Source organism: Heterocephalus glaber, unplaced genomic scaffold (assembly GCF_053883595.1).
Source record: "Heterocephalus glaber isolate CG9 unplaced genomic scaffold, H.glaber_assembly_v1.0 deba00001504, whole genome shotgun sequence".
Lineage (NCBI taxonomy): Eukaryota > Metazoa > Chordata > Mammalia > Rodentia > Bathyergidae > Heterocephalus > Heterocephalus glaber.
Window position 1 is genome coordinate 41,055,882 of NW_028258324.1, and position 72,089 is coordinate 41,127,970.

The 72,089-nt window shown below is 33.4% G+C and overlaps 2 pseudogenes; both read left to right on the forward strand.

The window, feature by feature from the left end:
- Positions 1 to 31,233: 31,233 nt before the first annotated feature.
- Positions 31,234 to 31,871, forward strand: LOC101720213 (inactive Rho GTPase-activating protein 11B-like; annotated as a pseudogene).
- A 1,144-nt stretch (positions 31,872 to 33,015) lies between these two features.
- On the forward strand, positions 33,016 to 33,631 carry LOC147825319 (rho GTPase-activating protein 11A pseudogene; annotated as a pseudogene).
- The last annotated feature ends 38,458 nt before the right edge of the window (positions 33,632 to 72,089 follow it).

The window sequence follows — 72,089 nt, forward strand, 5'->3', positions numbered from 1 at the left end:
TATTCTGTGTTTACTAATTATGCCTTCTTGCCAAGATCCAAAATAATCATCTTAATTTTATTTTTGTTGAACTTGTAGCTATAACTTAATTAAACATATTTTTTATAGTTCACTTCAGTGAACTTTCTGATGAAATTTTCATAACTTCAATTTTTATTCTTATACTTTTTGTGTTTGTCCTGTTTTCCCTCTACTTTTAACCATTTATATAACAAATGTAATACACATACACTAGAATAATGTTTCATCAAATAATTTATTCTTCCCTATAGATTATTAAGAATATATTTATTAGAAGAAAGTATAAAAGATATAATTATTAAGGTTATTAAATATAAACCCTGACAACTCTCTGCTTTGTAACTTTGGCAGAAAAAAATGTACAGAAAGACTACAGAATATCTCACAGAAAAACAAATCAGGAGCAAAAGAATGCTAGAAAGTCTGAATCACAGGCAAAGGCACATGTCAGAGGCAGCTTGGTCACAGGAAATACAGCTGGCGCCCCTATTTATTGGTTTACACTGTTGCCTTTGGAATGAATTATAACCTGTGCTCCTCTGTTTTTCATCTTTCAGGTTCAGATTTTCAAGTGTACACATCCACCTCATTGATTTATACTCATATGCCAAGTGGTAAATTAACAGATTACAGGGATTGTCTCCAATTGGACTTTGAACTTCTGCAGTGTTTTGTAGGATATTGAGAGTGTACTTCTCTTAAGTTGTCATACAACTCCATCCTATATTTCCTTCAGGCATCTATGCAATGTCAGTTTATCAGAGAGATCACTCACATTACTTTATCTAAAATAATATCTTTCTGTGCCCTGCCTGTCTATTAACTCTTTATCACATTGGCTTATTTTATTTTTTCCAAATATTCTTTGCTATGCTATATATTACATATAACATAATACATTTTGTGATTTTTTTTTGTTTTTCTTCATCTGTTTTGACTCTAAAGCCTTCTCCTCCCCTATCTCTGGGTTTTATTTCCAGAAGTTACAACTATGCCTGACACGCAGCCCACAATAAATATCTTCTGAATGAATAAATAATATAATGATCACCATGCTTACAAAGGCTAGCCAAAAATAAAAAATGTCATCTCTTTCCCCTAGCTATTGCTCCCTAGGATATACATACAAATTGACTCCTTATTCATCATTTTTGGTATTCCACATAGAATTTATCTTTTCTTCACATATTTGAAGAAATTCTATCAAAATGCCTTTGCTTATTGTGACAAAATTGTATTGATCAGTATTTTCTAAGTTATAACAAATGATTCTCAAACCCCATGGACTTAATATATTAACAGTTTACATGGCGCTTAAATTACAGTTCTTTGTGGGTTGGTTGGAAGATTGCTCTATGCAGACATTCAGAATCCAAGCTTCTTTTATCAAATGCTCCACTTTCACAAAGAAACTTAGTGTTCCACTGGATGAAGAAAAAGGAACAAGAAGTGTTGGAGACCTTTACAAAAAGTTAATTTTGTTTATGTTTTCTTTTTAAACCAATATTGGCAGTGGCTTACATCACTAAGGCCAAGATTCTAATCAAAATTTGTGTAAGTGAGGTAAAAAAACAGAGTTAATTTTACCTTTAATAGGTAACTAAAGCCAATCTTAAACTTTTCATTGATTTGGAATGTCATTTTCATTTATAAATCTGTTACATTTTACTCAATCTAATCTGATTTTTCTATTTTGTTCTTTGTTTCTATTTGAAGAATTTATACTTAAATAGTCCAGTGTCATGATGGTGTTTTATTATATATAGCATTTATCACTTAATGGAGGGGATATATTCTGAGAACTATGTGGTTAGAAAATTATGTTTTTGTGCAAACATCTTGGAGTGTACTTACACAAATCTAGAAGGGAGAGTTCAATCATTTGAGAGGGCTTCTTGATGCAATCAAAGATGCAGTAAGTGTGAGGCTGCTACCAATGTAACACAGCATACTCTTTTACAGTAAAAATTTAAAATATAATGTATACACTCTAAAACAATGACAAAAAGGTAGAGTGTGGTAAATAATGTGAACCAAAAACAGATAGTTTATTATCAAGTATTAATAATTGCATTTGTTATACTTTTATTTGGCTCACAGCATAATAGGTTTGTTTACCTGAGTACCACAACCATGAGAGTAACACATTGTGCAACAACACGGTGGCAGGTACAATGTAACTTCATGATAGAATTTTTTCAGCTCCATTATAATCTCATGGAAGGCTTTTCATGTGTATATTTAATCATTAACAGAATACTGTCTGTGGCACATGCCTGTATTTCAATAATCGGCATCCAAAAGGGGTGAATAAGGGATTCAGTGGATCACTTTCTGATCAAGACAATAATTTAATAGGCCAACTGTAAAATAAATAATTGAAATGATCTGGAAATTGTCCTAAGGGGGTGTAGCAAATGGATAATCCTTCATCTATGAAAATTTACTTTATATTTGTAGCATTACATTATATTTATATTGAGCCGCAAACTGCTACCATACCCATCTTCATACACTTTGGACTAATATATCAAATTATCATAGGTTAAGCTTGCACATTTATTCCTCAGAACTTTGAAGGCTGGAACGTCAAAGTTCAAGGTATCAGTACATGTGATATTTAGAACAGGCTCAATTTGGGGCTTACAAATGGCTCTTCTTATTGGATACTCACTTAGCAGAGAGCAGAAAACAAGATTTTGTGAATGTCTCTCTTTTTTATACAAACTTTAATTCACTCATAAAAGTTTTATCTTCATGACTAATTAACTTTCAAAGGTCCTACTTCTAAATATCTTGTTGGGTATTAATCTTCAATATATGAATTATGGGGTACACTTTTGGTCCATAGCGTTACCCTCTCCCATTCCCACCAGCTTCTTTTTCCAAAAGTTTTACCCAGGAAGCTTTCCTTTGGACACATTTTGCCAAGTAAAAGGTCTTCCTCCTTTTTGTAATCCCAGAATGGAGCTAAGGATTCTCATATTCCCCAGGGTGTTTCTCACCCCTTCTAGCCTTGTGTTAGGAATGGAGAACAGTGTGCTAAAGTGGAGAAAAGGTCTGAAGAAACCTTGAGTCGACATAGCCAATTAGATCTCATGAGTGACTGTAGCTTTGCTGGAGATTTACAAATTAAGGAATTACTTTTAATGCCTACATTAAAGAAAAACAGAAGTGTAGCTCAACCAAAAAGAAGAAACTGAAAAACTTATAATTATGTATCTTGTGACTTCCTAAAAGGATAGATAAATAAGGCTGTACAACTGTAGGTACAACTGTAACCCATCAAATATTTACTTTTGAAAAATTCAAGTTTTCTCTTAAAGTAGTTCAAATTTTACTTCATTTGTTTGGATGCAATTAACCCAGCTTCTTTTTTTTTTGGTACCAGGGATTGAACTCAGGACCTTGTGCTTGCAAGGCAGGTACCAGAACCACTGAGCTAAACCCTCAGCCCTAACCTAGCTATTTTTAATTTTCAATCTGGCTATAAAAATATCCAAATCACTTCCGAGTCTTCTTGTCCACAGTAAATTTTTATCTTTTTGCTTTAAATTATCAGGTTTTTTTGAAACATATTATATAGTTTTTGTCTTTTAGTTCTTATTAGTCATCAATATTAAAATTTGTAGAAATTTTTACTATGCATTCTTTCTCTTATGAGAGTTATGTTTTCTTCTGTTAGAAATATCAAATACCAAGCTTCACACATGTTTTTTTTTCCAATATTGGTGTTTTAGTACACTCATTTCTAGTTTGTATGATTTTTGGAATTTGAACTGAAATTCTACAGGATTTATCACACTTATGGCATTATATTCTAATCACGTTTCACAAAAGAATATTTATGAACATTTTTTAGCTTAGCTCTTTGAACTCTGTCCCATGATAGAGTTATGAGAGTCTTGTTCTGACATGAAAACTTTAGTAACAGATTAATTGGTTAAAGATTGCAAATAGTGTGTTTGTGTGTGTGTGTGTGATTACTCCCATGCTTTTACTTTTTTTCCACTTACTACTTTTACCAATCTAATCCAGTCTTTAGATTTTATTTCCTCAGTTCAGTGTGATTGGAGCATTCTGGCATGGCCTATTTCATCACACTAGAAACTGAAAAGCAGTCTGTAGAAAAATGTTATGTATGGTAAAAGTGATGCACACCTGCCTGTAATTTCATTTTTTCATGAATAACAATCCCTCAGATATTATTTCTATTGGTTTCTCTTAAACTCACTTAAAAATGCTCCTACGTATTACAAAGATTTCCCAGGTCTTTTCTATGATTTAGATTTAATCTAAGTTTATTTGATATAAACAAACTGCATTTTTTGTAATATTTCCATTAGCAAGCTACTGCATCTACTTCTAGAATTGCTTTTATAAATACACCATAACTATTTTTAGAAAAATTTAAAGCTGATATTTTCTGTCATTCATTTCTTTTTAAGTGGCTTAAAGACTTCATTTTTTTTTAAATTATTTTTAACTCATCTTGGTCCATTTAGATCATTTTAAATGTTTATCCTTTATATTTCATAGGTTGTTATGTTTATTTTCCTTTCATGACATTCAACATTTCTATCAGGTATATCACTTTATTCAGTTTGAATTAGTATCTAAAAAATATATCCCATTATTGTTCTTCTTTTTCTTCAATAAATCTATTGAAAAGGTGGTTATTTGAAATTTTTTTCTGGCTATCAAGCAGTGGCTTTTACTTCTCTTGGCAAATCTGTGTATATCAGAAAGCAAAGCAAAGCAAAGCAAAAAACAATAATAAAATTCATGCTGGGGGACTCATGTCCTTGTTTTCATAGGAAATATGAAGTCTCCTTAAAAATTTAAAAAAACACTTTCAGTTAATCTACTTTTTTCTGGGAAGGGTAAATATAGATGCACAAGTATGGCTATCTGATTTTAACTACATATATTTTCACAAACTTCCTCTATAGTGTGTTGTTTGAATTTTTGCTTCATTTATACTCTACTATATTGCAAAGACATGGTCTTTTCTATTGGAAAATGATCTTGTATTTGAAATCATACAATTTCTTCCAATGAATTTATTTCATTTTTTTTAGTTATGGTGATATCTAGGCTAAGTTTTACTACCCACTGTGTATTTCAACAATTAATTTCCAAGTCTTAACAATGTCTTAATAAATATTCCACAGATATATGTTTTCTGATAAAGTTGCCAAGTTAGAGAAAACAAATTTTGTATTAACACATACATATACAATATACAGTTAGGTATAAATTTGCTATATTATTATTTTACACTTATTTTTAATATGTAATATAAATTTTTAACATATATATATTTGTGTTTATATATACTCATTTTACACATGGATATGCTTTCTTTTTCTTTCTTTTTAAAAAATTCTATATCAACCACTGCTACTTCTAAAAGTATAATTTGTAGGTAAAGTGGATACAGTTTTCCTGTTCTTTCTTTTTAGTATATGTGCTGCCAAAGCGAGCACACCTGTTCTTTCTTTTTGCATTCTGTATGAACCTCCTCCTAAAATAATGAAAGTTTGACCCTCTGAAATTATCTCCATTCATTCCTTACCACATTTCACTGTGAACATAAAACTCTGGTATGAGATTCGTCTACATCTTTTCCCAATATTTCAATCTGCACTGCATTGAATTCTTATCTTCTGATGTTTATGGGATTTAGTGAATCCTTTCCTAGTTCATTACATAACACATTTGTTTTGAATAATTTTACTTTTGGTATAAAGAATTACAGAATAATTTTTAAATATCCACAAAACTTTATAATATATTTGAATCTATAAATACTTTAAATTAACTTTTATTTAATTCTATAGTGTTTGCTAAGAAAAAATGTGAAATTAGATATAATAATTCTTGCATAATCAACAAAAATATGTATCTTATAGCCAACTAGTGGCATAAAATTTAGCATTACTTTTAGTATTCACCAGTCACTATCCAAATAAAGCTCTGCCAAATTAGATTTTGGAAAATGAAATCAAGTTTCTGGTTTAATCTCTACTTTCTGACATGTTTAAACAAGAAGCAACTTCCTTGGCTTATTGTCAAATTTGTTGCTTTTTGCTTTTCATTTGTAGTTCCTTTTATTCAGAATTAGGTCAAGTGTTTGCTCTCTTTTTAAGAATGTTTGGTTTGTAGGATTCAAATTATAATAAATTAATTCCAAAGAGCCTGTATATGTAAGGACAATAAAAATATATTTGTAATGTTTAATACAGAGTCTGAAAACTGAAGAACTAAAAATTACTGCAAAAAATTACAGTAATTTGTATAAAATGTAAAAATTTTGCTTTGCCTAGATTTATTTTTATTTTCATTTTTCTTTTTTTTTCTTTTTTTTTTTTGTACCAGGGATCGAACTCGGGACCTTGCGCTTGCAAGGCAGGTGCTGGAACCACTGAGCTAAATCCCCGGCCCTGCCTAGATCTATTTTTAAATTGAAGACCCTATAAATGACACTTAAATACAGTAAACTCATGTTATAACTTATTTAAATAAAACACAAACTGAAAACAAAGCTATCTAATTTTTATTATTTTAATTAGCATTTTTGAATTTAAGCATATGAATGAATGTCTTAAAATTCCAGAGATTTTTGACTAAAGGGAACTCTGTCTGCCATAAGTATTAATTTTAATGCCAGCAAATCCACTTATTTAGTTATCATACATGGCAATACTAATTTGAAATCAGACAATCTGAGAATTTAATTAAATGGAAATATATTGCATTAGCTGAAAAAAAGACAACTGGATATTACATTTACTAAGCTGGAAATACAACAAATGCGTAGTTTATTGGGTGGAATCACACATATACACACACAGATAAACATACACCATGCACATGTAGACACACAAAGTATTACTTGCAAGCCATTAAGTTTAATATTCTGGATAGCTAACAAATACAGATAGAAAGTTCTTGATTTATAAAACTTGGAAAAAGTGCTAACATTTTTGAGGGTCAGAATTTGAATGTTTATGTGACAGTATTTAGCTTATTGAATGTCTTCGTACTTTTCACATTATATTGCATGTTAAGTCTGAAAAATATATAAAAATTCTTTGACAACTTATCTAATAATTATGATTTACAAAGTAAACTTTGGACCGTTTTGATATCATATGGCAAATTTAAAGGTTGATGCTTTATATAGCAAAGTTATATCTGAAAACGTCAGAAAGTCCATCATCATTAGATTTTGGACTAAAGCTTTTTCATATTTATATATACGTGAAACTACTCTTGCTAAGCTTTCCTCACCTAACTAGATTCTTTAAATCATGACTAATGACAGTAAATATAGTCCATAATTAAATTTCCCTTAAATAGATAAACTACCTCTTCAGATGACTTGTTTCCTAACTGAATAAATTTATGTGTGGATATGTGAGAACTGCAGGAGCTTTCTTCACTATTTCTTACTAAAGAACATTCTGCCATTTATTGCTTTTATGTATACGCAGCAACATAACCTTAAAAAAGTACTTATATCACCCAGTATTTTCCTAGTACTTTATAGTGATAAAATTAAGATGTAGTGCTTCATAGTTACTTATGCTTATATTTAAATTAAATACAATTGATATTGTTTGAAAAAACATGCATGATATGTACATGCATGGAGTGCTTAGTGATCTAGTCTTACAAACAACTGTATGATATTAGAGGGGTGAAAAATTATTGCCTGTTAGTGAAAGGAAAGCAAAGGTGTGAAAAGCATGTATTTAACTAGTACTCTGTTTAGGGTCAGCCTAAAAGAAAAGCAAATGTTTAGATATTAAGATCTAAGTGAATGTCTCAGTCTAATTATCTTGTTTCTGAGAGTGGCAGGCATACTGCCAAATTTACCATTGACTTTGTGGAAGTGTTCTGGGTAGAAATTTGACATAGGACAGATGAAGCAATGAGAGGTATGAAACATAAATATCCCCACAAAACCTATTTTCCATATTGAAATGTATTTCTTCTAAGATGGGAAAGCTTTAATGAAGTTGAAGATGACTGCAAAGTGGCTTACCTGACAGATGAAGCAATAAGCTCATTCTCTTTCTGCAGCTAGAAGCTTCAAATTACCCATCTGTCATATCTCTAGTGGGTGGAGATTATAATGAAAGGTGCATGCCATCTTAATTACAAAACTGTTCCAGTTCCAATTATATATCATGTGCTGTTTAAAACACATTATCCCCCTACAATATACTGAACATATAAAAATGAAATTACTCATTTTTATCTTTGATATTTGTATTTTTTCATTACTAATATTTGTTTAATGAAATAATTTTAGTTCATTTTACCTTGATAATGCTACTTCTCTCTTCTTTTTTGAACACTAAATTTCAAATATTCAATAAATATTTGTTGACAATTACTGTGTGCCTGGGTCCATATAAAAAGGAAGGTGCCATGGTTTAAATGTTTCCTTCTTTGTTTTTCATTTAAAGGGCCGCTCAATTGCTATAACAATTTGGTATATGTGATATCCCAAAGGACCACACGAGTTGGATAGACTTATTCATGTAGGTTTGAGTAAAAAGTATTTATAATTTAATTCAGTACTCTTCCTTCATAAAACTGGATGGATGATGGAGTTCTAAACTTCGTAAATTTTTTTCCTTTCATTTGATTGACTTAATGATAACCTTGATCGGTTGCCCTCATAATTGAGTGTGTGACAGGAATATGGACTGTGATAAGATTAAGATAGCAAGTCAAGAGGAAAACGTTTAAATTTTATACATAAAAGGGTATCTAGACACAGATATTCTATATAGATAAAATGCCTTTAAAAACCAGACATTGAAAAGTGGTATAAACAATAGTATATATTCTCTTACACTTCAATGAGAGACTGTAAAATTACAACATTGCCTGTTTCCTGTAGTCTTTCTTGTAATAAGAAAAAAAATGTCTTCTAGACTAGTATACTAGTTAATTACTTTGGCATACCAAACTCCATGAAAACTCACTAGCATAGAAAGTCTCTATTTAGTTCACATACATTTGGATTGTACAATTTGATTGGGGACTGTCTTCTGTATGTTGTCTCTGCACCATGTGGCTTTCTTCCAGCACCCAGGAGCCAATGTTTGGTCCAAGTATGTTGCTTTTATAGGCAATGATTATAAGGTTATGATTATAAGACACCAGTAGGAATGCAGAAAGCCTCTTAAATCCAGTCTTGAAACTAACACACAATTATTAAAGACTGATTCTGCTGACTAAAAAGTCACAAGACCAAATCTGAATTCAAAGGGCAGGGAAACATATTGTGTTCCTTCAGGAGATAAACTAAAAAGCCATTTGCCAAAGAATATGAAATTGTGAAGGAGTAATTAGTAGGGTAGTAATGTGATCAATCATGGTAAGAATTGTTGAGCAAGAGATGAGAAACATAAGACAGGGTTATTCGATCCAAAAGAGTTCACAGTCTACTTCATTGGATAGCAAATTCCCGATGGGAAAATATCACTAATCATTGCTATGTAAATATGATTTTTCTCTTGGTTATGAATTTTACTTTGGGGTAACTTTCTGTGATTCTGCACAATCTGGTGATCTGTGGTGGTCAGAATATACCTCCAGTGTAAAAGTGAAAATGAAAAACATCAGACATTCTTTCTTAGTTCCCTAAATCCAAAGAATTTGTTCTCAGATCTGAGTTCAACTGTGAAAGATCTGCATTGGAAAGGATGCCAAGAATTTCAAATTCAGAGCTGTGTTACAACAGAAGCTAGAAAAGTGGAGAAGACTCTATCAGGAGAGATGTTTCCAGGAGCAGCTGTAGTAAAGTCAACAGCAAAAAGGTCCAGTCTCAGAGGTGGAGGGTTGTGATGGCTAGCGTGAAGCAGTTGGAGTTGTCTTTCCTGAAGGGAGTTTGGCTGAAATTCCTCCAATCTTAAATGTCTGTGTTTTATTCATTTTATCTCGCTCAGATATGGCAGTCTTCCTATCTACATTTTTTCCATGAACTCCCCTTTTCTCCTCAGATAAAATGAGTAGTAGGCTGCTGCTTAAATTTACAAACCTTAGCTGATAATATCACAGTGTATATATTAAGAGGTAGATTTTTATATCACTTCAAAAATGAATGAAAAGCATAAGGATAAGTGATGTACCAGGGAAATATTAAAGAGGATCTAGGATTTAACGGACTCATGTTACATTAAGGGTAAATAAAGAGTAACAGGTTAGATATCCTGAGCAATGATAATAGTATGAAGAGAACTGGCCAACTTTCATTCTTCATTCACCTTGCCATCCATTCCAATGAGTTGTCTGTTACCATCCTACCACATGCGTTTAATTCCATTGCTTTACTGACTCTTAGTGTGTAAATTTGGTAGACAATTTTCAGCTACTATCTTGTAGATGATCTCACTGAATTTGATTATTTTTATCACTTTCAATTTTCCTGTGCTATATATGTACTTTGGAGTTTTCTCCAATTTCTGGGCTCCCTCTGCTAAGTCTCTTTTTCTTACTCTTTCTCTATTCCATGAGACTGATCTTCCTGCCCTTTCAAAACCATATAGTAGGGGCTGGGGATTTAGCTCAGTGGTTCTGGTGCCTGACTCGCAAGTGCAAGGACCTGAAAAAAAACTTTAAACAAAACAAAACCATATAGTATTTTGGTCCTCACTTTACACATTTTTCCCAGGGAAAATTTACAGATTCCCATGTGTTTGATAATCATTTTTTAATTTTTGTCATCTAGATCTTTGTTCTCTATATCCTCTCAAGTGCCTGTTGTGTATAATTAACTATGTAGCAGGAGTCTCAGATTGGATGCCCCAGAAGAAGCTGAAATTCAAACTGTTCAAAAACAACATTTTCCCTTTGTACTTTCCTTAGTAAATGCAGATGTCTTTTTCTTTACCCCTCTCTCTTTTCCAGTACTCACTAACATTTCCATCAAACACCATCCTGAAGTAACTATTAAGGCCTGCTGGATTATCTCCTTTGATGTTTCTCAAAAATTGTATTCTAGGGGCTGGGAATTTATCTCCACCTGCCTCACAAGCACAAGGTCCTGAGTTCTATCCCTGGTACTCCCCCCAAAATTGTATTCCATCTCACTGCCATTATCCTTGTTTAGTCCAATATTATCTCCCACTTGGATTATCATACAAGAGTATTAAGGCTTATATTCCACCTCCAGGTATAGTTCTTATCCAAAATTTCTTGATAAAATGGACATAAAAAATTTTATGATTATAGAAATATGATTACTATATGTTTAAATTTTATTTAATGGACTTTTAATTTCCAAGATAAACTATGAATTTGTTGGTATTGCATACAAGATCACATATGACATAACTTTCTTCTTCATCTCTGTAGACATAGTTTTGAATTTCCCCTCTTCCTTTGACTTCCATCAAAATTTCAGAAACATACAGCATTCAATCACATTTATCTAAATGCATTCATGTAAATATGTAATTTTTCTCCCAGTTTTCTACTTTTAGCAGTTACTTCCTTTGAATAAAGCCTTCTGTCCCAACTAAATATATTCCAAACTAGATAATGAGTTTAGAACTGTTCTTTGGCTTATGCAAATCTTTGCGTCCAAAAAAAATGTTTTGTAGATCTCATAGCAGTTTTTACTTATCCACATTGAGGAATTAGGGATATTGTTCAAAATTTCAGGTCTAATCTCTATACCAAACATGAGACTAAACATTCTAAGGTTAGTTTCACACTTTTTTTCTTTTGCTTATATTTTATGATTTGGAGTTATTCATAGGTTTGGGCTAAAACATGAAAAGTTAGCTGGATTACAAATGTGGACATTAACTATTAGACAGAGAAGTTATCTCAGAAGTAATTACTTTTCAGTTGTGGCTAACTTAGAACAAGGTAAAAGAATTTAAACGTTTCATGTACTTTATAAACCTGTCCCATCAATTACTGAATAATACCAATTACTGCACAATATTCATACTTTCTCATCTTTGCCTATATTGCTATATTTACATGATTCTATACCTACTGTCCTTCAAGGCTGTTTATAATTATTGCTCTTACTTTTAATCTATAGAATAGCTTTTTAATTATCAAGCTAAGCCCTTACTATGCTCATATGGAGTTATGAATGACTATATAATAAATATTTTCAAGAAATTGTACATCTTATTTCTGTAAAGTTCAAGATGGAACTAACTGTTGTTAATACATTATTCTATTCTCTTTTTTTTCGTACCAAAGATAGAACTCAGGGCCTTGTGCTTGCCAGGCTGGTGTAGCAGCACTGAGCTATATTCTTGGCCCTAATAGACTATTTTATAAAAATTTCTCTTTTCTATTTTTTCATTCAAAACAAATAGGTCTATTTGAGACTAAGGAAGGAAGCTTCATATCCATATGATCCATCTAACTCTAAATTTAAGGAAATTTTTACCTCAGCACATTACAAAAAAGTAAACATTTAACATGTTACATAAGAACATACAACATAAAAATCTAAAGTAAGAAAAATTAAACCTTCAATTAATGTGAGAATAATATTTTACATATGAAAACTGAGTGGATATAAATGAAGCTTTGATATATACTTCTAATTCTTTTCTAAAAGTAAAGGATAATTTGTATCTTTAGTTACATGATAATATGTTTTATATTACTTTTCTTGTTCAATTATCTTCATCTTGCTGTACAATTTTTATAACATTCTCTTATTCACCTACCCTAACATTGAGTTATTCTTTGTAACTAGATATTTATTAATAGGTTTGCATATATTAATGCTGTATATACTGATGTACATCTTTTTAATATATTATTTTGGTACTGGGGATCAAACTTCTATTTAATATTTTTAAAATTATTTACAAACATTGTGGATCCCTCCATTTATCTCTGTAGCTAGGACCTCCAAATAAAAATAATCATTGCAAAATATATTTGCTTCTTCTTCCTTGATTATGTCATTGAATTAATTACATACATTTAAAAAAATACGAGAATAAAACTATGAATAGAATACAAATAATTTCTATAGCATATGAAAGTTAACATAGTCCAGAAGATGGAAAAGTGATGAAAACAACATTGTGAAATTTAACATGTGACATGAATTAAACTCCCTAAAATATATGGAAGAGTTATAACTGAAAAGATGGCTGATCCATCAGTTGAAATCTTATGGAGACCTCAGGATCATAATTCATGTCAAGTAAAAAATTTTGATTGAAAGTGATGGGCTCAACTCCAGACAGAGTGAATCGAGTTAACACAGCAGAGATGCAGTTGCTAAGAATTGGTATGAGGAAAGAAATTTCTGTTACTGGAAAACACAATATCTTCTTTATTTACACTTGGGAGCCCCTTAGTGTATTTGCTCCATTTCCTCTTATCCATACTAAATCAGATCCTGCCAGTCAACACACGTCCCTCAGGCATGCAGTTATGTCATGCAGATTTCTTCCTCAAGAGAGAGGGTGATTGACAAAAGCACCAACATCTATAGTAACTGAAGAAACCTGTGAAAAAAACAAGGCTTAGGAAATTTCCAGAGTAAACACAACATAAATATCTATAAATGAAGAATACAATAATATTAAGAAAAAGAATGATCAAAGAACATAAAAAGTTTTTAAAAATCCAATTGCTCAAGCATAGAAGAATATTACTTCTTGATTATGATAAAATCAACAAAAATAAGTAAATGAAGGTATAACTATTAAAAAAAAATAGAGAAATCAAGAGAAGAAAACAGATGGGATCTAGAAGGTGAGCCCTGATAAAGAGAACTGCTAAAATAAACTATTTGAAAAGAGTGAACCAAAGGGATAGTCACATTGAAGTGCTTTTGTCCATCTTACAATGCACTCTGAAAGGTATATAGACTTCAACAAATTTTCCTTTATTTTTCTCCCCCTTACAGTGTCTTAGGGATAATTTGGGATTTCCTTTAAATACTGTTTTTTGTTCTTCTGGCATTCGTATCATCTTCTATTTTTTCTTTTCCCTATTTTTTGTTCTTTTTTCATATATGTGATGATCTTTGAGGATCTCAGTGTTCAGGAACAAAGAACTGCATCAATTTTCCTTGATTGATTTTAATGGTTTGTTCTCTGTTGTCACTGTCTTTTGTGGACAACATTTTTTGAAGTCAACTTTTTCCCTAAAGAAGGCATCTGAGGGCCGGGGATTTAGCTCAGTGGTTTTGCTTCCTGCCTTGCAAGCACAAGGTCCCGAGTTCAATCCCCAGTACCAAAAAAAAAAAAAAAAAAAAGAAGGCATCTGGAAGATCAGGAACCTTCCTGAGGTGCTTAGAGAAGTAGGATGGGGATTAGGGTATCTAGGAGATAAGAAGCCCAATAGCCTGATGGTTTCACCTGAAATATAGCCTACAACACATCTCTGGTAAAATAAAATAATACAATTTATGCTATTAAAATAAAATCTACATATTTGGAAACAATCTAATTGCTTCTTATTGACAGTTTTGCTTAATGATTAAGAGAAAACTTAGAGAAAGTTTCAGGATGGGTTTAAGTCTCAACTTTTATGTTAGAATTTTATATATTGAGATAAGACTTGAGACTGTATCTTTTGGAGATACAATGCTAGTGTAAACTTATTGCTGAAATATATTCATATATCCAACAATGTTTACAAAACAGCTACTGCATTTGAAGTACTTTTACATATGCTTCGATTATATTGGGAAAATAAATAGCTCCACAATAGGAATAAACCTGAGAAAAGCAACTGAGGTGACAAAAGGGGAGCAGATAATTGATTAGGTACATGTTAGAGTACTAATGAATTTTTTTGTCTACTGTGAATATAGAAAAAAAAAAGCCTAAAAGTTGCCTAGTGCCTAAAAGTCCCTTGCTCCATATTCTGCATTTAAAATGTTTTATAAAAGAAGTTTTAAGCATGTTTGCTTTTAAAGAAATTCTCTCTACATATGTTCAAAACTCCTTTAGTATAACTTTGATGAGGATATTTTGCTACAATTTAATTTTTCTCCCAGTACTTGGAAAGTGCCCTTTTAAATGTCTTTCCAAAGACTTTCACCTTTGCCATTATTTTCAGTTATATTCAAAGATCTACATGAAGAATTTTCTAATTCCCTAACCTAGCATACACTCAGTATCACAAGGTGACTGGTGTAGGGATGGTAAGGAGCTTTTATTTGATAATAAACATGCCATCAATAATATTTTTTCTTCTGTCTAAAATCTAAGCAATAGTTGTTTTTCTTACATTACATAAAATAATCCAGATATTGATCAGTTTCTTCTTTAAGCATATAGATCCTTTTCCCTGGTTACTCACCATATTATTCATCTGCAAGTGAGTTCCAAAATTATTTCATGCTAAATTTTGTGCTATGGCGCTCCTCTCTGGTGTCTTTCTATCTACAAATCAAGTTGAAAGCATTCCTTTTTTTGTCTAATGACGGCTTATTCTACTCTGGACTGGCTTTTGCTTATAGGCTTATTTTACCTAGTATTTCTACTTTTCCTTATAAATCATTATTCATTAATTTTCTATCATTAATTTTTATATAATATAACTGGACCTGAAGAATTAAAACTCAAGATTGAATCAACTGACATGGCCAGAGAGTTGCTTATTTTAGTTATGGGAGAGAAAAAGCACTGTTTTTTGTTAGTCATTCTAAAGATCATAGGTGGCACTACTAAAAAGATGTATTATGAGGAAATGGAGTAAAAAACATGTTTAACCATATATATTTTTTAAATTTTTTTGGGGGGGGTACTGGAGATTGAACTCAAGATCTTGTGCTTGTGAGGCAGGTGGCAGCATCTCTGAGTAGCATCTCTGAGCTAAATCTCCAGCTCTATCCACATTTTTATATGACATAGAAGCCTTCATAAGTGGATACCTAGTGACACAGGGAAAACAGCATTTTAGGCAATGTCTGAAAAAGGAAGTAAATTTTAGAAACATATGATTAAAGAAATACAATGAAAATCTATATCTGAAAATAAGTCCATAAAAAGATAAACAGAATTATCTGAGATAAATTTACCATTTTTAATTCTAAAGTTATTGATTATAGGATACAATCAACATTTTTTGCAACTTAATAAAATTTTCAACATGTTCTACAACTAAGGCAAAAGAAATAATCATTAATGAAGAATTAGGAAGTTTATATTGCAGAAAAAATAAGGTAATTATACAGCATCATTGAATCAGTTTATTTTTCTATCTAAATGCATGTATCTCTGTGTGTATTCATTAAAAGATATATATTAGAAATAATAGTTCATATAAATATCATGACAAGTTAAAATTATGTCTTCAACATATATATTTTGATATAAAACAGTTAAATAAAATGTCTTATCAATTCACTTTTTAAAATTTTGTTATTCTCATATGGCATGACTTTCAGAAATAAGAACTAGTGAATGCAAATATGCTTTAAAAAATCAATAATATGGTCCTGGGTATTTGGCTGATGATATTAATAAGTAAATCATAAGCCTTGCTTTTCTGCTACAAATCCTTTGACATATTTTCTGGCTATTGCATTTTCAAAGACATTATTTCAGCTCCATAATTTTTACAATTAAATTTTAACAAGGCATTTGAGAGAAACAATTCAAGTTGTGAATAAAACATCATCTTACTTTATAAATTTTATTTCAAATTCAATTGTAACATAGAAATTTTAAGATTTGCATCTACCAGACAAGACTTTTGGACTAATTATGAATTTCAAGATATAATTATACTTCAAATAATAATAATTTTCAGTAGGTTAATTATTAATTCAGTGGTATGTATGAAATTAGGCTGAAAAATTAAACATAGCACAATTTTATTAAAACCTCAGCATAGGTACTAACTTTTAAATCAGGAAATTATAGGAAATGAGAAAGTAAGATGTAAACATGATTACATGTCCAGTCTATCTCTATAATTATTTAATCTCAGTCAATTTTACTTTGTTTACAATTGCAGGATTACTTAAACTTACTGTGGTCTACGTATATCAAATACTTCATGTAGTTTTTAAATTAACATCAAAGCCTCTGGATTTTACAATGTAAGTCTATGAAGATAGAAATAAGCCTCCTAAAGTATTCCTGATCTTTAGACCTCAAAAACTATTGGTAAAGACTCATATGCTCTCAAATATATGAAGTTAATATTTTAATATAAATGTGTAAAATATATTATGAATGCCTGCAAAACATATTTCACCTGACTGTCATGTAAAGTAAAAACTAGAGTAAAAATAAATATCACATAAAATTTGAGCTTGATTTTCAAAGAAAAAAATATTTTGGATCAAGGGAAGTAAAGAGCTTCCATGAAGAACAATAATGTGTGGAAATATATGAATTTTCTTTGTTGTATGACATACTTCTTTGAGATATAATGTCATGGGAGCAGTTGTTTGTAAGGATATGCCTTTACAAAGCTTGAAACCATAAATATGTTATTCTCCCAATTTTTATTGCAATTTTTTTGTGGTTGTAGAAAGGTACCAAAAAACAGGAGCCTAAAATAGAATTGCTTAAATTTGATCAACATTATTTTCAGGCAAGAGCAATAGTTAGCCAGGTAAAATTTTTAATGACTTGGAACTCATACCTGAACAAATGAATTCCCAAACAGCTCAACTCTTAGATTATCTCATGAAGATAGCCCCAGAATCTCTGCGTTTAACGATCACAATTTCTATATTTAGAAGAACCACCTTGCTAAAGTGCACTGTTCTTGCTTTATGGGAAATATAATTACAAAAGAAAAAACTTTCTCTTTTCTTTCTGAAGCTAAAATGAATATAATTCTGATACAGCAACAAGAAAAGCATTCACACAATGATTACTCATTAGTTTTGCTATTGAAGCTCTTTTACATGCTAATGGAGTCAGGCAGCTTCTCTTTGCTTTCAGATAATTTGTTTTTGCCTTCCTCTTTCATTTCTGGTCAATAGTCCATCAATATAGTCTCTTTTATAGTCTCTTTTCTACCACAGAACTCCTACTTATGGCATGATAACATTCTTTAAAGAGCTCCAATAATTTGCCTTTTTGTCAGTCCACATCATTTCCATTCTTTTTTATAATTTGTGAGGGCTTTAAATATTCCAGTTTTCCTTAAATAATAGTTTTTAGTAGTATGCTATTATTATTATTATTTTTTTGTTCAATGCCAGTAATGGAACCCAGGGCCTCAAATATATTGAGCAAGTGAGCTACTACTTAGGTACATCTCCAGCACTTTACTGATCTTTTGTCAACCATTGTAACTAGAAAGTGTGAAAGATGAGAGCAATTTTTCTTAGTAGTATAATCACATATTCCTTACACACAAAATTAGAAAATATCTTTATCAAAGTCTCCAATATGGATGTGAGGGCCATCTGGCTGCGACACCTCTCATCCCATTGATCTCTAGGGTTGATTCGGTGGCTCTGGCTGGAGAGGCGGGTGTCCCCTTCCTCCCTCACCACTCCATGTGTGTCCCTCCCGAAGCTGAGCGCTCGGTCCAAGAGGACCACCCCTAGAGAGGAGGACCGTTTCCTAGGGAAGGGTATACAAGTAGCTGCGCTCCCCTGCTAGAACCTCCACACAAGCTCTCAAGGTCCATTTGAAAGGGAATGTAGGGAAGTCAAGCTGCCAAGACCCAGACACATCCCAATGAGTCTCTGTAAGTGGCACTCTGCCTTTCTTAAAAAAAAAAATTCTCCAATGACTAGTCTAATAATATTGGCTTATATTTAGTTAGTAACAACTAAATATAATTTGTCAATAAACTAGATATAAAATTGATGACTCAAGATTTTCTGATTAATTTTCGTATCTATATATTGTTTTTCATCTAAGTTTCAAGATATTATAGGAGTTTATTTCGGAAAATTAAAAGAGATTTCCAGCAAAGTAGTGAATCTTCATTCTTTACTTCTATTTATTTTAAAGGCTTTTCTAACTAAAAAGTGATTTGAAAATCCACTGATCAATATTATAATGAATTATTAAGAAAAAATTTCACACTTACTAATGAATGCTTTATTTTTAGAAGAATACTGAAAAGGGTTTATATGTTATTACTATTTTTGGATTTAATCATTTCCATTTAAGGGTAGTTTATTACAGGTAAATATTATTTTTCTAGCCTATTTCTACAGGTAATATGAAGGACCATGCAAGTAATCAATCTTAATAAGGTCATCATCAGTGACAGTGGTTCTCAATTTTGAATGCACATAAAAATGACTTGGAGTGATTATTTAAGGTTAAATTACTACTGTCACCACTTTTTGGTTAAGTAATTCCAGAGTAAGCTCCCCACATCTAAATTTTTAACATAATCAGATTCTGGGGATGTGATATCACTTTAAGAAAATATAAGCTTTATATAATAAGTAGTAAAGATAGAGGATAGAGTAACAATTTTAACATTAAAAACAAGAAAGCTTTCAAAGAAATTTTTAACTCTAAAAAGGACTCCATCTATGAACAAAAGATAACATTAAAAAAATTTAAGAAAAGAATTGAGGGTAAGGAAGGAGGATGGAGGGAGGGAAATGGGGGAATAAAAAGAATAAAAAGATATTTTAGATTTTGGGACTAGGAAGAGCTGTGAAAGGAAAAAAAGGGATATAAATTATTTGTAACATAAATGAAAATTAGCTAATATCAGTACATAAATATATTGCCCGTCATGTTCTTGTCTAAATATTATAACAATGGCAAAATTATATTTAAAGGATAAAATGCTTCAATATGGAGTTTCCAAAAATAATATTTTAATTAATGATTATCACATAAATATGACAAATGAAAGAGATTTTTAGATCAAGAATATCATTTATATAATTTTATATTTAAGAAATTCAAAAATCATCTTTTTATGAATTATATAATGACTTTTTCTTTAAGCTAAAAATAATATGGTTTTATGTTTGAAGTTAAAGATACTTAATGGTAAATTGAATTTTTTAATATTACAAATGTTTATTCCCTTTTGTTTTTTAAAAATAAAGTATTTAAGTACATTTTAGGTATACATAATGATCACATTCATCATAGATATATCTTGACACATCTTGGTTCCTACTTTTTCCCATTCCTTTTCCCTCCTTTTAACTCTTCCATCCCTCCTTATTTACAAAAGCTTTGGTCTCATTTTTTTCTTTATTTTCTTATTTTTTCCCTTCCTTCATTTCCTCTACCTCCTTCCTTAGTTTCCCTTCCCATTTGTACATTTTTTTCCTATTTCACAATATCTACTATATATTTTGGTCCTCATTTACACTTTCAGTTTCTCACACCAGAGAAATAATTTGGTATTTACATATATGTGTCTTATTTATTTCATTTAAGAATATGGTTTCAAGGTGCATCCTTTACAGGATTTAACTAAAAATGCCTCTAGTTCATCTTTCTTTATGGCTGAGTAGTACTCCATTTTATTAAAAAAAACTTCTTTGTCCAATTACTGGTTGATGGGCATTTGGTCTATTTCTAAGATTTAGTTATTACAAACCGTGCCTCTATAAATGTGGGTATGCATATATCACTGTGATATGATGCTTTTAATTCTTTTGGGAAGATATCAAGACTATAAACAAAACCTCAGTCATACAGAACCTAGTACAAATAATCAACAACTAGGGCCTCATCTTATTTAAAAGCTTTTGCACAGGAAGAGAAACCACAAACAGCGTGAAGACACAACCCACAATGTGAGAAAAATTTTTTACCAGCTGTACCTCAGACAAAGGTTTACTATCTAGAATATATATATAACTAAAAAAAATCAGATCCCTCAAATTTAAAGACCCAATCCAAAAACAGTCACCTGAAATGAATAGATATTTCTCAGAGGAAGCAGTAGAAGCAGCAAGTAAACATATGAAAAAATGTTTAACATTGCTGGTCATTCATGAGATGCAAATGAAAACAATGTTGAGATTCCATCCCACCCAAGAAAGGATGGCTGCTATCAAGAAATCAACCAATAACAAATGCAGATAGAACTGTGGGGAAAAAAAACCCTTCACCACTGTAGGTAGGAGTGTAGATTGGTGGAACCACTGTGGAAAGCAGTGTGGAGGTACCTCAAAAAACTAAAACTACAAGGTCCAATTAACCCAGCTATTCTTCTTCTTCATTTTTTATCTTTTAAAACCCTTTTTTAGCATTGCATTTACTTTATTAAAAAATGGAAAAAAACTAAAGAAAAACTATATTTTCTAATGTAATCCCAAATATAATTTCCAAATAAAACTATTGACTACAAATGTTTTTAAAGCACTGATTTTAAATATTTCTATTTGGTTTTTTAATTAATTAAGTTTATTCATACATTTTAGGTATACATAATGAAAGCATTCATCATAGGGAATTTGTATCTGTACATGATATATCTTGATTCTTTTTTCCCATTCCCCTACCATCTCTTCAACCCCTCTTCCCTTCCTTATTTACAAATTTTTGTTTCTGTTCTTTCCTTCTTCTCTCATTTTTTTCCCTTCCTTTCTTTCCCTCTCCTTACCTTGTGCCCCTTCCCATTTGAACAGTTTCTTCCTGTTTCACAATATCTATTATTCATTTTGGTCCTCATGTACACTTTCAGTTTCTCACACCAGAGATATAATGCAATACTTACACATATGTGTCTGATTTATTTCACTTAGGAGTATGGTCTCAAGGTGCATCCTTGCTATAAATGTCTCAAGTTTATGTTTCTTTATGGAAAAGTAGTTCTCCACTGTATTAAAAAAAAACCCACATTTTCTTTATCCATTCATTGGTTGATAGGCATTTGGGCTGCTTCCAAGATAAAGCTATTACAAACTGGGCTGCTGTAAAAATGGGTGTACTTATATGGTTACATAAAGGAAATGAAAGACCAGCCTACTTCTGCCTCAGCATAAGTATTGTTGGAAGGCAAGAGGGTTGTAGGCCAACCTCCAGAAGTCAGGTCTCTGGAAGCTCTGGGAAATGTACTGCAGGTAGTGTGAAGTGGAGTGGGAGGTGGGGAGAGCAAGCCAATTTAGGACTCTAGAAATGGTCATGGGGATAAATCAGTTATGCATGTATTAAGGTCTTGATCAGTGACAAATGCATAACAAGTTCTCCTTATGTGTTATACTGCAGTAATTGATTTATTAAATATATTTGTAAGATCATGAGACACCACCTAAACTTGAAATAGAATGACAAAATTGTGAAATCATAGAATTTTAACTTGAATTATTAAAAGAAATCAGAGGGTACAAGGCTCGATATGGTTGTTTCCTAATAATACAAAAAGTTTCTATGAATATATTTTAAAATTCATACTCAGAAAAATAGAGAGGGTTTATCATTTGTTGAGATATAATCTAGTGCAAATAAACACATATCCTCCTTTAAAAACTAGTGAAGCATATTTTATACATATTAAGTTGCCTCATTGAACAAAATTTTTAAAAGTGTGTGACAAAAGTAAGCACTATATATTATTTGGAGTTATTTTGCATGCCCATACTTTATATTACCACTCACCACTAAATTTTAATACATTCATGTAGCAAGAACTATGTTTAAACAAGAAAAATAAAGATAACTTAACTATTATTAGAATTATACTGTTTCTTTATACACAGCCATTTCATAGTAAAAGTATGAGATTTTACTTATGTGGTTATTAGACTAATCACATTGCTTGCACTAGGTTAGTCCACTGTTTAGCCACAGTCTCAGAAAAACCATTCATACTAAGACTAAAAACTGCCCACCCTAATACAAATTTAAGAGTTTATATAAGAAACAGAAATTTTATGAATGATATAATCATAATTAAGTGGTATAATTTAATATACTTAATTCTATATCTGCAAAAGGAATATGAAACAATAATTCTCCTTAAAGAAATTGATGATTCACTTTCCAAGGAAAACTGGCCATTAGAAAAAAAAATTGGGTTCTATGTTCAGAACAAATATATTTCCACAATGTGATAAAACTACACTCAACATTATACAACTTAATGGTTACCATAGACTGCCAGGTATCATAAATGATTCTCATAGAAAAAGCCATTATGTTTAAAACACTTTCTCTTACACAACAGTAATGACCTCCTTGGGAATTACAGAAGGGACTCTGTGAATGTTACTGAATGCTTTTGATTATAAAAGTTGGTTAGTGTGATTATTTGAAATGTCCTATGGATCTTTATTCTTTTATGCTGTGATATCATCTATTTCATCATGCAGCATCAATATTTTATAAGATTAGAGATAGGGGAAATAAAACACTTTAATACTAAATATGAATTATATTTCCTTACTTTTCCAAGAACAGTAGAAAAGTTCATTCTAAACTAGGCAGTAAAGCTGTGTATATAAAGCACAAGATGATGAGTGAACAAGCAAGCCACCCAAGAGGCTGACTGCACCAGAGTTAATCAAAGGAAATTCACAGGGTCAGATGTATTACAAGGTTCCCATCTTTGAAGATGCTTTAGTTGTGAGGCTTTTAAACTGCCTGATGAAGGAAACATTGACCTTTCTACTGAAATGATCGATAGCCGCTAACATGTAAGTCTTTGACTTCTGATTATGCCTTTTGTCCGAACTCAGCATTCATAATTGGGGAATACCAACTTCTCTCCTGGTATGATTTAAAAGTTTTGCTTAATTTGGGTAGAAGCTTTACTGTTGCATCATGCAGTGTGATGGAAATATGATCTAACCAACAACCATAGCGTTCTATCAGGGTGGACTGACTAAAGTAACAGGCCACTAGATAATTCCATGACACTTTACAGAAGACCAATTGTCTCAAAGGATGTAATATTTTTCTTTTGAGTTAAACCCTCTCAGCCGAAAGTATGATCTCTATGCAATTATAGTCAGCAATTTATTTCCTTTCCATTAGCAAGAGCTATGAGTTTAGGCAGTACCAGGGCTTTGAAACACAATAGAAGATAAAAGAGTTAATAAGAAAAAAGAGAACAAAAAATCCTCTGAAGCTTTCCAGGAACCAAAAGGAACCCCAGAAACATCCAGAGGAATAGCTACTAAGATTCACATTATGACTTAGAATTTATCACATAAATACTAGGGTCACACTGTTAGCATCGCTCAATTTATGGAATATATCAAGTGCTATACTATACATTATTTTAAAGAGGAGAGAGAATGAAACAGGGAAAATGTTTTTTAAATAATGATCGGTTGGAAATTTCACAAATTTGGATAATTTATGTGTGTAGGTATCTATATGTGTATTTAGACATTATGAACGTTTGTCATAAATTTTTTAATATAGTTGTTATCAAAGCATTAATTTTCATGTCTGACTTAACTGTTCCACACCCAGTCATACTCCACCGTCTCTGCAATTAAAGCTTCCTTCTCTGTGTGTTTGTTTGTGATTATAACCAGTTTACTCCTTATCTCACTGACTCAAAACCCAAAGCAGTCCACACTTGTTTTCAGTGATAAAACCTAAAATCAACATCAGAGCTATGCAAATTTATAAATATGTTCCTTTCATCACATGTATTTCTTTTTACTTAATTAATCTACATCACTGAAGGAAAATATAAGTTATGATGTTCCTGAATCAATCATAATGAAGTCATAGGCCAACAAAATCTCTCTCCTTCTCTCTCTCTCTCTCTCTCTTCTCTCTCTCTCTCCCCTCCTCCCTTTCCTTCTCCCTCTCCCTCTGCCTCTCCCTCTTTCTACAATCATCTTGGCCTGTACTCAATGGTTGAATTCCCTCCTGCCTTTAGACTTCCTATCAGCTTTCTCTTTGCACCTCTAACCACTCTGTCACTAATGATTGGTAAATTTCTTTGCTTTAGACACTCTGATTTTATCTTTTTACTGAGTTTCACCTGATATACATTGAAACCTAACTTTCCCTCTGTCAAAGGTTTTGTAGAGTGAAGTTTTGCTTCTGACAACTGCCAAGAAGAGGAATTCAAGAACAAATTGAAAAGAACTATAACAATATAAACCTCTGTAACAAAATTTAAGGCAAATTAAAGGTGCTTTTAGGTATACAAAATGTTGAAAAACAGAGCAAAAGAGAATTTATTCCCAATGGAATTATACTTCAGAATTGCTTAAGTAACTTGTTCAGGCTAATGGGAAATTATGCCAAACAAAAACTTAAGTATTTAAGAGCAAATGCAGACCACCAGACATGATGAATAAATATAAGTGCATGTACTTATATTTTTTCATTTAATTATGTTAGAAGGGATATCTCAGTATAGAACAAAACATTTCATTTTTGGGTTTTTGTAAGTTATATTGGCATATAATATATGAAAACTAGCCTGTAGAAAGGAAAAAATTGGTATTTTATTGTCAGAAAGATCAATTTATGTAAAATAGGCAACATTAACCCAAAATCAAAAGTATAAATTAAAGCTGTATATTTCAATCCTCATAGAAACAATTAAAGTGACTAAATTAAGAGATACCATATAGGCAAAATATTAATAGTGAAAAGATTTTAAACATGTTATATATTATTGGTGAAGTATCTAGTATGTATACATTCCATAATATTTGAATCAGGTTAAAAATATCTCTCATAAAAAACATTTATACTGAACTATGATGAAAATTTTCCAAATCTTTTAAGCTTTCCAAAATGTACAGTATATTATTTTCATCTATAGTCACCTTACTGTGCACACTGGAATATCTTGCTTCTATCTAATTTTAACTTAATAGTCATTAACTTTTACCAATATTGTGATAGTTAACTGACTGTGTCAGCTTGAGTAAGAAAGCCCAACTAAATTGGATCAGAAAAGCTCTGGGTGTGGCTCAGGGGATTTACTGAATACTGAAGACTCATCCTGCACAGGGTTGTTGCTTGAATTAAATATGAAAGAGAAATGAAGAAATAAGCCTGCCTTCTGTTTCTTTGGAGGAGCTTCAGTCTTCACCTTCACCTTGGATGTCAGCTCCTGACTTCCAGTGCAAACACTTCAGCCTCCAGCACAGATGCTTTGGGTACCTGATACAGATTCTAGTGGAACATTATAGTGAGCTCTAAGCCTTGGACTGAATCCTTCAGATTTCCAATGTGCAGCAGACCTTTTGCATTTTCCACACCTGAAGCTGCAGAGTGGCCATTGTAAGCCCATCTTGGGAATTCTTATATATTTGTGTATCTTGCATTAAATCTGTTTCTTTAGTAAGCACTGACTGATACACATATATTTCCCCCTCCTAATATCTCTCACCTCTAGTTACTATTAGTTTACTTCAACATCTATGAGATTGACTTTTTTAGGTGTGATCATACCACACTTGTCCTATCATTTCATTTAGATTATTTCACTTAACATAATGATCTCCAGTTCCATTAATGTTGTTGCATAGTGCAGAAGTTTGTTCTTTTTTATGGCTGAATATTATCCCATTTGTATATGCCCAACATTCTCTTTATTCATTTATCAGCTGATGCAGCTATTGAATTGTGCTGCAAATTAACATGAGAATGCAGATGTCTCTGACACACTAATTTGAAATTTTTTCAGGTATATCTTCAGTACTGAAGTGACTGGAATACAGGATAGTTCATTTTAGATTATTTGAGGAATGTCCATACTGCGTTTATAGTGTCTGTACTAATTTACATTTTCTCTAAATAAGTGAAAGTATTCCATTTTCTCCACATGCTTGATGCCACTTTTTGTCTTTTTTCTTCTTGATAACAGCTATTCTGACTGGGGTGAGGTGTTAACTGACTGTGGTTTGTATTTCTCTGATCATTAGTGATGTTAAGGCTTTTTCCCCATACCTGTTGATGGTTTATATCTTCTTTTGAAAAATATCTATTTAGGTTTGTTTCTATTTTTAACTGGGTTATTTGACCATTAATTGCTATTGAGATTTTATAGTTCCTTAAATATTCAAAATATCAACCCTTTGTAAAAGTATAATTTGCAAATATTTTCTTCCACTCTGTAGGCTGTCTCTTTCTCTTCATTTGGTTGTTTCCTTTGCTGTGCAAAAACTTTTTAATTCATGTAATCCACTTTATTTTCTTTTGTTTCTTAGGCTTTTGAAATCTTTCCCCAAAACTCTTTCCCATTAAATGCCACAAAGCATTTGATCTATGTTTTTCTCTAGTAGTTTCATAGTTTCAAGTCTTGCATTTAATTCTTCAATCAATTTTTCATTAATGTCTGTAATGGCCAAAGGATAATATAGAAATAAAAAAGGTGAAAAATTCATTTATTTTCATCTTTCAATAGTCTTATTAATGAAGATTATATAGTTTTTGTCCTATTGAAAAATAATATGATGAATTGAGCAGGTTAGAAATTACAAGAAAAAAATCTCATGCACTTGGTCAATTTATCGTCAGTAATCTCCTGGAATGGAAACATGTTCAACAAATTAGTCTCAGAGTAAAAGATAACAAAACTTTGATACCTCCCTCATACCATTTCTTAGTTTCTAACATAACTTTATAATTTTTTGACATCTCTCTTACCTTCTACAACCCAGGTATTTAATGACTAGATACAAATTGAGTATTCTACTACATAGCAATATTGGCACTTATAGCTAGATCAATAAAGTATTTCAGATTAACATAAAATGAGTAAATACATTAGTCAATGAGTGAATCTATTGTGATCTGTGCCTGAATGAGCTGTTCTATCAGTAATTTGTTCTTGACTCCAACAGATTAGTAGTTAAAGAATGACTACTAACAAATACTATGTCAGGTAGTACAGGATGGAGTCCCTAAATCACTATAGGCCATTTTATTAATAGATTGGATGGTGTCTGGATATGGCAATGTTTACCCAGAAAGTATTCTAAGAGAACTCCCTGAAGGAGATGGATTTTTAATAGGCCTTTTAAAGTTACTTAACAGTTATTAATTTAGAAAAAATATTGTATGAATGCATTGTAGGTATCTAAGTAATTTTCAAGTGTATGGAGTAGTGTGATTCTTCCTAAGGAAACAGATTTTTAAAAAATGTTTTATCTATCTTTTTACACATACATTTGTTCCCTATCTGTGTGAAATTATAACAATTATGATATATGTAAAAAGCACAGATACTTAAATCTATACATTCAAAATGTTTACTTTTCAATTCTTTGCATCACCAAAGCACTTGGATGATAATTTTACTGTACTTTTTCTGTTTTAAAGTTGCATTATTTTAGAATTTTCTTTTGGAGAGACTATTGCACACATATTCATAGTGATATAGAGTTTATGATATAGGGCCTCCAAATAATCCAGATACTGTAAGGGAAATATTATAATTCTCAGCCTGCTAGATATCCAAAATGCTGAATTTATATTCTCTGAAATTGAAAAATGAATTCTAGGAACAACAGAGGTTAAGAGTAGAAAGAATTTATTGAAAGAAAGATAACTTCTGTTTAAGAGAGAAAGAAGAGGGACCAGAAAGTCAGTTGCCTGCCCATCCCACTTCTCAAAGGTGTTTTATAGAGCAAAGCCACAAGGTAAGGCAAGTTTAAGGTGAGACAAAAATAGAGTCAACCAATAAGATTACCAAGTACCTTAGGTAATATTGGTCCACTGGGAAATCATGAGGTGGGACAAAACTATGATCAACCAATAAGACTATAACAAGTATAGTCACTTAGGTAATATTGATTAAATGGGATCAAAGGAGGAAGCTAGTCACATAGCAAGCATGCATGAAATGAACAAAGATTTCCTGGAAGGAATGGGATAGGGAGGTTTTGGTTCCTACCCAAGATGATTGATACCTATTTAGAATATCAATCACTGCTGTTCATCCTTAGGGGAAGTATGTGGATGCTGGAGACTCCAATATTGATTATGCCCAAAGTAGTCTGTAAGTAGTGCAGGCTGTAAAGAGTTAAATCAACAATCGGCTTGTTTGAGAAATGAGTCTGGCGGAAGCCTGTGTGCCAAGGTCAGAGTAACTTGCACCCAAATTCCTTTCCCACAATTGAAACCTTCTTAACTAGAAGAACAATGTTCTAATTACAACCATATATTTTGTCTATTATGTTTCTAATTTGAGACTGCATTGTTTTGCCCTTTAAGAGGCTTGCTTACATTAATTTCCATAGAAAGCACATGACTGTGCATCCTCAGCCATACTTCTGCCCTTGCATTTAGCTCACCTTTACTGAAATTGATTATCAAAAAATCAGTGGCTTGGATTGGCTAGGGCCTTTGTCAGTTGCATTGGCATTGGTTGTCCTGGCACTCCACTTTCTATCTCTCTTAGTTTTGTCTTCCTTTTTTCTCTCAGGTCTACATCATGCACTGAGCAGGAGACTGGAGCCTACAGCAGAGATTTCTGGTAACATTTCAGGGGGCCTAAGTATGTGGGTGTAGTTGTTCTCTTTTTGAAGCCTAGCCTTCAGTAAGTGAGCCTCAGGTGACAGTTGTCTTCTGTGCTGACGGCCCAGCCTTGCCTAACTGCCTTATAATATTTTCTAATTAGTTTAGCTGTCTACAGTAATAGTACACAAAGAACTTCAGTTTCACACACTGTCAAGATAACTCAGGATCATGTAGCTATTTTAATGTCACATTATTAATAACCCTAATTCTATTCCATCTCCATGCTTAATTTACCTTTGTCAGATAACATGTATTCACAGGTCCAAGTATGAAGGTCTGGTTTCTTCCCAAGAGTAGTATATTAAACTATATCTGAAAGAAATTTCTCTCTTGTGCTAGCTAAGGTTCTTCAACCTTAATTTGCCATGATTCCCAAAAGTGACATCATGATCACATTCTGTATATTAATATTTTCCTATTATTTTGTCTCTGATGTCCAGAGGCAAGCACAGTGAGCAATAATAACTCAGTTACCAGGTTGAAATAATGACTAAATGAAACACAGAAGCTGCATAAAATTGACACCATCTTAAACTTTTGTAGATAAATAAATATATATAATACATGTAGGATATATACATATATAGGATATATACATATAGGACATATGTTTATGTATTGCATATATGTAGGATATGTATTTTAAAGAACACTAAAAATACAGTTTCTGAACTATAATTGTCATACTGAAACAAAGAATTTTGGTAGATATTTTTTCAGACATTTAATGTTTTAAGTAAATATTAAATGCAAATAAAGTTGTTTCTAGGAAAGTAAACTTAAGATTTCCTATAAAATTTCTAGTTTGACAAATTACAAAACTTTATCCCCTAATGGACTCAGATGGTATTTGTTTTAATAAACTGAGTGAAGAGATTAAGGACACAAGGTCCTGGGAATCTAAGTTGATTTCCAGTGTCATATACATTTACTGTAGAGAAAGAACTAGGATCCTCATTGCTTCATCAACTTTCTACTTTTCTCATTCTTACCACTTGGAACTAAAAATCAGAAGTATTTAACTAAATTGAAATGAAAAATGCCTTACAACATAAATTTAGCTCACTGTTCTGTGATTAATGATATTATTTTATTGTTTAAATTCAGGTCATCTGTTCTTAAGAAGTACTTAAGGGACAGCTATGGTCGGCAGGTGTTTGCTGTGGAGGTGGGGTAGAAGCATGAGGAGAGCTCCTGGCTTGGTGATTCAGGGACAGGGGCCTGGAGGGGCACCAGGGCATCCAGCTGGTCCTGTAGCCAGGCTAGGGTGGGGAGCTCAGGGACTGAGGGACTTAGGCCCAGCTGCACCTGCCAGAGTTGGAGGGGCAAAGGAAGGGTTCTTTTCATTTCAGAGAGCTGGAGAAAGCAATGTGAGGTTTGAAGGGAAGGGGATCTTTGGCAATGGCTGGAAGTGCTGAGTGGCTGGCAACAGACTTGGTGCAAGGAACCAAAAGTATCAGGGAGGAATAAAGGATGCCTGTGTAAGTTTCTGAAAGGATTAGATGAGCAGAAAGAAAGGCAATGTAAATGAAAGAGTGAGGTGTGGCTAGATCAAAACCTCAAGAGTAGAGGGTCTGTGCAAGGGCATAGAGAATGAGGTAAAAGCATGGAAGTGGCTTGGCTGAGTGCCAGACCTGGCTAGAGAGCACAGGAGTGGAACCCTAACCTGAAGGTGTTTGGTAATTGGGAAACTTGGTGGCGAACAAGACTTAGGATCTTGCCCTGGTGAGGGAACAAAGTGACCAGCGACTGGTGATGTGGGTGTTGTTACAGCAGCCTTAGGTTGTCTATGGAATTAAAATCATGAGTGGCTTTGGGGAATGTGATTGCAGGAATGAAACACCGACCAGTATCAGAATATAGACCCATTAAAAGCTTTCTTGTGGATGCTTGCATATCTTTAGAAGAGCATATTTATTCTAAAGGGCTGTTTAGGAAATCAGGGTCTGAATTTCATCTAAAGGCATTAAAGAATAAACTGGAAGGTGACTTGTCTTTCTCACTTCCTTGTGATATTGCAGGACTTCCTAAGTAGTTCTTCAGGGAATTGCCAGCACCCATTCTCTCATCCGATTTCCATGAAGGATTTTTTCAAAGCTCAACTGTTAGGATCAGAAGAGAAGAATACAGCTACATTGTTACTTTCTAGTCTTATGGCTGATCATACAGTTGATATATTAAGATACTCCTTTAACTTTCTCAGAAATGTGAGAATAAGACAGATAGGAGCAAATTTGCCAAAATCTTTGGACACATAAAGGACATGAAAAGATGTTTGCTAACACAGAAATAAAGCTATCATTATGAATCCAGTAGTATAGACTCATAGATTGTACCTCAGATGTTGAGTTTGTACCACATTTTATACTGGAAAGATTTCAGCTATGTTAGGTATTGATGGTCTCTCTGCTAGTCTATCATCTGAAGGCTTTGAAAGAAGTGAGTATGAAGCCCCTCAATGGAACTGCCTAGCTATCTCTATCCCCAGTGATTCTTATACCAAATACTAAGCATAAACTCCCAGTAGATTCTTCTCATGGTCTCTCAAGTAAGAAAAAGAAGTCCATCAAGAATGTTTTTCTCTCAGCTGTTGCCAAGTAACCTCTTCAGAAGCCAGACTACACCAGAATCAGTCCACTGTGATATAATCCCACAAGGTTTATCTCAGAGTTATTCTCTCCTGTAGCCATCAGTGGAAACCATCTGATCAGTGAGGGTGTGCTAAGAGAAAATAAAAGTATTGAAGGCAAAAAAGCTGGCAAGGTAGAATCAGAAAAAGTAAGATGCTACTCTCCTAATATCAGTCATAAAGAAAAGGTTCAAAGATTTCTTAGTATGAAATTTAGTCTGTTTTCTTACTTTGAAATGTAGTCTGAGATGCAAATGGATGTTCTGGTGTGAATAGGTATGAAAATGTTGATGGAAAATTTGTAAATCAAAAAAGTTTAAAGATAGGATTGAATCTGAAAAAAAGAGTCATGCTTTTTAGCCCAGATGTTAATGAAAGATTACTCCCAAAAATTCAGTAAAGATCAATTAAGTCTGAGGAAAACCTACTAACTGCAGAGTAATGAGGTGCAACAAGTTACTGGATGTCTTGGACAGAACTTAGCAATTCAAGTTTTAAAAAAGTCATAAGCATTCATAGATAACTAATGTGGGGAAAGAGAAAATAAAAACATATTATGTTGAATGTAGCTCAGGAGGACATTTGCAGCTAATGATTTGACTGTGAGAGAGTCAAAGGAAAATTGTGAAAAATATGCTGTTAAAATTGATTTTTTTTCAGAAAAAGACTTCTCACCATATTAAACTCAAAAAACGTGGAAAAGCTGAAACATGAAAAAGACATTCATTCAAATTTACAAAGATAATTTAGACCAGTAAGAATTACCTATTTATGAACAAATTAAGTAACAATAGTCCCAAGGACACAATACTTAGTCAAAGGAAGATGATAATACATTTGAAGAAAACTTAGTGAAATACGTACCTCCTAGGGAGAAGGCTAAATTTGCTTCTTCTTAGCAGAGTACTTGTAATACAGCAAACCTGTCAGAACCTAGGCCTATGAGAATTGCTAAACACTTCTACACTGGTAGAAACATGTGATAAAATGGTTTCTGAAATTGCACACATGACAGAGCACAGAAAGGCTTCAGATCACACACAATGGTTTAACAAACTTACATTAAATTGAATCAAATAGAGCAAAAGCAAAATCATCCCTTATGTTTCAGTGTATTTCTGCTGTCAGTCTGTTAGAAGAATTAATTCTTCATTGGAATATAGCAGACAATCTATAAGGAGGAAGTTGACATATCTTGGTGATGCTGCATCTCCTTTGGTTAAATCATTGAGCTGTAACAGTGCTCTTCTCTCTTATAAAGAGAGCACATCAAAAGAGTCCTCCATTTGATTTACCAAATCAGCTCCTAAGGAACAGAAGTCTGTATTGTGTGAAAAGTCAAACGATACAATTTCAAAATCAAACCTTGAGTAAATTTCTAAATCTTTCTTAAGGAGGAATAGGCACCTTTGGATGACCGGATCTGACCAATCATGATTTATTTAGAACAGCTTTACATAGCAATATTAGTCTTTCTCCTGGAATGAAAAACTGGCTGCTCAGGAAATGATTAGAAAGAAAAAGGGCTTGGTACAAAGATTCTCCAAAAAATCCTATGAGAAAGCTTCAAGTGCTGTCAATAAGTAAACCTATAAATTTGTAATTGTCAAACATACTTGTTGAGAGTGTAAGTAAAATTAGAGATTAGTGATACAATTTTCAGGGCAATATACATGTTAGTTTGTAGCTCAGAATGATTGCTAAGCAGTGGATTCTCTTTGAAACATATTAATCTCACTGTATCAGCTTCTTGGATTTTCATACTTGTACATATCATTACAGTGTTTTTTTTAATGATGATCTTGTTTACAGTTAAACTGTTTTGTGATCTTTTCAAGCAAAGGATATACTTTACTGTTATAACAAACTTTTTAGCTGGATTTATAGAAAAGTAACATCTGAAACTTAGATTTTTTTGATTGGAAGAATGATAGTAAGAGCCAGTTTTTTCTTTCTTGTCATTCCTCCAAGTCAGATAAGGTTTTTCTTACAGATCTTTACTACGTAAAGGGAAGAGGTAAACCCCAGAGATCTTATGTCTTGAATTATGTTAATGTTCATTGTTTTTTTGCCAAAATCTCTACAAACTAAGTTGTTTCAATAATATCCTAATATTTTCTTCTTATTTGAGGCAGAATAATTTGTTTTTTCTCTCCTGTACATGCACAGTCTGTTCACTTGAACAAAGAACAATGACTGAAGGAAAATGATCACTGACATCTGCTCTTACTTGGAGATGTAGAAGCAATTGATTACTTTTAAGCCACACTGTATTATTATATTTAATTTGCATAAATGCATGAGTTTTTGTTCTGCTTAATATAAAAATGAAACAACTTAAGGAAGAATAGTTAAACTTGAAACTATCAATGTGATTATTTTTGTTTGCAGAAGCTGGATTTTAGAATTTGAATAGTTGATGCACTTCTATACATTTTACTTGAGAAAAAATTCCTTATGGTTGTGTGTTTTTTTTTTTTTCCATTTTATTAAATTCTTTTATTGGTACATTGTAGGTATACAACACAATTACATTTCTCATTGGGAATTGTACCTTTACATAACCCATCTTGGTTCTTATTTTTTTCCCCATTCCTAGCCCTCCCTTCATGCTCTAAATGTATTGTAGAATTCAGCAGTGAAGCCATCAGGGCCCAGGCTTTTCTTAGTTGATAAGTTTTTAATTACATTTTCAATTTCATTGGTTGATATTGGGTTGTTCAGAATTTTAAGGTCTTCTTCGTTCAACTTTGGTAATTCATATGTATCTAGGAATCTGTCCATTTCTTCTGTGTTGTCCATCTTATTGGCGTATAGGTTCTGGAAGTAGGTATTGATGATCCTCTGGATTTCTGCTGGGTCTGTTGTAGTTTCACCCTTTTCATTCCTAATTGCATGGATTTGGGCCTTTTCTTTCCTTTTCCTGACAAGGTTGGCTAAGGGTTTGTCAATTTTGTTGATTCTTTCGAAGATCCAACTCTTGGTTTCATTGATTTTTTTGTGTTATTCTCTTAGTCTCCATTGCATTGATTTCTCCTCTGATTTTTATAATTTCCTCCCTTGTATGAGCTCTGGGGTTGTCCTGCTCTTCTTTTTCTAGAAGCTTGAGGTGCAGCATCAGGTTGTTTAATTGGGCTCATTGTGTTTTCCTAATATGCATATTCACTGCTATGAATTTCCCTCATAAGACTGCTTTCATTGTGTCCCATAGATTCCAATATGTTGTATTGTCATTGTCATTTAATTGAAAGAACTGTCTGATTTCTACTTTAATTTCCTCTGTGACCCATTGGTTATTCAGAAGTGTGTTGTTCAATTTCCATGTGTTTATGAATTTTTTCCAGTTTCTTTTGCTATGGATCTCCAATTCCATCACACTATGGTCTGATAATATACAGGGGATAACTTCAATTCCTTTGCACTTACTTAAACATGTTCTATATGTGAGTATGTGGTGTATTTTGGAGAATGACCCATGTGCAGCTGCGAAGAATGTGTATTCTGATTTTGTGAGGTGGAAGACTCTGTAAACATCTGTTAAGTTCATTTGTTCAAGAGTTTGATTAAGTTCTAGTATTTCATTACTTATTTTTCGTCTAGTTGATCTATCTATTTGTGACAATGGGGTGTCAAGGTCCCCCACTACAACTGTATTAGTGCATATATGACTTTTCATGTCTGTTAGTACTTGTTTATATAGTTGGGTGCACTAGTGTTTGGTGCATAGATATTTATGATTGTCATCTCTTCCTCTTGGATTGTTCCCTTTACAAGGATGTAGGGTCCTTCTTCTTCTCTCTTAATCAGTGTTGGTTTGAAATTTACTTGATCTGCAAAAAAGATAGCTACTCCTGCTTTTTTTCAGGTTCCCATTGCATGGAGTATTGTTTTCCACCCTTTAACTTTCAGTCTATGAGTTTCCTTTTGAATGAAGTGTGTTTCTTGTATGCAGCATATTGTTGGGTTTTGCTTCTTGACCCATTCTGCCAGTCTATTTCTTTTGACTGGTGAATTGAGATCATTAATGTTGATGGTTGTAACTGAAACACATTGACTAGTCATTGCCATGACTTTTTCTTTTTGTTGGGTTCTCCCCCTTTACATTTAATTTCTTGTCATGCCAGATGGGTTCATTCTGCTTTGCTTTCTGGGGTTGTGATCCTCAATGTCTATTCCTAAGATATTGTGTAAAATTCTTTGGAGTGCTGGTTTGGTATTCATGAAGTTCCTAAGGTTCTCTTTGTCATGAAAGTATCTTATTTCTCCATCAATTTTGAAAGATAGTTTTGCAAGGTACATCAGTCTGAGTTGGAGGATGTTTACTTTTAGGGCTTGGAACATGTCACTCCAAGCTCTTCTTGCCTTGATGGTTTGTGTTGAGAAGTCTGCTGTGATTCTGATGGGCTTTCCTTTGCATGTGATTTGTTTCTTTTCTCTAACTGCTTGTAGAGCTTTGTTCTTCTGTTGAGTTTCTGGAATCTTAATAACTATATGCCTATGTGTAGATTTTTTTTGATCAAGGCTATTTGGAGTCCTATGTGCCTCATTCATCTGTATGTCAAGTTCTTTTCCCCTGCCTGGGAAGTTTTCTACCATTATTTCTGTGAAGAGATTTTTTTATGTCATCTGCACTCTCTCCTCTTTCTTCATTGACTCCAATCAGTCTTATGTTATTCTCCTTTGCATCATCTAGCAGCTGCTGGATTGATTTCTCATGTTCCCTTATAATTTTGAAGCAATTTTTCTTTTCCTGGTCATTAATTGCAATCTTATTTTCTGTATCTGAAATTCTGTCCTCACATTGGCTCATTCTGCTGTGTAGCCTTTCAGTGGAGTTTTTCATCTCCTGGAAATCTATTTGCATCTGTTTTATGGATTCCATTTATTTCCTATGTTGGGATTCCATCATGTTCCTGAGCTCCTCTCTAGATTTATTAATCATGTCTTGCCCTAGAGGCAACATTTCTCCTGTTATCTGAGAAATTATTTCTGATTTCATTTTTTCCAGATCCCCTTTGGTTGCCAGTTCAGTGGCTCCAGGTGGTTGAGTATCAGAGTGTTCCATCTCATTTCCCTTTGGGGTTGCTGTAGGTGATCTGGAAGTCTGGTTTTGAGACTTATTTATGTGTTTTCTCTTTTTGACTTGGCGGGGGGGCTGTTGGCACCTGCAGGGATTATGTCTTCTGAGCTGGGAGAGGTGAGACAGGGGCCGGGAGCAGTGGTAGGGGTGGTGGCCCAAAGGCCCTTTCTTCTGGGCTGGGAGTAGCGGGAGGGATGGTGGCCGGGAATCCCCTTCCTCTGGACCAGGAGCAGTGGGAAGGCTGCTCAGAAGCCCCTACCTCTGGGCAGGGAGCAGTGGTAGGGATGGTGGCCCAGAGGTCCCTTCCTCTGGGCCAGGAGCAGCAGGACAGAAGGTGGCCCAAAAGCCCTTTCCTCTGGGCTGGGAGCAGCGGGAGAGATGGTGGCAGGGAAGCCCTTTCCTCTGGACCAGGAGCAGTGAGTTGGCGGCTTAGAAGCCCCTACCTCTGGGTTGGTAGCAGTGGGACTCAGTACCATGGTCTGGTGGTCCAGTGTCCTCTCGGTCTTTGTAGTGTGGAACCAGGTGGCTGCCTGTCTGCCGCGGGCTGATTTGGCTTGTTCTGCAGGACTCAGGACCTCGGTAGGGTGTCCGCAGACCTGCCTGACTGTAGCAGGCTGATTCGGCCTGTTCCTCTGGACTCTAGACCTCAGTAGGGCTTGTGCAGACCTTGCCTGTGTTATTTATCAAAGATATTGAAGATAACTCTTGCAAAAAAATAATTTAAGAAATTATTTTATTGAAGTCCCTTAATATATTTGTATTTATTTTTAATTCAAAGACATTAAATTTGCAATATGCAAAGACATGTCAAATATGCTGTAAGCCAAATAGCTTATGTAAAACCATTAAAATTCTCTAGATTAAATTAATAAATATTTTTAACATTGGTAGTATCTTGTACCTATCTTTTCTAATAAATTTAATGGCATTAGTATCAAAAGTAAATGAAAATACATCTCAATTTATTTGTAAGAAATATTTCTTTTTTTTAGTGGAAACTTCTGCTTGACAAAAAATTTACCATAATGTTAAATTTACATTATTAAACCAGAAAATGAATTATCTTGAGACACTCATGCTTATTTAATATTTTATTATTATTGTGTAGTCTTTATTCACAAGATATTTACTGAAATTATAATTAGTTAAGAATTTATCAGAGTGAAATCTCATGATATCCAAATATTAAATGCATATATGTCTTTGTGTTATGTTTTAAAAATAATATTGTGTCTAGTTGTAGCACAATAAAAATAGTAATTTTTCATTCCCCATGCATTCTGAACTTTCTGTGAAGCAAAATCATAGTACCCATTTTCTTCCTTCTATATAAAACATTATTTTGAGAGTATATCACAGTTGGTTACATGCATATGAAATATAATTCATTAGTATTATACACATAAAATAATACCTTGTAAAGTAGTGTTTTCTCCTTTATTTAAAATGTTAAATAAAATTTGAAGTAGACTTAATAATGATCATTTAAGGATAAAATATAAAGATATAGCAATATAATTTTAGACTTTTTAAAATTATGAAATGTTGCTTAAATTATATCCTCCATAAAAGAAGTTATAGATCCTTAAAGGATTGTATTTGCAATTTCTGGACACAAAAAGTATAATCAACATTTATGTTAAAAAGTGTATTATTCAGAACCCATACCATAAATTGAGCACAAAATTGAAACAATAATCATGTATGTTGTTTAGCTGTGACTAACACTTTCCAGTCTTTATAAATGATTTATCTGCTTTTGTTTCTTCTTTATTATACTATCTTATAAGCAATTTACAAACTTCTTAAGAAACTGTGCATCATAGTGTGAAATTGCTTTAGATATTGGTCCTACAATCCTATCAAGAGTGATGAATTCCACTGTGCAATGGCTGAATTCAGACATCTCTTTCATGCAGTTTCATTAGTATCAGTTGCATGTCATTGCCACTATAATATTTTAACCAATTTTAGAAGAGGAATTTTGACAACTTAGGAAATATGACTTTTTTCTGTATTAAAAAAACTTTTAATTTTAAATAAGATACAGTTGAATGGTTTTGTATTTGAGGAATATTACTTTAGACTTCCTTACCTACAAAGTGCAGTAAACTGAATCTTGGCATAAAGTAACTTCTGTTCAAGAAAAAGATATAATAATCTTAAATAAGTCTGTGATACTTATATTAAATTTTTGAGAAAAAATAACCTATTAGAGAATTGATATGCTGTTGAAACGATTTAAGGAGGCATACCTTAAGTTGAAAAATTTAATCAGGGTGATTTTTTGTTGAACATTTGCATTGTTTATCCATCAGTTTTTCTCTAGGATAAAATCTATTCATAACTCAACAGCTAGGAATTAAAATGTAAATTCCCTAGTATGTCCAAGAGCTCACTAATTATTATTTAGTTTATAAATATTTTAATTCAAATTTAAATACAAGTACATGTTATTTTTGTTGGTTTATTAACCTTAATCATTTTTTTCTGTTTTATCTAAAATATTATTTTTACATAATACAATTTTATAATGGAGCATGATTACCAGAAAAGTACTATAGCCTTTTGAATATAATTACCTTGTTCTATACTTTTTCAGTCATTGACTAATTTTAGGTACTATTAATATTAGACAAGTGGGTTCATTTCTCTGAAACTTGCCTTCTCTGTTATAAATATCTGTTGAATTTCTTAAAAACACAATGTCTGAGACAAAGTAGGTACATGATAAATATGTCATAGGATTTATTATTATTATCTCTGGAGTAATATTCTCTGGATACTATATATTTACATATAAGCTGTGGATAGCACAATGTAATATTATGTTACATTTATTAACATAATAATGAAATTGCATGCAGTCTAAATTTATTAATGATGGTGTGTTTAGGCAAAGTCTTGAATTCATTGTACTCATCTCATTTGGATTGTATTTATTTATTTATTTATTCTGGTACTAGGGATTGTCCACAGCTCTATTTAATTTTTATTTTGAGACAGAATCTCATTAAGATGCCCAGCTTGAACTTTCTCTTGTCTCAGACTCCCAAGAAGCTGACATGTGCCACAGTACCCAGCCAGACTGTATTTTTGATATTTGGCTGTTTATAGTTTTTAAGCCCTATCCATCCCAATTTCAGACTTTGCCCATATATCACAAGTAACCTTCCATATTTCCACTTTGGTGCTGGTAGGAATTTCAAACCACAAAATTTAAACATATGATTCACTCCTCATGCATCCTTATCTCTTAATCACCATAAAACTCAAGGTCAAGTCCCTCTCCACTCACTGTTTTTCAACCTGCCTCGGTACATTCTATGCTTTTCCTGAATACCTCACTATCTATGCAATAGCCTCTAGGAAGCCCTACATCATCATCACTCCTGACATTGCCACCCTAAATTTTAGCTACTCTTACCAGATAGAGGTAAGAGTATCTGTTCCAGGTTTGATGGTTTGCAACAATTTAGGCAATGTGAAGTCTTTCAACATGTTTTGCACAAATTGTGGACTTAGTGGTACTTCATGATAAATAGTTTTTACGTTTGCCTTTTTCTATTGTCAGTGCTGTAGATTGAACAAAAGGCCTGCTGCATGCTAGGCAACCATGGTAAGCACTGAGCTATATATATCTCAAGATCTGTACAGTGAATAAATTTTAGATAATCTTCATTATTTACTTTTACTGATTTCTTTGTATATTCAAGGCTCGATTTTGAGTGCTTTATGTGAATAATTTATTCATCATAACAAATATATTAGGTAAATGGTACTATTATTCTTCATTTCACAATTTGGGAAAATAAGAGCCAGAAAACTCACACACACAAAAAACTGGCAGAGCTGAAACTTGAGTTGCAGATCCCTTGTTCTTATTCCAAAATCCACATTGTTACCTATTCTTTGAAATAACAGTGAGGTAGGAATTCAAAGTGTTGGTAGATATGTTTGTTTGGATATATCATATGGGGCCCAAATATCCATTCTTTAATTATATTATGGATGTCCTGGAAATGTCCTTTTTAATAACAGGTTGAGAATTACTGTTAGTAATAGAGAACCAGTCTTTCCAAACAAAGATTTTTTGCTCACTTGCAATACAAGTGAGAATGTAGGATCCAGCCTAGGAGTTTATCCCTGACCGGGGAGTGAATGAGGATGAGAGACAAAAGAAACAAATACAATTTAGAGTGAGGGGACCAAGAAGCCCTTGACTCTAGTGGATAAAGAGCCTTGAGTGTTTGGGTGAACTCACTTTTATTCATTTAGACACCGGAGCAAGCAATTAGGTTAAGAGAAGATTCATCCACCTCGCCTCTTGTTATCTACAGCATGTACCCAGGTAAACATCCAAATCTCAGCTGTATTGACTCTTTCCTGGAACTTGCAACATGCTAGCATGCCTGTCCATTGACAAAGGAGGCACAGCTTGCTGTTTTTCTCTTTTATGCTTGCAGAGAATGTCTTAGGCCTCAATTCTCATTATCTGGTCTCCTATATGAGAAGATATATTCCAATCAAACACTTCTACCAGATTTCAGTGAAAATGACAGAATTCAAAGGACCCAGAGACTATTAAGATTTGGAGCTCTAAATAACAGATACTAAGTTTCTTTTTAAAGATTCATCTATGCCAGAGAATAGAAAAATTTTTTTCCAATGTAACTCAGAGAGTAGCTTAGAAAAGTCTCTGAAGGAAACAAATTTCTTTGGAATATCAAGGTATCCCCTTTAGGGGACATGATAGTACAAATATGTTTATGAGCAGGTAGTTCAGATTCCCTGTGTTCCCAAGTTGCCAGTAGTTCAAATTTCCAGAAAAAAAAATTCTCATGGCCATTCTTCTCTGCAGAAAAACCCTGACCCTTTTCAAAGACAGTTCTACGAGATATGCTGACTCTAAGACAGTGAACTGCTATGGCATTCACCCTTGAACGGGTTTTTTTTCCTGAAGGACCATTGAGATGGGAAATCTTGTCCGCAGCTAATTTTTTTTTTTTTTTTTTTTTGGTACCGGGGATTGAAATCGGGTCCTTGCACTTGCGCAGCAGGCGGCGAAACCACCGAGCTAAATCCCCGGCCCAAAGCAGCTAAATTTTGAGAGAAACTTTCTTTATCTAGAAAAATAAACTTTGTAATAAATAGATTGATGCTTTGTAAACACTTTCTATTGGCCTACATTTTCTCATTTTCCTGTAGTTAGGATGACATGATGTTGAAACAGCTAACACTCTATGTACTAAGTCTGTTGTCTCATGAAGTTTAAGAATGAAAACATGGACAAAAAGATGGTAGTTAAAGGGGAAGTGTTTATTGGAAATATAAGAAGAAAGTGCAGCCGGAGATTTAGCTCAGTGGTTTCACCGCCTGCTGCACAAGCGTAAGGACCTGGGTTCAATCCCTGGTACCAAAACAAACACAAAAGAAGAAGAAGAAGGAGAAAGAAAGCTCACAGTGGGTAGCTGGGTGGAGTCCTAGAATGTGGGGTGCCACATGATCTCCTTTTCTGGGGTTCTAAATAGATAAGCAGAGTGTGGTATTTTGCTCAGTTGTCCATTCTTTACTTATCAAAGGTGGCTCTGTGGGTTTAAAATGCTCAGTTGGGACTCAGGCTCTCTAAAACAGTGACTCAATGTGTAGAGTGTAAAGGAAACTCAGTTTAAAAGAAAACCAGTTACTCTGAATTTTTAAGTTCTTAGAAACTCAGTTCTGGCTATAGGGAAGGTTTGCATTCCATTCTGCCTGAGGTACTCCTTTCTGAGTCATAGTGCTATTACCTATTCTCATTTTATTCCTAATAGTGACCATTAGTACTGCATCCCTTGCTACCTACCTAATCATAAGCTAAATTAATAAACTGCCTCCTAAGATGTGGTGACTTTCTGATCAAAGTCTATAAACTAATGGAAGGAATGTCAGCATTACTCTTCAGCTTTTTCTTCACCAGCCTTAGTAACTGAGCATGATTTGGGTTCTAAAGGGCACAGGTGCAAAAGAGTGAAGTCTCCATCAGGGTGAAGTTCTAAGCAATTTCTGTAGAAAAGCTCTTTTCTTTCGACTCACCATACTGTGATTTGTATCTGTAACAGGAATGAAAAGGAAATATGCTCTGTTAAGTAATTGGAGTAATTGTTTGCTGTTATTTTTCTCTTAATACATCCTAACCTATTCTGATTAAAACTTTGGTCAGTAATATTTTATAAGTGGAAACGTGGTTTGACAGGATGGTTAAGGGCTTGGAAGGAGCAACACTAGAGAATTCATTATTAAAGACATTCAAACTTGCTTTAAAACATGTGAGCTAAATTTACAGCTGAAAATCAAAGAAGATGAAAACATAGCTATTATTTCATCAAAATAGTAACTTTCAAAAAACAATTGCTTACTCTTTTTATATTTGGAGTCTTTGTGCCTTTAAAATTTACTTGCCCAAGAACAAAATGCTTAAATCAGGAAAGAAAAATGATGTCATTTTCAATTGTAATTTGAAACTGATACATGCATGTTCTTTGGGCACCTATTCTACTAGTTAAAAAGCTTAGGAGTTTTGATGAGGTATGAAAAGCTGCATCCATAATGCAAACTGAAACTATTATTCATTAATATTGTAGAGTTTCTCATGTACAGAGAATAAACTTCATTTTCACTTTGGTTTTAGTACCAAAATATAAACTGTTTATGGTGTAGATCTATTTATCTTGTAGTCATCTTTTCTGCAAATGGACTTTTCCATGGAGTATGTTTATGGGTTAATATTGTCAGAAGTTATGAGTGCATAATTACAGAAACTGACTCTCTTACTCTTGTTCTGGATTTGTGAAGTATTTACAAATAATTCAAGAAATTCTTTTGGGGGGTGTAAATCATCTGCTGTTAATATCTAGTACTTAATATCTAGTTAGTAATTAATTCTAGTATTTAAAGTGAGAATCACTGACTAGTGCAGCAATATTATTAAGAATTCCATAGTGTTTTTAAAAGAAATGAGATCTAAGAACTTTGTTTAACCAGGTTTGAGTAGAAAGAAATGTGATACAAGAATATGGGATATTGGAAATAGAAGAATGAGAGAATTGGAAGAGTGACAATTAAAATCAGACAGAAATCCTTGTTTTAAGTAAGTTATGTTTAAAAGTTTTAATCAAACTTGGAGTGCAGAAAACAGATTTCAGAGAAAGGACATGGCTAAAGTAGGAAAAAGGACATTTCTCCTGAGTTAATGAAAGGAATTGGGCTTTTGAATTGTCATCCATATGACAATTAGAATTGCCCTCAAATTTGCAATTATAGGAAAAATTATTTTTGCTGAATGCAAGTTTGTAACTTAGAGTACATTAAAATATCAATAACAAGAGAAGTAGAAGTTATATAGCAGTTTTTTTAACTATGGATTTAATGCTTATGTACCTCCAATATTTGTAATGTTAAAACCTTATCACCAAGATGATAGTGTAAGGAGCTGGGGACTTAGGGAAATGCTTAGATGATGAGAGTGGAGCTATCGTAAATGTGATTAGTGCTTTATAATTAGGTGAAGTGACTATAATTCTCTTCCACCATATGGTGACACAAACATGTAATCAGTGAAAGGAAGCAGGCCTACTACACACTGGATCTAGTGGCACCCAGGTCATGAACTTCTCAGCATCTAGAACTGTGAGACTAAGAAACATAGTATTAAGAAACAGAACTTTTCTGTCACAGATAGCTAATGTGGAAGCCTCTTTGGAACTATGTAATGAATAGACCTTAGGAGAATTTTGTGGTGCAGGCTAGAAGTTCACATTCTTGTAAATAAGCCATTGAGGACAGTTCTTGTTGAAGGCCCTTAAGGAAAAGAGGAATGTTGCAGAAAAATCACACTATTTTAGGGAATAACTAATTGCTTTCAAACAGAATGTTTGTAGAAACATATATGGTAAAAGCCATTCTGATGAGTTCTCAGACAATAAATGAGGAATATACTATTAGAAAGAGAAAGAAAGACGATTCATTTTATATATGATATGTCAATGAACTTGGCTGAATTATGGCAATGTCTTCTATGGAAAGTAATATTTGTGAGTGAGGAAACTGGATATAGAGTTAAAGTTCTGTCTGAGCAAAATTTTGAAGGAGTGGCATAAATCCTTTTGACTGATTAGGATAAAATATGAGAAGAAAGGATTAAGGATGGAATTATTAATAAAATGTGATGCTGAATTTGAATATTTTGAAAATTTTAACTTATGTACATTGAAAGGAATGAGAAAATGTGTTCAGCCAATAACATCAAGAAAGTGGGTAAAATTTATCTAGGTGTGCAGAAGCAAGGACATATTATCCAAGATAATGACCCTCATGACCATTCAAAAATCAGCAAGGTTGCCACTGCCATCATAAGCCCAGAGTGAAAAGCTTTCAGCCTATTTGTAGTTATCATAAAGAGCCCTCACTGGGGCAGTATGTACAAGAACTGTGGAGGTAGACAGGGCCCGGGGGGCCTCAGAGTACCAGAGATGCAGCCATGTAATTCCAGTAGGGAAGAGCTTTCCAGTGGCAGATCAGGAACAAAGGCCCTGTAGTGGTGGTGCCCATGCAGAGAAGTACCTCAACAGTATAGTCACCAAAACCTGACCCTTGAGGTCAGGTCCGAACCCCATATGCCAGTGATCCTAGAATCAAGACTATAGCAATACATATTTCAGAAAGACAGAAGATAAAGTCAAAAAAGATTATTCTTTAGCATTAAACTTTAATATTGTTTGCCATGTCAGTCTTTTAAACTACTCAAAGTTTGCCATTCCTTTATTCCTCATTTTTCTCTTCTTTCAGAATGAGAATACACATCCCATTACTATACCATCGCTATATATAACACACATAACATTTGATTTCAAATCTGCATAACTCAAAGGCAATTTGGCCCAGAATAACCCATACTTTGAGCTGTAAAACTCCTCTATTTCCTTCCTTAGCTTCTGTTTGGCTGTCCATTCATTCTAGACTGTAAGGTATTGACCTCTTCAACTATTTTTGTACAACTATCTCTCCCTTCAGTTCAGTCAATTTTACTTCATGTATTTTAATACTGGCACTAGATGTCTAAACATTTATAACTGTTTTATCTTCATCCTGTAATGAAGTGTTTCTTGATTATTCATTGGTGGTGCCTGGGATATGACACAGGCTAGATACCCCGGCTTTTAAAAATGTTTTATTTTAAAACAGGGTCTCCCTGTGTTGCCCAGACTGTCCTCAAATGTGAAACCCTCCTTGCTAAGCCTCTGGAGCATTTGGTTTTATAGGTGTATACTACTGCACTCAGTAATAGTGTTCTTTGTGCCTCTTAAAAGTTACTTTTATATTTTGAGTCTATTTATTTTCTGATGCTAATGTAGTCACTGCTATTCTTTATAGGTTATCATTTTTATGTAGTATCTTTTTTGATCCTTTCAGTTTCCAACTTATTTATCTTGGGATCTAAAGTGGTTCTCTTGTATATAACACAAGCCACACTTGAGGTAGCCAAACTCATCTCACAACTCCCAGATTTCCCTCTGTTCTTATAAGTCAGGAGTGAGATACAAAAATTATGTATACTCAAGTAAGGAACCAAATAATGCTCAGAATTCAGAGCAGGCTAGTTTCCAGGAAGTTGCAGTTGCAGGAGATAAAGAAGCTCTAGATTTCAGGATGTAAAATAGATGGACAAAGTAGGCACTAAGCTATGATAATTCTGTGTCTCAAAGATCAGTAGTGACAGCAAGAACTGAAGGTGGAGTTTAAATCAGTGGGGAGAGACCACTCAATTTTCCAGATTTTGCCGTATGGATTGCTTGTGCTAAAAGAACATATAATAATCTGCAGCAGCTTGTGTCTTACATCAAAATAAACTTGTATCTTAAGCAGCTTGTATCTTAATCTTCAATGTTAAAAGAACAAAAGGAGAATAAGGAAGTGGAAAAGCTTGAAGTTAACTAACTGTTCAAGGGATCCTCAAATCTGAATAGTTGTTTGTTTAAAAATTATTGGTATGTGTTTGTGATACATAACGAATATATTCATCATAAGAAATTGGTGCATACATATCTTGACCTTTTTTATTTATCCTCCTCCTCTTCTCTCTCCCATGTCCTTTCAAACTCAGATGCTCTTCCCATCTCTACAAAGTCAGTGTCTCTGTTTCCTATTAGCTTTTTCTTATTCTTTTCTTTTAATTTTTTATATTTTAGGTACTCCATATAAGAGATTCCATGTAGAATTTAACCTTCTGTGTCTGACGTTTTTCACTTACCATGATGAATTTATTTTTCTACAGATGATTCAAATTTATCCTTCTTTATGACTGAATAGTACTCCATGGGGTTTATATATATAATCTGAATCTTATAGTTTAATTAACTGATTTCTATTGGTAAATCCAAATTTTTGTTATTAGAAATGGAGCTGATTTCTTGAATCAAATATAAAATGTTGTCTTTGTTTGGTAAAAAGCATTTATGTAATGACTTTTTATGATGTTCAGTTTTACATACAGTATGGATAAAGAGCAAATTAACTCCTCAGAGGTTAATTCACTAACATACCTCAAAAAGTATTTTATATTCACTAGAATACCTCAAACATATATTTAAAATATCATTTTATTACAATATACCTAATGCATAATGCAAATTTTTTACAGCTAGACAACTGGCTGAAGCAGAGTAATATGTGGCAAAACAGCTTACTGGTGAGAAATGGAAGCGATATAGAAGAAATATAACTCTCAACCTGCTAGATGTCAGATATGTCAGGTTCACATCTCCCAAAATCAAATAATGAATTTCAAGGAACAATGGAGGTTAAGAGTAAGAAATATTTATTGAGAAATAGCTCCTGAGAGATAGGGGGATCTCAAAAGTGGCCCTACCCAGGCCCTTGTCAGTGGTAATTTATACAGCAAAGTCTCAATGTGGGTACAACATGGGTGAAACTACAGTCAACCTGTAGGATTACAAAGATAGCTGCTTAGCTAATATTGATCCAATAGGGAAGTTAATCACATAGCAAGGGTACATGGAAAGAACAAAGGTATTTTGAGACAGAATGGATCTTGATGTTCTGGTCATCCACTTGGGTGACTGATGTCTAGCTGTGCTTTATTGGACCACATGATACCAATCACAGTATAATTTCAAGTTATTGTTTATCTCTCAGAGATGCCTGGAGGCCTGGTCATTGGATCTTGATATGGAGTCCTGGCCTTCAACAGATGCATCTCCAACCACAGTTTTAGTGTGTTCTCATCTTTTGCACTGAAGAGGTCCCAGCCCGGTCTGTCTATCTGTTAATTTCTATCTACCTTAGCTGCCTATAATAGAAGAACAAAAATGGGAGTAAGAGAGGGTGGTAGGAAGGGAGAAATAGGAGAGAACAAAAGAGAGAGACAGACACACAGAGAGGAAGAGACAGAGAGGGGATCAGGATTGAGAAAAGAAAGGAAAGAAGGGAAGAATCCAACAGTTAGGTAATCAAGACTTGATAATCTACTGTGTGTTTAATCAGCTGTTTTCTAACTTCTTCTTCCTGGACTGAACAAAATAAAGGTGAACCAAAAATTCTATAAGCTAGCTTTTCCCTTAGGAATTGTGCTTAATTACAGATAAGGCCTATACTGAAAATCCAAACAGAAGATTACACTAAAAAAAAAACATAAACCATCTCAATTTGAGAAAAATTCACAGAGATAAAGTAAAATATTTGATTTTAGAAATTTTGAGTTAACAAGATTTTAGGGGAGGAGATTCAGAGAAGAGAGAAATATTCCTCAGATGATTTCTTCCTCAAAGATTTAGCTGACTATTTAACATGGCCAGGGCCACAGGTTAAGAAACTAAGCAGAATGTCAATGAAAAGCACATCAGAATTTTCTACACTATCACATTGCTGAGAAGATAAAAAGTAGAGTTCAAGACTTGTCAAAGAAGAGGGACCTTATTATCTATGTCAAACTTCCAACTGGGACCCACAAATACTTAATTTAGGAATGTCAAACAATGTGAAGTGTGGTGAGACTTTACCCGTTGAATTTTTCTGCTGCAATTTTAGAACTGTTGGAAAAACACGAGACTCTAGAATCAGAGACAAAGGACTTCATTACATACAGCACAGTAGACAGGCATTAGCATGAGTTCTCATTGTCCCAAAGGGGCACTGTATAAATGAGGAAAGGGTAATTCTGACAACACAGTGAATGTGTGTCACAAGGGAGAAATTTTGAACTTGCAATCCTGCTAGTTTTGAAGGAATATTGTCAGTATTATACTGAACAACAAAAATACAACAACAATGACAAGAACATTCTGCTACTAAGCCTGGAGAGAACACTATCTTCTGATAATGTTTGTTTAATAAAGAGTATGGGAAAAAAGCAGAATGTCATGGAATGTAATGCAGACATGTCATGGAATGAAGCAAAAGTTAATCAAGGTTTATAAAACTAACAACCCATTCACAAGTCAGGTCAGTCACTGAATAATGTGAAGGGCATCCATGAAGACAACCTATTAGAAAACAACGTTTAACTCTTCCTGGAGAAAGATAACATCAAATATTAATAGAAATATTTTAATACAAAAAATTTGGCAGTCAAGATTACCAGACATATAAATAGACAAGAAAAAGAGGAAAAACTCCAGAAAATATATACTTGTCTTAAAGTGATTCACTTTTTACAAATCAAAATTTTCACAGTGCAACATTTTCACTTCATTTTCTTTTTAAAAATTCTGAAGTTGTTTTTAATTTATGGAATTCAAATCAGAAATAATATTCTAATTCACTAGTTAGAAATTTTATTCTTTTTAATGCATGGTTTTTTTTGATTTCTGTAACCGTGTGGTTACACATCTGAAAAAATTTGTTTATGGTACAGGTAAAACATTCTTTATAAATTTCACTTACACATTTTGAGAAACTTATTGCTCTGCATAGTAGGATAGGAGATGAGCTCAATATATTTTCTGGAAGCAATAATTTTGAAAATGTAAAATTACTAGATAATATTTCAAAAACCTTGATAAAAGTTGTCATAAAAATTCTGAGAAAAAACTGCATTTGATATTTTGAAAAGCAAAGGAAGAAAAGAAATAATTATACTTTCAATACCTGTCTATTTAAAAAAAGCAATTCATAAAAAGTATTTTTGACAAATGTGGTAAAATACTAATAGAATGGCAAAAACACAAAGGAAATTGTAAAGTTTGAAAGACACTTTAAGATACTCATGTCTATGAACATAAAATGTAGAAATTTATTTAAAAAAATTTATTAGGGAGTAAGCTAAAAATAAAATATTTTATTAGTGAATGAACTAAATCATTCTTATTCTTTCTGTATGGGCTGTCACTAGTCCAAAAATCAAATTTCCCTCTTCATGAATTTTGGACATTTTAAGAGCTAAGGTATTCTGTACTCAACCTATTCTCAAGTGCTAGTTGTCTTTGATCTCTTACAATTTGGGGACTAAGCTCACATTTTGGGTCAGTAGAAGACAGTTATTTCTTGACAATGATTATCGTATATGTTAATTACAATTCTGGTTTTAACTGTAAGAAATATATTAAATGGTTACTTAAGCAATTATAGTTGAAGCAGCTAATTTCTATAGGGGTATTTAAACAGCATATCAGCAATAGAACAGTTTATACTCAGAATCAATGTGAAATCATTTGAAGTGTTCATATTCCCCTCCAACACACAAATGAAACAGGTCCTCACTACATGGTTCAGGCTGGCCTTGAACTCACCATGTAGCCTAGGCTGGCCCCAATTTCATGGAAATCTTCCTGCCTCAGCTTTCCCAGTGCTGGGATTACAGGTGTGTGCCACCACACCTGGTTCTCTGCATAAAATTTTAAAAAAGTATCTCAACTCCACATATAAAAAAATGTGCACATGATGTTCTTCCTCAGCTTTACTCTGTGCTCTTCATCATGTTAGTTAATGGCTTCTCTACATTTTCACCTTTTAGTAAGCCCTAGATCTGAATATATACTTACTTTCTCTCTTCTCATACTCTTCTGCTAATTTCTTAACTATGAAAAAGCAAAAATGACTTAATAAAAATCATGTAGAATAATATCAGAAAAATAGGGCTATTTTAATGAAATTAAAATTATTAATTTCTTCTATCAAATTCCTATACCATTTTCTCAATACTTGGACTTCATTCCCTGTGCTTATTTCAGAGTGACTAATTATTCACAACCCATACACTGGTACTGAGCTGTTTTACCTTGATCTTTCCACTCAGATCTCTGTACCATTATTCCCTCTCCTTGTCTTCATCTAAAAAGTAATATGGGACCAATATTCTGAGCACTTCTTGAACATTCTGGATCTGGAACTTTGATAATTCCTCTCCCTAACAGCAACATCACTTAATCCTCAATTTCTGTTAGATATGTATTCAAACAGTAAGTTCCATAAGGTTTCATTGGTTACCCTATGGAGAAGTTCTGTTTCCTTTAGCATTCAGTTAGCCTGTTGCTCAGTTATACCTTTTATAGTGTTTACTCCCTGAAATAAAGTTTCTGTGTCTGTGATTAGAGCATAAATTCTCTAAGAGCAAGAAATTTTGCATGTTTATTCAGCCTATATTTTTAGCACTTATTGTAGTGTCTTGCATATGGTCGGAGATTAATCACCATCTTTTGAATGAATACATGTCTACTGAACTATTCAAAACATTGTGAGGAAAATGAGGTATTCAGTATTTATTTAAAAAAATTAAAAGGTTTACTAACCCTTAAAAACCATAATAAAATATTTGGTTTCATTGTAATTGAAAAGAAAAAGTGATAGAGTCAATAATTATAGTACTTATTCCCAAATGCATACTGTATTATGTACAAATTGGAAGTATTGTTTTTAAACTGAAGAAAAAAACACAATTAACTATGTGATGTTATTTTTAATAAACGTATATATAGTAGAATGATAAAATACAAAATAATCTACACGTTCTACTGAATGCATAACTAAATTTTGTTGTGTATAGCCTTTGTTGTTATTAAAAGTAAACATGAGGTGTTTGCAAATATTTTTATTTTAAATAAATCTCACACATTAAAAATGTTGTGAGACACTGATTTGGACATAAAAAATGATTCACTTTCACTTGGTTATAATTTATTGCATAATAATATGGGGAAATTTTAAAAAATGAATAAACTGAAAAATAATGACTTTTTGTAGATGCTTTACTGAACTCAGGTCCAGGATCTATAGCCCCCATGCCCATAGATTTCCTTATTCTCTGGTTCTACCCTTGAATCTGAGATTGGTCAGATGCTCATACCTTACCTCAGGTATGGAAGATAAAAGTCTTCACTTTGTATCATTTCTTTTGTAGGACGGAGGGGTGATGAACTGTCACCTGGCCTGAGCAAGGAATCCTCAAATTTGGAGACTAGGAAGGGGAGTGAGAGCTTTGATTTTGAAGACTCACTGACAAATTTCTGATATCATTTCCTTAGGTCAAAATAAAAACAAACCACATCTTTTTATTTTGATCATGTAGGACTCTCACATTACCAAAATATAGTACATAGTATGATTAGCATTTTATTTAATGCACACTGACTAGCTTGACATGTCCCCTTCAAAAATTTTTTTGACATTTTTGTCCATGGTAAAGTCTACATTTTGTATATCTTGTGGATTTAAAATATTCTTCATGAATATTTCTTTTATTAGGCTTCATTACTAATTTTCTATGGAATTTTATGTACATAGATTGATAAAAATTTACTCTGGGTAGTGGCTAACACTAAAATATTAGACTGAGAAATGACTTTCAAAAATAATCTATGCATAGATACAATATTAAAGACCTGTGTAAATATCTAAAAATGGTTTGAATCACAGCCTGTCCTAAGATTCAACATTATTCAAACAAAACAATTTGAAAACACAATCTGAAGACAAATATCAGGACTAATAACGTAATTGCAGAAGAAAGAATCAAGAGAAAAATCTAACTTTCAATACAGTAATACCTTGGCTCACAAACACTTCTGTCTGCAGACAATTCAGTTGTGAAAAAAAGGTGACAAATTCAATTGCAGGCAGCTTTTCCACGCAAACACAAATGTGGCCATTTTCCTCAAAATTGTAAAACAAATTAAGTTCAGAAACTGAGGCACCCATGTACTTATAATTTATCATTTTTATTATAATTAAGTAAGTTTAAATTTATTTCTTTATTTATAACCTGTATTCATAAGAATCAAAACCAGGTAATATTATACATTTAAAACTATATGATGAGCATCTATTTTTCTTCACACAAATTATAAAACAAAACTATTTGTAACTTCTTGTGTTTTAGAGTAAAACTTATGACAGAAAAACAAAGATTATAATATTAATGATATGTGATGTATTGCTAGGAACAGGAATATTATTCCTAAATTCTCATTTTAAAAATTGTGTATGTATATACTTGAAGTTGGTAGGGGAATACTTCTGAAAATCATTTTCAAAATTATATGTTTCCCCAGTTTCAGATTATCTTTTAGGAGTTTCTGAGCCCAGATGGTGCTCATGAGTTGATAATCTTTGCATGAGATGGTAAATAAATTACCCTGAAAAGCTATTATCCATGTGATAGTCTGATTTTCTAAAAAATACAACTCCTCCCACCAAAAAAACACCAACCTACATGATATTTAACCTCCCAGTCACACAGCTAGTATATTCAATAGAAATATACATCGCTCAAAATGCCATTTCCTATTAAAGTGAATCAGATTCTTCGTGAAATGGATAGATCCGTATCTGTTTTAGGTAATGTGTAGTAAAAAGTTGGCATATCTTGTTTTAAAACCCACTTTATTAAGGTGTGATTGAATCATGAGAAGCTGTACACAAGTAAAATGTACTACTTGAAGAGTTTGAGGATAAGTATAAAATGAGATCTACCATCACCATAAAGGCCAGAAATGTAACAATCTCCAGTTTCCTCCTGCCACCTTTATAATTACTACTATCACTGTCATTTGTGTTGTGTTCAGAATGCTTAACATAAGGTCAGTATTCTCTTTGTAATTGTTTTGAGTATACAATACCATACTATTAACTATGAGTAAAATTTATAATGTAAAACTGAAACTTGTGCATTTTGACTATCACATTTCCATTTCCCTGTCTCCTCAGTCCCTGGTGATGTACACTCTATTGTTTGTTTCTATGAATTTAACTATTTTAGATTCCAGATATAAATGAAGTCATATAGTATTTGCCTTTCTGTGTGTGACTTATTTTGCTTAGCAATCCTAACCTATAGGTTCATTCACATTATGATAAAGAGCAGGATTTCTTTCTTTTTTATACCTGAAAAATATTACATTGTATATACATACCACTTTTTCTTTATCCATGTGTCTATCAGTGGAAATTTAGATTGTTTCAATACATTGACTATGCTGTAATGAACATGGGGAAAGAAGTATCTCTTCTAGATTCTGATTTAAAATCTTTTGGGTAACTATTGAGACGATATAAAAATATTTTCTTTCATTTGATTATTTTTAAGCTGCTTCATGGGTGCATGAGGTTCATTGTACAGTACAAGTTTATATACTTAGTATGTTTGAAATTTTCTGTAATAAAAAGTTGAAAAGTTTATCATTAAAGTCTTACATGAATTTCTTTGATATATCTTCAAATTGAAAAGAGGAATTTACCAAAAAAAATGGCATGTTTATTTTTCTCTGAAAACAATTCCCACCAAGTCTCTTCATTTGTGTGCACATAGAATATATGAATATGGCAACGTGAAGAAACACGTTCATGAGTATCAGCATTAGGGAAGCCAATCTGGTGAGATGGTAATACGTGTCTGGGGTAAGGTAGAAGGTGGAAGGGAGACAATTATCCTTGCACTTTTACTTCTTTTTATTATATTATCTTAATTATTTAGCACTATTATCAAATAGCACTATTATTACCTGAAAATGTCAAATATAGAACTTTATAAAAATAAAAAGTATATATATGTAAAAAATAAATTACCCTTTGGAATGATACTGTTCATATATGTGTGTGTGAGGCTGTATGAGTATCTTGTACACACAGTAGTATAAATGATCATAGGCGTACCAATATAATGGAGAAACCTGAATCATTAGTATAGGAAATAGTGTTTTGTATTGAGAAGTATGCATTTTTACATACAGAAAAATATGATTTTGTTTAGATCTGTGAAAAGGTTCAGTATTTTCAGAGGACGAAAATAAATTTAGGAATATTTCATCACATATTATGGGGGATAATTGATCCTGATTAGGCTTTCTGTTGAGGCTGAGTTGCTTCTATAAACAAAGGAAATCAATAACTGACCATTGAAATGTAATGGAACTGAAATGCTATATTTTAATGAGGCAGCTGTAAGAAGCCATTAGGATGAAATGAGTTGACCAGCAACAGCACATAAAATTATTTCTTTAAAAAGCTGATGTTTGGATAAGAGATCCACTAAAAGTATACTGTAGGGATACTTGGGAAAATTTGGAAATTTCCTGATAAGTTATAAAATTAGGATAATTACCATGCAAACAAAAATGCACTACAATTTGCTAATTATCTGTAAATAATAGGACCTTTTGACACTTTCATATTCAAGGTTATATGGAATTTATTTTTGTAGTGAAGTGCAAAGTCATAGCACTTTGGATTAAATATGAAAATAGGTATAAATGCATTGTTAATAACTATGCATTATAAATAAATAAATGAAATTTCTATCAATAGGTTATCTATCATTTCTTGACATTTAATATGGTCTTTCATATTTAAATAGGAATTATATAATTACTCACTAATCAATATTTTTATATAGTCAAAAATAATTGAGTAACCACAAAAAGATAGTTTAATTGAGAAATGAACAATTTTCAGAAAGTTACATTTACTATTTCTCTAGCCAGTAATATTTTAATATTGGGTCAACATCCCTTTCATAACATCTATTTTTAATATTTAGATAATCTCCATTTACCAGAATGTGGGGTAAAATATACATTGAATCTAACAAAGGGAGCAACTCTCTTAATAAGATGGGTTAAAATGCAACTAATTCAAATTATCACATTGTTTTGAAATTAGTGATTAAAGCTTTATAATGATATATAGTAAATTATTAAAAGATAACCACTATCAATCATTTACTTTTTGTTTGTTTATTTAGAGACAGGGTCTCACTATGTAGTTGTATGTATGTAGGCCCAGGCTGGCCTGAAACTCTCAGTGACCTTCCTGCTTCAGCTTCTCTAGTGCTGGGATTACAGGTGTGCATGACTGTGCCCAGCACCATTGTTACTCTTTAATGAATTTATTTTAGTCATTATGGTAAGGCCATATAATCAAGTCAGTTTGCAAATATAAAATTTGGCCTCTATAATTACAAATGTTATTTTTATCTTCTTTTAATCATCACTTTCTTAGCCAAAGTTATTGACAAGTTAAATTTTAAGACAATTTTCAGTAAAAAATTTCCAGGTCTATTTGCTCTCTTTCCTCAGCCATGCATTACCAATAATGCACATTCCTTTTCCTTCAACTTAGGAAGGCTTTGTTCTCTACCTGACAGTCGTTTTTTTTCTTTTAAAGTTGAAATGGATACACTTCCGTATACCTCCAAGGATGTACGCTAGGACCCGTCAGGAAGAAAAGTAGACCACAACTCCTCTTTTATTCAGATATGTATTTCAAAGGGAATTTTACTTTTTCTTAAACAATAATGAAAGAAACCATTAACTACTGCATCACTTTCCAAATAGCTTAACAACTTACCTTGTACTCCTTTCATATGCATCCATTCATGTAAAGAAACATTTTAACTAAGAATTTCAAACACATTTTAGGATTAAAAAAAAAAGTTTTATATTCCTGATGGTTAAACTCTGGTTGTATTAATATTATCTAAAATAATCATACTTAAGAATACATTAGGTGTTGAGGTGCTAACAATCCGTTAAAGGAAAAATTTCTCTCTCTCCCTCCCTCCCTCTCTCCTTCCTTTCCTCCCTCTTTCTTCCTTCACATACACAAATCCTCCTTGATTAATGTAGGGTTAAGTCCTGGTGAAACAATTTTAAGGTGAAAATATTTTCAAGTTACAGATGCATTTAATACACCTAGCCTACCAAATATCACATCTTAGCCTACCCTGAATTAAATGGGATTAAAACAATTACATTACCTGCAGTTAGGCAGAATAATTTAACACAAAGCTGATTTTGTCATAAAGTGTTGAATATCTTATGTGATTTAGTGGCTATCTAAAGCCAAAACAACAATGGCAACCCAGAGCACTATAGACTATCACTTCTTTATTGGATACACTGTGAAGGCACTCTAAAAGAAAACAAAAAGTGCTTTTTATTTTCATTCTTTAGCATCATTTCTGTGCTCTAGTCATGCCTGAATATCTTTTACACAACTCATCTTTTGAATCAAGAACTAGAACACATGAAAACAATTTGTATATTCCTAACACAATTTGAGTTATGACTCGATCATCACTCTTTACAATTTTCTTGCAGAGTATAGTTCAGTGTTTTGTTAATGTAATTTAATTCAAATCTAATATTTTTGAAACCAAGAATAATGCTATATGCATATGTCTTGGGATGTTTTAAAAGTCCATTCTCAATATTGTAAGTTCCCAGTTGATATTTACATGTACTAGCACATAATTTTTTTAAAGATTATATGTAAATAAGATTCTATTCAATTTTTCACATATTAATGACCATTAATAATATTTTGATACACATTTGTGACTTATCCCAAAGTTTTAATTAACCACTTCCTGAGTATTTTAAAACATTTAAGTAAAATTATGAAAGAGATTTAGTACAAAAATAAAATAAACAGCATTCTGGAATGACCATTATAAATCCTACCAGGTACAATTAGCATAATAATGTCCAAATAAATGAATATCCTCTTGCCCAAAACCTAGTAAAGAATAATATATATGAAAAATTTATTAAAATATTATTCTTCAGTTTAATCTTTACTGAGGCATCACATTAACTTTTTCTGCTTTCTTCAGTTTCTTCCTATTCTAAATTTGCCCCAATCCCTACACAACGTAATTGATTCAGAATGAGCATCTGAAAATTTTCAGGCTGCATTGGAAGTCTGAAGTTGTGTTTGCTGTTCTGCTCTAGGAGAAGAAATTGACAGATAAGGAGTAAGTCCTCCGACTCCAGTCAGACAGTGGCCATGCATTAATTCAGTGCACTGATGGCTTCCTTCCATGCATACAGTACTGCTTATAAAAGTGTAAAATAACCTAGCCAGTAACTAGGATCATTTTCTGACTCAGAATATAATTCAAGATTTTATAATCTTTTGATATTCTTTATTCTACTAGTTATCTCTTTTAGTTTAGATCAGTTTTTGCATTCATGGCTTCCATTTTTGTACCATTAAATAACTCCTAATATTCAGTGTGAAAACATCAACAGCCCTACCACTTCTTGCTCTTTAAGGCAGTTAAAGCATTTTTGGTTTACTGTTACAGTGCTTAAGCTCACTTGAAAATAAAATCTTTTGTGTACCTAAAAAGTCTGCTTACGAATAAGGAGATAATAGTCCTTGTGAATTGTCTACTAAATAAAAAATATATTCTAATTTATGTATGTGATTACACAAATGCCACTCAAATAAACAGAGAAAAGACAAAATTACAAAAGACAATGAACTAAATCTTGTAAACCTGGCTAAGTAAAGACTAGAAATGGAGAAAGGGGAATATAAGAAGATGTTTAATATCTTTGCTAAACTTTAGATGACTTACTAGAACATGGACATTTTATGCTATTATGTTGAAAATTAATTTTTATTATACAAATTTATGACATGAAATACTCATGAAGTATTATTTGAGATTTTTGAATAGCTAATGAAAACTACATTGTTTATTCTAATGATATAAAGTAATATAAACTTTAGTTTTTTTGTCTAATTGTATTTATAGTTTTGGAGATGAAATCAATTGATAACACAATGAGTCAAAAATTCATTCTAATTTGTTTATATTTAGAATTATGACAAAATAACTTTTCTATTTCTTATATTGACTAATATATTAAAGTTTCAACAACTTCTAGTAAACATCTTACAAAACAAAAGCAAATTGCTTTTAATGAGTGTTCTCAACAAAAATAATTTTTACTAAAAGTGAAAGAGATTCTCAAATATTAAAATCAATGCCTATAAAATTAAGCATAAATGCTCTCTACTCATGAAAAATTTATCATTACATTCTATATCAGTATTCATAGATTTTATTCTTGATATCTAACATTTTTTGAATTGATGTTTTTATATTTGACTATTAGAATTTTTTAAACCTAGTCCATGAATTTTGATAATTTTTCTAGAATATGAATTAAAACAAAGAACATAAAAAATCAGACAGAACATGCCGAATCACCCCACTGCAGACAGGCAGGTCTGCCTATGCCCTACCAAGGTCCTGAGTGGCGCAGAACACGCTGAATCAACCCGCTGCAGATAGGCAGGTCTGTGAACATCCTACTAAGGTCCCAAGTCATGTGGAAGATGCTGAACTACCCTGCTGCAGACAGGCAGCCACCTGGTTCCACACTACAAAGATGCAGAGGACACCAGACCACCAGCCCAAGGTACTGCGTCCCGCTCCTCCTGACCCAGAGGAAGGGGCATCTGAGCCACCATCCCACTGTTCCTGGTCCAGAGGAAGGGGCTTTCTGGCCACCATCCCTCCCACTGCTCCCACCCCAGAGGAAAGGGTTTTGGGCCACCTTCTGTCCCACTGCTCCTGGCCCAGAGGAAGGGGCTTCCGGGCCATCATCCCTCCTACTGCTCCCTGCCCAGAGGTAGGGGCTTCTGAGCCACGATCCTGCTGCTCCGGGTCCAGAGGAAGGGGCTTCTTGGCCAGCATCCCTCCCGCTGCTCCCAGCCCACAGGAAAGGGCTTTTCGGTCACCATCTCTACCGCTGTGCCTGGTCCCTGTCCCACTTCTCCTAGCCCAGAGGAGGTAATCTGTGGAGGTGCTAACAGCCCCCTGTCCCAGTCAAAATGAGAAAACACATAAATAAGTCTCAAAACCAGACTTCCAGATCACCTACAGAAACCCCAAAGGGAAATGAGATGGAACACTCTGATACTCAACCACCTGGAAGCACTGAACTGGCAACAAAAGGGGATCTGGAAAAAATGAAATCAGAAATAATTTCTCAGATAACAGGAGAAATTTTGCCCCTAGTGCAAGACATGATTAATAAATCTAGAGAGGAGCTGAGGAACATGATGGAATCCCAACATAGGAAATAAATGGAATCCATAAAACAGATGAAAATAGATTTGCAGGACATAAAAAACTCCATTGAAAGTCTACACAGTAGAAGGAGCCAATGTGAGGACAGAATTTTAGATATAGAAGATAAGGTTGCAATTAATGACCAGGAAAAGAAAAAAATTGATTTAAAATTATAAGGGAACATGAGAAATCAATCCAGCAGCTGCTACATGATGCAAAGAAGAATAACATAAGACTGATTGGAATCAATGAAGACACAGGAGAGAGTTCAGATGACATAAAAAATCTCTTCACAGAAATAATGGCAGAAAACTTCCCAAGCAGGGGAAAAGAGCTTGACATACAGATAAGTGAGGCATATAGGACTCCAAATAGTCTTGATCAAAAAAAAATCTACACATAGGCATATAATTGTTAAGATTCCAGAAACACAACAGAAGAAAAAAGTGCTCCAAGCTGTCAGAGAAAAGAAACAAATCACATACAAAGGAAAGCCCATCAGAATCACAGCAGACTTCTCAACACAAACCATCAAGGCAAAAAGAGCTTGGAGTGACATATTCCAAGCCCTAAAAGAAAACAGACTCCAACTCAGATTGATGTACCCTGCAAAACTATCTTTCAAAATTGATGGAGAAATAAGATACTTTCCTGACAAAGAGCACCTTAGGAACTTCGTGAATACCAAACCAGCACTCCAAAGAATTTGACACAGTACCCTAGGAATAGACATTGAGGATCACAACCCCAGAAAGCAAAGCAGAATGAACCCATCTGGTATGACAAGAAATTAAATGTAAAGGGGGAGAACCCAACAAAAAGAAAAAGTCATGACAATGACTAGTCAATATGTTTCAGTTATAACCATCAACACTAATGGTCTCAATTCACCAGTCAAAAGAAATAGACTGGCAGAATGGGTCAAGAAGCAAAATCCAACAATATGCTGTATACAAGAGACACACTTAATTCAAAAGGAAACCCATAGACTGAAAGTTAAAGGGTGGAAAACAATACGCCATGCGAAAGGAACTGGAATAAAAGCAGGAGTAGCTATTCTCTTTGCAGATCAAGTAGATTTCAAACCAACACTGATTAAAAGAGATGAAGAAGGACACTACATCCTTGTAAAGGGAACAATCCAAGAGGAAGAGATGACAATCATAAATATCTATGCACCAAATGCTAGTGCATCCAACTATAAAAAACAAATACTAACAGACATGAAAACTCATATATGCTCTAATACAATTGTCCTGGGGGACCTGAACACCCCACTGTCACAAATAGAGAGATCAACTAGACTAAAAATAAGTAATGAAATACTAGAACTCAATTGAACTCTTGAACAAATGAACTTAACAGATGTTTACAGAGTCTTGCACCCCACAAAATTAGAATGCACATTCTTCTCAGCTGCACATGGGTCATTCTCCAAAATAGACCACATACTCACACATAGAACATGTTTAAGTAAGTGCAAAGGAATTGAAGTTATTCAATGTATATTATCAGACCATAGTGCGATGAAATTGGAGATCCATACCAAAAGAAACTCAAAAAATTTCATAAACAGGTGGAAATTGAACAACACACTTCTGAATAACCAATGGGTCACAGAGGAAATTAAAGAAGAAATCAGACAGTTCCTTCAATTAAATGACAATGACAGTAAAACATATAAGAATTTATGGGACACAATGAAAGCAGTCTTATGAGGAAAATTCATAGCAGTGAATACGCATATTAGGAAAACAGAACAAGCCCAATTAAACAACCTGATGCCGAACCTCAAACTTCTAGAAAAAGAAGAACAGGACAACCACAAAGCTCATACAAGGGAGGAAATTATAAAGATCAGAGAAGAAATCAATGCAATGGAGACTAAGAGAACAATATAAAAAATTAAGGAAGCCAAGAGTTGGTGCTTCGAAAGTATCAACAAAATTGACAAACCTTTAGCCAACTTTGTCAGAAAAAGGAAAGAAAAGGCCCAAATCCATGCAATTAGGAATGCAAATGACAGAACCAGCTGAAATCCACAGGATCATCAATACCTACTTCCAGAACCTATAGGCCAATAAGACTGAAAACACAGAAGAAATGGACAGATTCCTAGATACATATGAATTACCAAAGTTGAACGAAGAAGACGTAAAAATTCTGAACAACCCAATATCAACCAATGATATTGAAAATGTAATTAAAAACTTATCAACTAAGAAAAGCCCAGGCCCTGATGGCTTCACTGCTGAATTCTACAAGACATTTAGAGAGGAACTGCTGCCACTACTGTTTAAACTCTTCAGTGACATTGAAAGGGAAGCAATACTCCCAAATTCATTACTGGAAGCAAGCATAACCTTGATCCCCAAAGCAGAGAAACACCCAACTGAAAAAGAGAACTATAGGCCAATCTGACTAATGAATATAGATGCAAAAATCCTTAATAAGATAATGGCAAACAGAATGCAGAAGATCATCAAGAAGATCACACACCCTGATCATGTGGGATTCATCCCAGGGATACAGGGATGGTTCAATATATGAATATAAATCAATTTAATACACTATATCTATAGAGCCAAAGACAAAAACCATACGATTATCTCCATAGACACAGAAAAAGCATTTGACAAAATCCAACATGCATTTATGATAAAAAGCCCTACAAAAAATTGGAATAGATGGTCTCTACCTCAAACTGATAGAAGCCATCTATGAAAAACCAACAGCCAATCTCATACTAAATGGTCAAAAACTGAAATCCTTCACACTCAAATCAGGAACAAGACAAGGATGTCCACTATCACCACTCTTGTTCAATATAGTTCTGGAAACATTAGCCACAGCAATTAGACAAGAGAAAGAAATAAAAGGAATAAAGATAGGAAATGAAGAAGTCAAATTGTCATTATTTGCAGATGACATGATACTCTGTAGAGAAGACCCCAAGAACTCCACCAAAAGTCTTCTAGACTTAATAACCAAATTCAGTCAAGTAGCTGGTTACAAGGTCAACACACAAAAATCAATGTTTCCTCTACACCAATGACATACTCGCTTAGAGAGAAATAGGGAAAATAATTCCTTTCACAATAGCATCCAAAAACCTGAAATACCTAGGAATCATCCTAATGAAGGATATCAAAGACCTCTTCTCTAAAAACTATGGCACTCTGAAAAGAGAGAATGAAGATGATATCAGAAAATGGACAGACATCCCCTGCTCCTGAGTAGGAAGGATTAATACAGTGAAAATGGCCATACTTCCAAAACTGCTATATAGATTTAATGCACCTCCAATTGAGATCCCAGCAACATACTTCATAGACTTTGAGAAAACAATCCAAAAATTCATTTGGAACAAGAAGAGACCCAGAGGAGCAAAAGCAATTCTAGGTAACAGAGACATGACAGGGGGTATCACAATCCCCAACCTGCAACTATACTACAAAGCTACTGTGATAAAAACAGCATGGTACTGGCAAAGAAACAGGCCTGAGGACCAGTGGAACAGATTAGAAAGTGGAGAAACAACGTCAGACACACTCAGCCATCTCATCTTCGATAAAGGAGCCAAACACCCTCACTGGAGGAAAGATAGCCTCTTTAATAAATGGTGCTGGAAAAATTGGGCTTCAACTTGTCAAAGATTAAAACTAGACTTGTATCTCTCACCATGCACTAAACTAAAATCAAAAAGGATTGAAGATCTCAATATTAAAATAGAAACTCTGAACCAGTTGGAACAGAGGTTAGGTAGAATCCTTGAAGACATCGGTGTAGGAAAAGATTTTATGAACAAAACCTCAGTTGCCCATGAACTAGCACAAACAATCAACAAATAGGTTCTCTTCTTATTAAAAAGCTTCTGCACAGCAAGAGAAACCACCAGCAGTGTGAAGAGACAGCCCACAATGTCAGAAAAAATCTTCAACTGCTCTTCCTCAGAAAAAGGTCTACTATCTCGAATCTATATAGAACTTAAAAAGATCAGACCTCCCAAATTTAAAGACCCAATCCAAAAATGGGCATCTGAAATGAACAGACATTTCTCACACAAAGAAGTAGAAATAGCAAATAAATACATGATAAAATGTTCAACATCACTGGTCATGCAAGAGATGCAAATGAAAACAACTCTGAGATTCCACTTCACTCCAGAAAGAATGGCTGCTATCATGAAATCAACCAATAACAAATGCTGGCGGGGCTGTGGGGAAAGAGGACCCCTGCTCCACTGCTGGTGGGAGTGTAGACTGATGCAACCACTGTGGAAATCAGTATGGAGAATTTGACCCAGCTATTCCACTGCTGGGTATCTTCCCCAAAGAATTAAAAGAATCATACCACAGTGATATATGTGTGTCCATGTTCATACCAGCACAGTTTGTAATAGCTAAAACTTGGAAACAGCCCAATTGCCCATGAGCTGGAGACTGGATAAAGAAAATGTGGTTTTTTTATTAAAATGGAGTACTACTCAGCCATAAAAAATGAGAAACTAGAGACATTTATAGCTAAGTAGATGGACATTGAGGTGATACTCTTAAGTGAAATAAATAGGACACACATGATTAATTTCCGAATAGTTTCTCTGGTGTGAGAAACTGAAAGTGTAAATAAGGACTAATTGTATAATAGGTCATGTGAAATAGGAAGAAAAGGGGCAAAGGGGAAGGAATTGGGAGGGCTAGAGGAAAGGATAGAAGGGAATGGGATTAATATGAGAAAATGGAAAAATAGGAAGAAAATCTTTGTAAATAAGAAGGAATGGAGTGGTTGAAGGGAGGGCTCAGCAAGGGTGAAAAATGAGAACCAAGAGAGACCATGGAAAGATGCAAATTTCCAATGATGAATGTCATTATATTGACTACCTAAAATGTACCAATGATTAGAATGAATAATCAAAAATGTAAAATAGGAAGAAAAGGTCCAAAGGGGTAGGGGTAGTGGGAGGGGCAGGGGAAAGGAAAGAAGGGAAAGGAAAAATGCTGAGAAATGGAAAAAATGGAAATAAAGTCTTTGTAAATAGCGAAGGGTGGAGAGCGTGAAGGGAGGGCTAGGGATGGGGAAAAAATAAGAAACAAGATGCATTATGTAAAGGTACAATTCCCATTGAGAAATGTAATTGTGTTGTATACCTACAATGTACCAATAAAAGAATTTAATAAAAAAAAATCAAGTCACTCTGAATGACATCTAGTAAAGAAAAATGTATACAGTGTATATTAAATACAACTCACCATTTATTTTTCTCAGGTGCAATTTTATTTTTACAAAGGCATTAAAATTGTAGTCAGATGAAACATTTGCAGTTTTAGAAATGCTTATCCATAATTTTCATTTTTTCCTCTCATACTGCAGGAGAAAATAAGATAAAAAAGAGAGAGCAGAATTTACTTAACTCTTGAAAGAAAAATTGAAAAACCACTACTGTCATTTACAAAAGTATGTATCTGGATTATAAAACAAGAACAAAAAATATTGCTTCATTACTTGAATAGAAAATTTCAACATACACTTTAATTTCCTTGGTTATACAGAAAAAGCTAAGATGTTGTGCAAAATTTTCATAATTTGATAAAATGTTCTATTTCATAATTTGATAAAATGTGCTAACAGAAACAGGTAGTCTTCTATAGATGAGCAGTACCTGAGTAAGACCCCATTACTTTTCAGTCAGAGACAACACTATGAGTTATCCCTAAATTTCTGTAAGCCCCATGACTTGTTCAAATAAGAAAACAAAAACCTGACTATATTTAAGATTGGGTATTGCTTGCTCATTTTAAGATGTTCTTTTTTTGTTATTAAAGTGGTTTTTTTTTCCTGCTATGGTGTCGAATAAAATTGTTTCTTTCAGAAAGAATACCACATAGCCTAGTCTTGTGTTGTTGTACAAAATTGATAAAAAGAACTTTTAAAGAAATATAAAAGCACTAGAGAGTTAAATATGTTAGTTGGTAATATTACTGTTAAAGTCACTATTACAATTGATTGTTAAATATAAGCGAATTTTATTTTTAAAAGCATACAACTACAATTTGATTACAAAAATAAAAACTTGAACTCCTTTGGCAATATATTTGCTTATTTTGTGAATATCTGCTTATGTAAAAGCCAAGGGAAGAAAGAATAAACTATTAACACTTTCACTTGGAAAGTGAAATAACTAGTGTTATGTCTTTATTTCTGTTTAAAAAATAAAATGTGAATTCATGGACAGAGTTCAAGGACTGGAATAATTTTAATGACAATAGCTTAAACTGTTTTGTAGGAAGAAATTACATTAAGGATAAAAATTGAAATGTCTTACATAAATTGTGGACAGATAAAATACTTGGTATGAACCCTTTCAGATTTGTTCAGTCTTGTTTTGTAATATGTCCTTGAGAAGAATGTGTATTCTGTTTCTGCAGGAAAAAGATGATCTGTCGATGGCAAATGTCCATTTGGACCAAAATGTTTTTTGAGTAAACCTATTCCTTCTTTATTGAGCTTTTGATCACATGTTCTATCCTTTTTTGGAAGTTGTGTGTTGAAATATTGTAATATTATTGCATTCATGTCTATTTCTTACCCAATTCCAGTTAATGTTAGCTTAATATATTTAGGTGCTCAGCCTAGAAGGTGAACCTTCTGGGCCAACATACCACTGTCCCCAGCACTGAGGAGGTAAACCACACTGGTGTCAGCAGCACACACACCCCTCCCCACCTTAAAATGAGAAGACACTTAAACAAGTTTCAAATCCAGACTTCCAGATCACATAAAACAACCCCGAAGGAAAACCAGATGGAAAAAAATCTGATATTGAACCACCTGGACACCCTGAACTGGCAACAAAAAAGGACCTGGAAAAAATGAAATCAGAAATAATTTCTGAGATAACAGCAGAGATTATGCCCATAGTGCAAGAAATGACTGATAAATCTACAGAGGACACAGATTAAAAAAAGAGGAGATGAGGAACATGATGGAATCCCAACATAGGAAGCAAATGGAATCCATAAAACAAATGCAAACAGATTTCCAGGAGATTAAAAACTCCATTGAAAGTTTATGCAGCACAATAAGCCAATGTGAAGAGAGAATTTCAGATATAGAAGATAAGATTGCAGTTAGTGAGCAGGAAAAGAAAAATCAGTTTAAAATAGGGACCATGAGAAACCAATCCAGCAGCTGCTAGATGATACAAAGAAGAAGAACATAGACTGATTGGAGTCAAAGAACAAACAGGAGAGAGTGCAGATGACATAAAAAAATTGTTCACAGAACTGATGGCAGAAAACTTCACAAGCAGGAGAAAAGAACATGACATACAGATAAGTGATAGGACTCTGGCTAGGCATGATCAAAAAACATCTACACATAGGCATATAATAGTTAAGATTCCAAAAACCAAACAGAAGAACAAAGTTCTACAAGCAGATAGAGAAAGGAAATAACATACAAAGGAAAGCCCATAAGAATCACAGTAGACTTTTCAATGCAAGCCCTCAAGTCAAGAAGATGGTGCAATGATGTATTTCAAGCCCTAAAGAAAAACAACCTCCAACCCAGACTGATGTACCCTGCAAAACCATCTTTCAAAATTGATGGAGAAATAAGATACTTTCATGACAAAGAGAACCTTAGGAACTTCATCAATACCAAACTAGCACTTCAAAAAGTTTGAATCAATATCCTAGGAAAAGACAACAAGGATCACAGCTCCAGGAAGCAGAGCAGAATGAATCCAGCAGGCATGAAAAGAAATTAAATGCAAAAGGGGAGAATCCAACAAAGAGAAAAAGTCATGACAGTGATAAGTCAATATGTATTAATTATAACCATAATGTTAATGGTTTCAATTCAACAATCAAAATAAACAGACTGGCAGAATGAGTCAAGAAGCAAGATCTTACAATACGCTGCCTACGAGAAACACACTACCTGAGAAAGAAACTAATAGACTGAAAGTTAAAGGGTGGAAAAACAATACTCCATGTGACAGGAACCCAAAATAAAGCAGAGGTCCTATCCTCTTTGCAGATAAAGTGGATTTCAAACCAACATTGATTAAGAGAGACAAAGAAGGACACTACATCCTGGTAAAGGTAAAAATCCAAGAGGAAGAGATGACAATCATAAATATATATGCACCAAACACTGATGCACCCAACTATATAAAACAAATAATAACAGATATGAAAAGTCATATATACACTAATACAATAGTAGTAGGGGACCTCAATACCCCACTATCACAAATAGATAGATTAACTAGACAAAAAAGTAATGAAATACTAGAATTCAATCAAACTCTTGATCAAATGAACTTAACCGATGCTTACACTGTTCCACACCACAAAATCATAATAAAAATTATTTTCAGCTGCACAGGGGTCATTCTCCAAAATAGAGCACATACTCACTCATGGAACATGTATAAGTAACTCCAAGGGAATTGAAGTTATCCTCTAAATATTATCAGACCATACTGCAATGAAATTGGAGATCAACAGCAAAAGAAAGCACAAGAATTTCATAAACACATGGAAATTGAACAACACACTTTTGAATAACCAGTGGATCACAGAGGAAATTAAAGAAGAAATCAGACAGTTCCTATAATTAAATGACAATGACAGTACAACATATCAGAATCTATGGGACAAAATGAAGGCAGTCTTTCTAGGAAAGTTCATAGCAGTGAATACTCATATTAGGAAAACAGAGCAAACCCAATTAAATTGCCTGATGCTGAACCTCAATCATCTGGAAAAGAAGAGCAGGACAAACCCTAACCCCATACAAGGGAAAAAATTGTAAAGATCAGAGCAAAAAACAATTCAATGGAGATGAAGAGAATGATACGAAAAATTATTGAAGCCAAGAGATGGTTCTTTGAAAGAATAAACAAAATTGACAAACCCTTAGCCAACCTTATCAGAAAAAGGAAAGAAAAGGCCCGAATCCATGCAATTAGGAAGGAAAAAGATGAAATTACGATGGACCCAGCAGAAATCCGGAGGATCATCAATACCTACTTCATGAACCTATATGCCAATAAGATGGAAAACACAGAAGAAATGGACAGATTCATAGATATGTATGAATTACCAAAGTTGAACAAAGAACATTTAAAATTCTAAAAAACACAATATCAATTAATGAAATTGAAAACATAATTAAATACTTAACAACTAAGAAAAGCCCAGGTCTGATGGTTTCATTGCTAAATTGTACAAGACCTGTAGAGAGCAACTACTGCCACTATTCTTTAAACTCTTCAATGAAATTGAAAGGGAAGCAATATTCCTGAATTCATTCCTGGAAGCAAGTATCACCTTGATCCCCAAAGCAGAGAAAGACTCAACTGAAAAAGAGAACTATAATCTAACCTAACTAAGCAACATAGATGCAAAACTCATTAATATGATACTGGCAAATAGAAATCAGAAGTTTACCAAATAGATCATACACCTTGACCAAGTGGGATTCATCCCAGGTATGCAAGGATGGTTCAACATACACAAATTAATCAATGTAATACACTACACCAAGGACAATAGAACCAAGGACAAAAACTATATGATCATCTCAATAGATGCACAAAAAGCATTAGACAAAATCCAACACCTATTTATGTTAAAAACCCTGAAAAAAATTGGAATAGAAGGTCTCTACCTCAATCTGATAAAAGCCATCTATGATAAACCAACAGCCAATATCAAACTAAATGGTCAAAAACTGAAATCCCTCAAACTAAAATCAAGAACAAGACAAGGATGCCCACTCTCACCACTCCTGTTCAATAAGTTTTAGAAACATTAGCCATAGAAATTAGATAAGACAGAGAAACAAAAGCAATAAAGGTAGGAAATGAAGAAGTCAAATTCTCATTATTTGCATATGACATGATACTCTATATAGAAGACCCCAAGAACACCATCAAAAGTGTTCTACACTTAATAATCAAATTCAGTAGAGTAGCTGGATACAAGGTCAACACACAAAAATCAACAGCTTTCCTCTCCATGAACAGCAGACTCACTGAGACAGAAATAGGCCAAACAATTCCTTTCACAATAGCATCCAAGAAACTGAAATATGAAGGAATCAACCTAACAAAAGAAGTCAAAGACTTTTCCTCTGAAAAGTATACCATTCTGAAAAGAGAGATTGAAGATGATATCAGAAAATGGAAAGACATCTCTTCCTCCTGAATAGGAAGAATGAACATAGTGAAAATGGCCATATTTCCAAATCTGCTATATAGATTCAATGCAATCTTAATTGAAATTCCAGCAGCATATTTCATGGACCTTAAGAAAACAATCCAAAAATTTATTTGGAACAAGAAGAGACCTAGAATAGCAAAAGGAATTCCAGGCAACAGAGACATGGCAGGGAGTATCATAATCCCCAACTTGCAACTACACCACAAAGCTGCTGTGATAAAAACAGCAAGGTACTGGCAAAGAAACAGACCTGAGGACCAGTGGAACAGATTAGAAGATGCAGAAACAACTCCAGATACACTCAGTCATCTCATCTTTGATAAAGGAGCCTACTGCCCTCATTGGAGGAAAGATAACCTCTTTAATAAATGGTGCTGGAAGAAGTGGGTTTCAACTTGCCGAAAATTAAAACTAGACCTATAACTCTCACCATGCACTAAACTAAAATTGAAATGGATTAAAGATCTAAATATTAAAATTGAAACACTGAACCGCCTGGAACAAAATTTAGCTAGGAGTCTTGAAGATATTGGTGTAGGAAAAGATTTTATGAACATAACCTCATTTGTCTGTGAACTTGCACAATCAACAAGTGGGATGTCTTCTTATTAAAAAGCTTCTGCACAGCAAGAGAAACCATCAGTAGAGTGAAGAGAAAATCCAGAATTTGGGGATATATTTTCACTTGCTGTCTCTAAGCAAAGGCCTACTATTTAGAATCTATAAAGAATTTAAAATAATCACACCTCCCAAATTAAAGACCCAATCTAAAAATTAGCATCTGTAATGAACAGACATTTTCAGAGAAAGAAGTAGGAATAACAAATAAACACCTGAAAAATTGCTCAACATCACTGGTCATTCGAGAGATGCAAATGAAAACAATGCTGATATTCCACCTCACTCCAGAAAGAACGGCTGCTATTATGAAATCAACCAATAACAAATGCTGGGATGGCTGTGGGGAAAGAGGAACCCTGCTCCACTGCTGGTGGGAGTATAGACTGGTGCACCCACTTTAGAAATCAGAATGCAGATACCTCTAAGAACTAGAATTGGAAGTCCCATTTGCCCAGCTATTCCCCTGCTGGGTATTTTCCCCAAAGAATTATAAGAATTATACCACAGTGACATATGTGCATCCATGTTCATAGCAGCACAATTTGTAATAGCTAAAACTTGGAAGCAGCCAAATTGCCCATCAACTGGAGACTGGATAAAGAAAATGTGGTGTTTTTTAATAAAGTGGAGTACTACTCAACCATAAAAAATGAGAAATTAGAGACATTTATAGCTAAATGGATGTACATTGAGGCAGTACTCTTAAGGGAAATAAATAGGAAACACATGTGGAAATACCAAATAGATTCTCTAGTGTGAGAAACTGAAAGTGTAA